The sequence below is a fragment of the Helianthus annuus genome, chromosome 1 (assembly GCF_002127325.2).
Source record: "Helianthus annuus cultivar XRQ/B chromosome 1, HanXRQr2.0-SUNRISE, whole genome shotgun sequence".
In the NCBI taxonomy this organism is placed as follows: Eukaryota; Viridiplantae; Streptophyta; class Magnoliopsida; order Asterales; family Asteraceae; genus Helianthus; species Helianthus annuus.
The window spans coordinates 64,623,278-64,695,366 of record NC_035433.2 but is presented as its reverse complement, the minus strand read 5'-3'; the positions used below and the strand labels follow the sequence as shown (position 1 = coordinate 64,695,366).

The 72,089-nt window shown below is 36.8% G+C and overlaps 6 protein-coding genes and 1 long non-coding RNA gene across 7 annotated transcripts in view; 1 reads left to right on the top strand and 6 right to left on the bottom strand.

Annotated features, from left to right (window-relative positions):
- LOC110900941 (ATP-dependent DNA helicase PIF1-like) overlaps nt 1-1,494 on the bottom strand; it is a 1,671-nt gene extending 177 nt beyond the window's left edge. The window contains exon 1 of the mRNA XM_022147817.1: nt 1-1,494. This exon is cut by the window's left edge and continues 177 nt beyond it. Within this exon, the coding sequence (XP_022003509.1) occupies nt 1-1,494 (1,494 nt within the window).
- A 12-nt stretch (nt 1,495-1,506) lies between these two features.
- LOC110900870 lies at nt 1,507-3,240 on the bottom strand. The gene is made up of 2 exons (XM_022147748.2): nt 3,234-3,240; nt 1,507-3,131 (listed from the first exon to the last, which is right to left on the bottom strand). The coding sequence occupies exons 1-2, from the start codon at nt 3,238-3,240 to the stop codon at nt 1,507-1,509; spliced, it is 1,632 nt and encodes a 543-aa protein (XP_022003440.2).
- Nucleotides 3,241-5,017: 1,777 nt separating this feature from the next.
- On the bottom strand, nt 5,018-6,076 carry LOC110900801 (putative F-box only protein 15). The gene has a single exon (XM_022147683.1). The coding sequence runs from the start codon at nt 6,074-6,076 to the stop codon at nt 5,018-5,020; it is 1,059 nt and encodes a 352-aa protein (XP_022003375.1).
- Nucleotides 6,077-10,604: 4,528 nt separating this feature from the next.
- Nucleotides 10,605-12,043, bottom strand: LOC110936715. Its single transcript, XR_002590230.2, has 3 exons — nt 11,809-12,043; nt 11,632-11,696; nt 10,605-10,803 (listed from the first exon to the last, which is right to left on the bottom strand). It is a non-coding gene; the product is annotated as an uncharacterized LOC110936715 (long non-coding RNA).
- Nucleotides 12,044-18,752: 6,709 nt separating this feature from the next.
- On the top strand, nt 18,753-19,877 carry LOC110900733 (protein FAR1-RELATED SEQUENCE 5-like). Its single transcript, XM_022147622.1, has 2 exons — nt 18,753-18,834; nt 19,066-19,877. The coding sequence occupies exons 1-2, from the start codon at nt 18,753-18,755 to the stop codon at nt 19,875-19,877; spliced, it is 894 nt and encodes a 297-aa protein (XP_022003314.1).
- Nucleotides 19,878-53,673: 33,796 nt separating this feature from the next.
- LOC110900659 (extensin-like) lies at nt 53,674-54,231 on the bottom strand. The gene has a single exon (XM_022147554.1). It carries the CDS (start codon nt 54,229-54,231, stop codon nt 53,674-53,676), a length of 558 nt encoding a protein of 185 aa, XP_022003246.1.
- A 7,769-nt stretch (nt 54,232-62,000) lies between these two features.
- LOC110936698 (cyclin-dependent kinase F-4) lies at nt 62,001-63,087 on the bottom strand. The gene has a single exon (XM_022179117.1). The coding sequence runs from the start codon at nt 63,085-63,087 to the stop codon at nt 62,023-62,025; it is 1,065 nt and encodes a 354-aa protein (XP_022034809.1). The 3' UTR covers nt 62,001-62,022.
- Nucleotides 63,088-72,089: the final 9,002 nt, after the last annotated feature.

Below are 72,089 nucleotides of genomic sequence, written 5' to 3'. Positions count from 1 at the left end.
AATTGTTTGACCTTGAGCTTTATTAATCGTCATGGAAAAGCTAAGTCGAATTGGAAATTGTTTTCTTTTCAGCTTGAATGGGAACATGTCATCTTCAGAAAGGGTTAGAGGGATTCTTGGCAAAAAAACTCTTTTGCCGGCATGTTGACCGACTGCAATTTCCGCATCAATAACATTTCGCATGAAACCCTTACATATCAATCGCGTGCCATTACACAGGCCATGTGATGGATCGATATTACGTAACAATATTATTGGGCATCCAATTTTTAAACGAAGCTTATGAGGCGGCAAACCACTAACATTTAGCGAGTTTAAAAACTCGACCGGATAGAAGTTGCGCTGATCGTCTTCAGCTTCATCAAAACTGTAATAAACTTTTTCCTCCCCTTGAAAAATTTCAATCATTTGATTATTAATCTCGTCAACACTATCATTTTTAGTGGACAATATTGCTCTAGAGATTATATAATCTGAAGAATATACATTATCTTCAATTGATGGAAAGATGGCATGGATCAATTCTTTTATAGCGTTTTCTCTGTTGTTGCACTGAATTGTCATGTCATCGGGTATGCGGATATAGTTTCCTTCGATTGGTTCTTCAGTTCCATCGCCGACTCTTAAAAGAAATTTAGAAAACCATGGATCTTTTAGCGCTCTCATATTTATGGTCAACCGCATCTTCTTAGTCAAAGACCAAAGAGGTGACATTCGTACGCTGGAGTCTACAATCTGTGCTCGAGTGCCACGTTTAATAACCGGCAACACTTGTCTGAAGTCACCTCCCATAACCATTATCTTTCCACCAAATGGGAGACTAATACCTATAATGTCTTGGAATGTACGATCGACTGCCTCTATCGCCTGTCGTTTAGCCATCGATGCTTCATCCCATATGATTATTTTGGCAGACCGAATCAGTTTAGCGGCCCCACTCTGTTTTTTGATATTGCACATTGAATTATTTTCAAGATTAAGAGGAATCTTGAATCTCGAGTGAGCCGTTCTACCTCCTGGCATATTATTAGCTGCTGCACCTGATGAAGCTGTTGCGAGGGCAATAAGACCACGTGACCGAATTTCAGTTAGCAAGGCAATGTACAAAAATGTTTTTCCAGTTCCACCTGGACCATCAATAAAGAACACGCCTGGAAGATCATTATCAACATGCATCATTATCTCATCAAACACGTTTTTTTGGTCCGAATTAAGTGAATCTTTGGCACTCAAGTGTTCAGGTTCCAAAACAATCCCATACTCTTCTTGTAACTCACGATAACCTGCATCTTGTAAGTTAACATCGTCTGTTATCTTAGGAAGGTCGAACTCATTGAAATTTTTACCCATGGATTGTACCAAGACACTAATTTCGGTAAGAACCATATTTTGAACTCGTTCTATACTTTGACAGTGTAACCGATGATCTTCAGACAATGAATCAAAGTGGTCATTCCATAACTTTCGAATATCTCCAGGTTGGCAAAAAATCATTATGGTCGCAAATCACCTTCTAAGAGCATTGGGAAACTGAAACGTAGAGGCTTCTTCGAGACATTGTGATAGATATTCATCGTCTTCTATTAAGCCTAACTCAAGAGCTGCTTTCCAAAATGTCGCACACTGTTGACCATTAACTGTGCAAAGATGTTCAAAAGAAGTAGGCCCTCTGACATTTGACAAAAGTAGGCGTAAGTAGTACCTTTCTCCTTCGGCTGGATTAGCGGAAACGATACGACCTCTTTGTTTTTTACCGAAACGACGACTCCAACGGCGTGTGCTTCCATTCCACGTAAAGTGTTTTGGAAAATCTTTATACAAATGTACCCTTGCTGTTTCATCGTTTCTATTTATCTCAAAAAATGTTGTTAGCATGGTTCTCTTATCCCTTTCCCTATCAACAATATTAGGCATCAACTCATCATCTCTAAATCTAACCATCTGATTATTTGGGAGATGAAGTTGTAAGGCTAGAACAGCAGGAAAGATTTGAGAAAGAGAGAAGGAAAAAATGAGCCACATAGCCTCTGGGGGCGATATGTAGCGTGCATCTTGAAATCTTTTTATCTCATTAATAACAACCCCTGGCTCACTTTGATCGACTTGAATAACCTGTTTGTCATGTCCTTTATAAACATATTTGAAAAGATATTTCACAGATTTTATACTTGAGCAAACTTCAACATTCATGTGGCAGTTAAACATCATCAAAAGCCTTGGGTTATATGGGACCACCCATCTGTTATCAAGTGTTTGTCCTCGTAGGTCCACTTCTATCCCGGTGTCTCTCCTTCGATACAACGGATACGAATCTTCTCCTTGTGTCATCTGTTCGTTAAATTGTCTAGGATAGTGAAAACGACAAATTTTAGGATCACCCTGCATACAAGGACTGCTTGATCGTAAATTGCCGCAAGGACCGTGAATCATGTGCTTGACAACCATCTCATGCAATCTGGGATGTGTTAGTTTGTTAGGAATTTCAGCACACACAACCTTATCATAATGGTCCACGTTATTGATCTTGTGTTGCGGGTACATGATTAGGAGAAAATGTGCGTGCGGCAAACCCCGCTTTTGAAATTCAATGACATAGACGTATGCCTTAACTTCCCCGAGGACATGTTTCTTGAAGAGTTGATCCTTAAGATCTTCTAATTTAGCCCGGAACACTCTTGAAACAAGGTCTGGACGATCTGTAGCAGTTTGACCAACATGTAAGTTATCACATATCTCAGGCCACTTAGGATTACATGTCATTGTAAGGAATACATCAGGCTTGCCGTCATCTTGAACTAACGTCATCGCGTCTAGAAACCAACGACGCATGTCGCGAGGCCCCCCGATGAAAGATGCAGGCAACACAATTCTTTTCCCGACTCTGTTTGCATGAACCTCACCAGTATTGACGCAATCCACAATACCTTGGTACAATTCGGCCCGAATCTTAGCCTGGTTTCTCTCACAAAATTCTAAGCGTGACGTCTCAATTTTGATGTAAACATCAACCACAAACTGCTGTAGCAGCCTACCACCGAACAAAAGCAGATTATCGTTAGATCGAATCTGGAACTTGTAACAGTAGTACTCTCGCATAGCCACGGTTGTTCTACCACTTCGTGTGTTTGCCTCTGAACGATGAAGATGTATTAAAAACAAACAGTTAATAAAAATAAAACGTATCATTGATTTTTATGATCTTCACTTAAAAAAGGATAACAAATTGTTGGTACCTTCCATTTCTCCTTCGATGTTGTCATTGTTGCGAACCTCATTGATTGATACTCCTTGACGTGGTATGTTACCATGCCAACCCGACTCACCATTAGGAAAAAATAGAGGATACGACAATGGATCGTAACAGCTGAAGTACGGCTGAATAGTTTGACTATATTCAGACCTACCGTACACAACAATACTTCGTTTATATGAAGTGATATTGTCATTACCTTCAACCCAAATACCAGCAACCTATATAATTGTGAACTATAAGTAAGTAAAATAAGCAATACAATTAAATAATTGCAATTAATATAATATTATATATACCTCCGATGTCGTTGGTCGGTTGTACACCCTTTGGTCAAGTTCAACCGAAGTATTCAAAGTGACTCTATAGTTGTCCAGAGGTCCTAGTTCCGCAAGTCTTCTAAATGTATCGACATATGGGTTTGTAGAAAGAACACGTGTTAAAATCTGAGTAATACGCCGATCAAGATTTGGCCATCAGAGTCTGTGATCTAACTCAGTATCAGGATCGTAAAAATACAACTGCAAGTACCTAGGGGTCCCATCCCTCGGAACTAATTGGTCGATTCTGTGATATATTCCTTTATGTGCACGAAAAGTATATACGCCGTCTCTCATATTGTTCAATGTATCATCCAATGTCACACCCATTGAGGCAAAAGAAAAATTGGTGTTATAAGCACGAATGTTTTGCCTAAACATATCTCCAATTTCATCTTGAGACGTGAAAAGTCGGTACAATTCCTCTGGAATTTCTAAGTTTGCTAACACAGTTTTCCCACTCATACAACAAAAGGTATCAAATTCATATTGAAATCGTTTTGCTCCACAATTAGGACATGCACCTTGTTCCTTTAAAACACGATGCTCTCCAGGTACACCATTGTAAACAAAATTATAAGGATCATCTTGCACGCTCTCATCTTGGAAGGAAGGTTGATCAATTACTTCAGCAAATTGGGGTAATAAAGTACGCGGATGAATTCGAAAACCTAAAAAATTGGTGTATTAAGTAATGAAGGTTGTAAAAGATGTCGAGTTCGAAAAAAAAAAGAAATCATTGTTAAATAAATAGAAACCTCGTGATGTTCTATGCCTAGCTTCGTCAATTACAGATGGGAATGTGGTTGTCGGCGTAACATCATCTATCGGGGTTTGGTTGACTTGACTGCCATTTGAAATACGCATTCCATTATCGTTTCGTGTATTAGAACATCCTTTATTGTACTCCTTGCGTTTTATAGTAGAAACACTTAAGGCGTTCTCATTTGTTGTTTGTGTAAATTGAGTAATATTACTTTGTAAACTTCTTAACGGCGTCCTTTCTGTTGACCTATTACTCATTAAAGATATTGATGAAGCACTTTGGGAGCCATCACCACTCCCAAATTTAGATACTTTGTTATTTTCTTTGCGTGCAGCATAGTATCTTTTGTGATACTCTTTTCGTTTTTCAGCTTTAGTAGATCCGCTCGAGCTAGAAGCATGATTACGATGGTTTGGTTGTCCATTAGTCATTGTAAATTGACAAAGTGACAAATACCTTGCAAATTAAATAAAAGAGAATTATCATAGATGATGAAATTCTCAAATCATTACAACATTCAAACACATGACTTAGAGAAAAACAAACTGAATGATAACATTGAAATACATAATGATAACATTAAAATACATGACTTAAGCCGAATATCATGACTTAGAGAAAAAAAAACACAAATCCTTAAAATATTGACATACATAATGATAACATTAAGTGAAAGCCAAACTAAATACTTGGTGAAACAATGGTCTCCACAAACACCGCACCCTTAAAACCTCGAAACCAAGTAACGGGATAAAAACATTCGAAGGGCTTCATATCCATTTCAATTGTAAACAACTTCCCTAATTTAGTCATCACAAGCCAATTACCATTTGTCACATAATGTGTTATATCGCACCACAATGACAATGATATCGGGGGGATCGGAGGACATGATAAGACCTTAATCCAGTAATCCCCTTGTAGCGTCCATAGGTCAATTGTCATCTCAAACATGCCAGTGCTAGCAAACATGTGAAGCTCATTTTTTACATTCACTAAAACACCTTGAACCATTCCTGTAGAAGGAACGGGTGGAAAGCTTATCTCCTTGAACTGCTCCGAATTAACATCAAAACAAATCACCATATTCGTACCTCCAACCCAACATTCGCAAACAGTGAAATATAGAGTACCACCACAAAATGTGCCAGCTGACCAATTGAAATGAGGGCTTAGGTACTCTTGTCTTGTTATGAAAGGAATATTTCTCCAAGAGTCTACTTCCCTAGAATAAACATAGACACCAAGTACACCACTCCTACGCGTTATATGCAAGACCTTGTAATCATCGTCAGCGTCAACGTACAAACCAATGGCATCAAGGTTATTTATATAGAATCCATGAGAATCAGGGGTTGACAAATGCTTGAAAGCAGTAGTTGTTGGATTCCAAAGAAGCAGCTCGTATGTATGATTCAAGCAAACACACAACAATCCGTTCAAATGTGAAAGTATTGAGACATCATTATTATGGTGATGGAATGGAAATGTAACTATGGAGCTTGGCCCATAGTCATTGGATTGAAAGATGATCGGATGAACAGAGCATGTTAGGTCGTCAATTAGTAGAACTCTCTGGTTAGATGAAACTAATGAGCGAGAACAATGTATCCTTACGAAATCTTGTGTTGACAGTAACGCGTACCATTGCTTACATACACTCTTAGAACGACCTACATCCTTCGCTGGCACCCTCGTTAATATCTCAAACACGATTGTATGAACAGGAAGGTCAGCCATGGTTATACCTTCGTTTAACATAGACAATGATTATTTAGTTGTCCAATCTAAGAAGATTATAGTTAGGTGAAAAATAGGTGTCAAGCAAGTAATATAACATACTTGTAATATCATATTATAAGATTAGACAAAGTAAAATATACTTCTACAATTACTTCAATATGAGGGGAAAAAAAAGCAAAACAAGAAACATTAAGAGAGACTTTAATATTCAACAACTAAACATATAACAACACCAAATGTTTCTAACTTAAACACAAACTTGGATAACGATCCATAATTTAAATATCCCGTGCTTCGACCATATCTGGTTCATACGTAATCGTATCAACTCCGTAGACTTCAAAATATTAACTGAAATAACAAATAAAATATAACTTTTATTAAATTACATGAGCCATTAAATCTAACTAATTTTTAGAATGTTGATGTGTAAATCATAACATACTATCTGGTAGATAAACCAACTTGACACGCGATACATATATGATAGACTTTTGTTGCACGGCTCGAATGGTATGTATAACATCGGAAGGCTTCAGGGCGGACAAAAACATTTGTATTGTGTGACCACTGTATATTACGATTTTGGATTAAACTTCTGCTAATAATAATATTTTCTTACATATAATGTAAATATTATGTTTGTAATATGTTAATAATAAATAATAACTTACGTCTTATCTCGAAGAGAAAGTTCAAAACAACATTGATCACGTTTGCCTTCTATTATTCTCCCAACCACATCTATAACAAAATCAGCCAAATCGTATACACTATATTATACATACATATATAAACTTTTATATATTTAATAAAAAAATATAGATAGAGTGTCGGATATGTACCAACAATAATTTTTTGAGGTCTCCTGTCATGCTTCAATTCTATAATGGAAGGGACCAATGGATATAAAATAGCACCCCTTGGAATCGTAAGCATAAGTGAAGAAAGCTTTGTATATTCGTTGATGACAATTTTTTTCTCGGACCAAACTAACACGTAATTCTGGTACTTTGGGTACTCATGATATTTGAGATTCTCAATTTGGAAATGATTTAAGGAAAAAAAACCACCCATCAATGCCGCGTCGTTATATATGTGTATCAAATGTTGTGGTACGAACGCAACAATTTTTTGTCTCTAAAAAGAAAAGAAATTTAGTGGTGGAAAAACGCTTACTCGTATAACACAAAGTAAATTAAAATAATGTTCTTACGTGTTGATCAAGAAAAATAACCACTAATCTCTTTTCATCCACGTCATGCCAAATAAACTCCACCTTAACAAAGATTATATTATACCATGCTCTATCATTTGTCAATGATGAAAATTCTTCAACGGAAAAATGATCAGACATATCCTATTAAGTGTTTAATGTTAGTTAACTAAAAAAATAAAAATTCCAGAAACTTAAATTTAAACTAAAACATGATTAAAATTAAACAACAACAAATTTAAATTTAAAGTAATACATAATTAAAACTTACATAATTAAGATTCAAACTAATTCGAGAAAAAAAAAACTACAGGAAATGTAAAAGTTGTTCTAAGGTTCCCAAACCATTTCTTCATCCAATGGTGGTTCGTAAACCGCCCCAGGGTCAGTTTCGTACCCTTCAGCCCAGCTCGGTAGTTCTTGTGTTTGACTGTGGTTTTCCACATAAGGGGGGTTTGAAGGTGGAGGATGCATAGGCAGTATAGGAGTATTTGCCACCGGACGATGATGCCCCTCCTCAATTTGTAGTCCACCAAATTGTAGTTGAGCGAATGTATAGTCATACGCCCAATTCAACTCTTCATCCGTCCAACCAAATGGATCATCGTGTTCAAGGTTTGTCACCGGATGAGGGTTTGCCACCGGAGGTGGGTTTGACACCGGAGGTGGGTTTGACACCGGAGGTGGGTTTGACACCGGAGGTGGGTTTGTTGATCCTTGTGGTTCAATAGGAATTGGATAACCACCACCCATACCTCTCAATTGATATTTGTTTGGAGTGATTTATAAACTGAAAAATACAATTTTGATTGTATATAAAGATCAATTTTAAAGCAAATAAAAATAGTTTGATTAAATATAAAAAAAGGATTGTGTAAACTTAAACATACAATTTTTATTGGATATAAAGATCAATTTTCTTACCATGTTAAAAATTAACATCAAAGTAAGTCAAATGTTTATTGGATTTATATTTTTTTGACCAAAAGAAATGGAAGCAAGTGCTGATTTCATTAATCCTCTATTCTCTCTGTCGGCGTTTATGATTTCAGGTTCAATCGGTTTGTTTGGTTTTAGATGACAGCCATCAGACAACTGTTCCTCGTTAGTAGTCCTTTTCGATTCCGCGATTTTGCTAACAGTTGAGTATGACTTTTTGATACTAACAGTTAACGCTCTTTGTGATACTATTTGAAACAGATTGTTGGGTCTTAGAATGACCTTTTGTTCATTCTATTTTGCTGATTGCTGATTGGTAATGGCATGGTTATATTGGGTAAATTTGCAATTTTTTTCATTAAATAAGGGGAATGACCTAACTAAAAGAGTATAAAATGACCGCACACAATAATGAGTATAAAATGACCACACACAATAATGAATTATAAATGTCAGTAAACACATCTTATAAATGACCACACACAATAATGAATTACCAATGATGATGTGTCAGGTATCTTTAATTTTTTTTATTCTTTAATATGATGTGGAAAAAATAAATAATGACATGGATTTTTCAATTAAAAAATTGCATTTTTATTCTAAAAAATTTATAAGATAAGCCATTATAAGTTTTAAACAAATTTTTTTTCTTATTTTTTAAATCATAAAATGAAATTTCAAGTTATTGGACCAGTAATTGGGCTGCAAATCTAGGTCCAATTCCACTCCAAAGGCTAGCCCAGTAATGAGCGGGTTGGGTAATGAGTCAAACTTAGCAAAGCATCACCTGCGTCGTAGTCCTATTTTAGGACCCAGATTTCGTAATTGGATTCTACTGCAGATTTCTTTGGTGTCTAAATTTAGCTTGCTTCAGAGCCTAATTGCATCTGGGTGGGCCTTAAGCTGCTGTCATGCCTTTATGGTTTTTAATGGTCTTTCACTTGGTTGTTAGAAAAACATATTAAGGTAACCATTTTTATCTAGGTTATAAAGAAATAACAAAGTTTTAGTTTTTTTTCTATGTCATGTAGCCCAATGTCAGAATATAAGGTTTTGATCCTGGTTAAGTTAGGGCATAGGGGCACTCGCATGTAATCAGCTTGAATTCTGATATTTCAGGTTTATGCTGGTCATCCATCGAAGCTCCTCATTTGGTAAAGTTTGGAAGCTAAAGAAGAATGGTGGTAGCATTATTGGTGGAGCAATCAAAGCAATTCAAACGAAAAAAAAAATTTGTAGTTCACAGCTCTCTTATAGATTAAAAACCGCACGAAAAGGCAAGTTTTGGAATGGGAGGAGTGGTGTTCCTTTAATATTTGAAGTGTTTAAGTTGTATGATAGTTGACGTAAGAATGGGATGTAATACTTGCGTTGTAATCTTGGGCCAATTTTTTGTTTGATACGTAAAATAAACATAATCATAAAATTAATTAACCCGTCACCTGAGCATAATAATTAGATAATTGAATATTTATATAAATTTAATAGAAATCAATTTTCAATATTAAAATAATAGTTAAACAAAATAAAGAAAGAAATAAATTATTAAATAAATAATATAAAGATATTGATGGGAATAAGATGCCGAGAGTGAGAGTTAAGTTATAAAGATATAACATTTTTGTTAAATTACAGGGCGGTAGATACAGAGTTTAATGTGATTTATCTAATTTATTAAAAGATACACATGATTGAAGGTAGGCTTAGATATATTTTGTTTTTATAAAGCAAATCCACCCTAAATAATACCCAAATAAGCACAAAAAAGAAAATAAAAATTTAGAGAAAAAAGTGGTAACATGTTGACCTGGTAATTACACATTATTAAAACACTAAATAATAGTTTAGTTATTTTAGAGAGACAAAAAAAGTTTGAATGATTTAATTAAAACAGTTCACAAAGTTGATTACATTTCTGTGATATTTTCCCAAAAGGATATAACAAGTGTTGTAATTTCTTTTGACAGGATTTTAACCCTTTCAATTAAATAAAAAACAAAGAGGTAGTTAAACAATACATCTGGATTCAACAACAAACACTAATTAATAAAAAAAAAAACAAAGAGGCAGTTAAACAATACAGATCCAAAAACCACAGTTAAAAGTTACAAAAAAACCAAGAAATTTAGAAGAACTTACAACAATGCAAGAGGCAGAATTTTGTTACAGACGACAAAAAATGTGAAACCTTGATGTGAGAGCCGAGAAACAACACAAGATCCAGATGCAAAGAGTCAATATATTCTGAAATCGAAGTATAAAAGAAGTTGTTAGGTTGATGTTTTGAAGATTTAATTGATGCAAGATTTAAAAGTAGGATTTAGTTCAACTGAGATAAACTTACAATTTGAAAGTTTAATTCGACTCAGTTGAGTGTTTGTAGAGTGTTGAACTTGATGAAGTATTTGTAGAGACTGAAGCAAGCATGCTCTCTTTCAGACAACAGTAGATGTAAAAGCAGTAAGTCAGTTGAGTGTAGTTGAGGGTTTGTAGAGTGTTGAGCTTCATGAAGTACTTATAGAGACTGAAGCAAGCAAGAGACAACAGTAAACTCTGTTCTTTACAGCTGTAGATGTAAAGAAGTACACGGTAAGTAGTAAACAAAACAAAAAGGACAAAAGTCAAACAAAATATCCTGACATTACTTGGTTTCTGAAAAAGTTGAGATATACTAAAAGATATTATCTATACTAAAGACTTATAAGAATATCAAAAAAGTCTTTGGATTATAACTTGAAGTTGGATTCTAACTAAAACATTTGGTATTTGAAAGGGGTAATACTTCCAGCTATACTCCACGGCTGAAATTTCATAGTTAAAATATTATATAGGTTAATGTTATTGTACTTTTGCATATTCAGAGCAAATGGGACTAATCTTTAGATAAAAAAGCAATGCATTTTAAGATTAAAAAAAACATGGTCAATTTGAAAAAATGGGACTAATCTTTAGCAAACAGATTCTTGTTAACGAATCTTGACGTCTCCGGTCCACCATGTCCCTCATAGACAACATTCAAATAAATATAAATATTAATAAAAAATTTAAATAACATTCAAATAATTTTTTCAAAGTCACACGAATTGTTTTTTAATTGAACTATAAATTTTCCTTGAACTCATGTTAAATAACATATTTTTGAAAAGAAATTATTTTATCCAAAAAGATTAGGAGTGAGAAAAAATTAGTTTAAAAAAAACCCATTTTGATAAATAATTTTCAAAGTACCCATATAGGTAAATAATTTTTCCAACTACACCATTTTAGGAAAAAACTCAGCACCAATGCCCCAAACCCAAAACAGATACGTAATTTTAAATAATTTATCGGCGCCCTTATACATTCCCATGATCTCGTAACCGACTCGTGTGGACCCAGTTGACCAGACTCTTACCGATTTTGCACCGTCCATTGCCACCTTGAGAGCCGCCACGTTTACCAAATTTGCCAAATCAGCACCTGAAAATACGATAAACAGATCGTAAATTGAACTGACATAAAGAATTATGTAAATATAAACTGTTGCTGACCTTGAACAACATCAACCTTTCGAGTAATGTATTGTACTTACATTTTGAATTTCGGTAACCTCGGCTTCTGGCTTTTTAACCGTTCACCGCCTGCATTCACCGTTGCACTAAACTAAACGGATAAATATTATCCATTCCAGTCATGTATCCAGTTACCAGAACGCTGACTCCACCATTTAGGGATTCTTGAGCATCAACGGATTTGATCTCAGCCTTGAAGTCTCCATAGTTAAGTGACAAGATTTTAGCATTGACGTCTCCGGTCCACCATGTCCCTCATAGACAACATTCAAATAAATATAAATATTAATAAAAAATTTAAATAACATTCAAATAATTTTTTCAAAGTCACACGAATTGTTTTTTAATTGAACTATAACTTTTCCTTTAACTCATGTTAAATAACATATTTTTGAAAAGAAATTATTTTATCCAAAAAGATTAGGAGTGAGAAAAAATTAGTTTAAAAAAAACCCATTTTGATAAATAATTTTCAAAGTACCCATTTAGGTAAATAATTTTTCCAACTACACCATTTTAGGAAAAAACTCAGCACCAATGCCCCAAACCCAAAACAGATACGTAATTTTAAATAATTTATTGGCGCCCTTATACATTCCCATGATCTCGTAACCGACTCGTGTGGACCCAGTTGACCAGACTCTTACCGATTTTGCACCGTCCATTGCCACCTTGAGAGCCGCCACGTTTACCAAATTTGCCAAATCAGCACCTGAAAATACGATAAACAGATCGTAAATTGAACTGATGGTGGGCCACCATTGATGATGGGCCACCGTTGATGATGGGCCACCGTTGGTGAAATCCAAAAAAACATAGAATTAGTACCTGGCATGGTGGGCCACCGTTGATGAAATCCACTTGCCCTGGTCGAGGCAAATTTTTTATCTCATCTTCGTCGAGTTTCGCAGCCATTTCTTCAGGATGATTAAGTCTAAATGCATCAGGATGATTAAGTCAAAATGCATCACCAGCAGGTTCTTCGTATTCAATTGCCCATTTGGATTTTGATGCGCTTGTAAGTAAACATGCTGACATGTCAGTAGAGATCCAAAAAAAGCAAATAAAAGAAAAAAATCAAGTAGTTACCACTTACCAGCTTTTTGTAAACCCTCAGATAAGCCACCACAACCAGCAAAAATATTCAACGTGGCTAGACGATTCTGTGAAGCAGAACTCTGTTGGTTGGTGGCCGTATCAATATCACTTTCTCCTTCTTTAGACCTCCCTTTTCTCTTTCTGATTGCAGCCTCGTTGACAAAGTTTTCTTTCGGGGGGCTAAGCTTAATGTTAACAGGCAGCTGCAGAAAGATGTTCGTAATATTAAATGTCAAGGCAAAAAGACAACAGAAATTGCAAAGACTTGTTACATTATTAGACATAGAATGGACAGGTGAAACTACCTGCTTGAGAGATCCCTTATCGGATCATAAAGCCGTTCACAGAAAAACACATGATCAACTATGTAAGTGCTGTCCAAAGAGGAAAGGTCATTCTTCCTTCTAACTTCACACTTTCCTCTATTGCTGACACTGAAAACTTATGTGTCTCTTCACTGTAATACACCTGGAAATCCAATTAAAAATTATCATCAAAACACATTCAAGTGAACTAATATTATAAGTGCATTTAAACCCTACCTCTTGAATGTCAGACCGGTTACGCTTTGTCTGCAGAATCAGGGTCAACCCATTTTGAAGTCTTGGGAGATTCGATCTGCAGCAACTGAAAAACGACAAACGCTTTAAGCCCGACATTTCTACCACTCTTATGAGTTCCGTTACCCCTTTCATCTGAGTTAAAGTGACTTGCTGCAAATCAATGTATAAGAGAGATAATAATAAAAATCCCACATAAACATCAGAACAAATACAAAATTCAACCATCAGAACAATAATTACAAGCTCGTTAGTAGTAAAAACACCATTTGCGTGCAAACAACTCTGAATGGTGCAAACAACTCTGAATGGTGTTTGCTTTACGGCTGCATGTAAAAGCAAGTCTCGTTAGTAGTAAAAACACCATTTGCGTGCAGCAGTAAAACTTGACAGCTGTAAACTGCTTCTATATTTAGCTGGTCAGGGTATTACTTGACTGGTCACTTTATAATTTCTCACTCCTAATCTTATTGGTTAATATAAATTTAAGCATTATTTTAATAATAAATTATAAAAAACGACGCTTCAAAAATTGTCAATTGGGAAATTCATATTAGGATCAGACTTCAAATATTGTTTGGCTCTATTCAAAACTGGAAATTAATGTGAAATTTATAGGTTTGAAGTCGTTTTAAAAGCCAAACTTGGAATTCAATTCATATAAACACAGTTCTTTTTATTTTCTTAACCAACACAACATATAACTTTTATATGATAAACAGACCTTTTAAAAAGCCCACAGACGCTATATCTTGATAACATTCGCAGACATATCTTGATCCTCAGACGCAAATCCTGAACCAAAATAAACAAATACTTTATAAAGTTTCACACTTGCACAATCGAATCGAATTCTTGAAACCGTTTAACCGAACTTACTATTGAGATTAGCAAACAGATTCTCGTTAACGAATCTTGACGTCTCCGGTCCACCATGTCCCTCATAGACAACATTCAAATAAATATAAATATTAATAAAAAATTTAAATAACATTCAAATAATTTTTTCAACAACTAAACAGTAACCCTAGTTTGGACTTATCCAACTAAAAAACATTTTTAATGAACTCCCTAACAATCACAGACAAAATATCCAAACCAATAACCAAAAAAATTAAACCACAGTCAAATAAATCCTAGTAAATAAACAAAAAATTTAAACAAAAAAAATAAACCCTGGTTAATAAACAAAAAAATTAAACCCTCGTTAACCACAGAGAAATCTACTTACAAAGAACAGATCTACTACAAATAAACCAATAACCCTAGTTTGGACTTATCCAACTAAAAAAAATTTTTAATGAACTCCCTAACAATCACAGACAAAATATCCAAACCAGTAACCAAAAAATTAAACCACAGTCAAATAAACCCTAGTAAATAAACAAAAAATTTAAACAAAAAAAATAAACCCTGGTTAATAAACAAAAAAAATTAAACAAAAAAAATAAACCATCGTTAACCACAGTCAAATTCTATAAATTTAAACAAAAAATCAAGAAATCTTGCCAAAGAACAGATCTACTACAAATAACCCATAGATCTTGCCAGATCTTCCACCCACAAGCACCATCATTGACGAACCCACAACCAAAAGGAAGATCTGAAACATTACCCATTGAAGATTCAAATAACAAAAAAATAAATAAGATATGGTAACAATAAAGGTACCCTACAGTCAAACCAGTAGATCTGGTGTCGGATCTACTGAAATAGTGTCGGATCTCTTGAGATAGTGTTGGATCTTGAAGCCACCGGGAAAGAAGCCATAGAAATCGATGTTGTGTCGGATCTGGTGTCGGATCTGATGTCGTCAACGATGGAGGAGTCGTGGAGGAGCGGTGGAGGAGCGGTGGATGAAATGAAGGTTAGGGTTAGGGTTTGTAGAGAAACGTGGAGTGTCTGGATGGATGAAACGAAATTTGTGGATAGATAGATTGAATGAAACATTATATTGGATCCATTAAACTAAAAACGGGTCAAGTTAACCATTATATGATCCGCGTGGGTACCAGGTGGAAAACAAGTTTTCAACACTTGTGCTTAACAGGTTTGTACATTGGGCTTTAAAGACTTGTAAAGTGGCAAAAGACCATTCTATCCTTCCTATATGCTTTATAAAGTAGTATAGATATAGGGGATGGTTCAAATGAAAACCACTTTTATTATGAAAACTCGAAAACTAACTAAAAAAAGCCTAAAAAACACACAAAAAATTTTTTTTTTCAAATTTTTTATAAAAAATCGCTAGTTTTTATATATAAAAAAAACCTTTTTTCAAAAAAAAAAAAATTTGTGTAGTACACATACATATGTGCAGTATTACACATGTGCACTACACAAAAATATTTTTTTTTTTTTTGAAAATTTTTTTTTATATTAAAAAACCTGCGAAATTTGGATTGCAAAAAAAAATTAAAAATTTTTTTTTATGTCTTTTTGGCTTTTTTTAATTAGTTTTCGAGTTTTCACAATAACTAGTGGTTTTCATTTGAACCTTCCCATATATATATATATATATATATATATATATATATATATATATATATAGAGAGAGAGAGAGAGAGAGAGAGAGTTAGGATCCTGTAAAAAAGGCCCAAAGTGTGAGAAAGGTAAGAAAGAATATCAGCCATTAGATCTTTTGATCTAATGGTTGAGATCAATAGGGACCAAAATGCAAATATTTTTATTAATTTGGATTGAATTGAAATATCTAGGGGCAATTGTGTCTTTTTATCTTCATTTTGTAAATCAATTCAATCCAAAATCCCTGCAATTTCGTTTTCTCTCTATCATACGTTCCTAATTTCTCTCTTTCTCTCTCTTTCTTCTTCCATATTCAGAACAGAATCCCTGCAAACATCACGAATCTGAAGATCAAACATCAATCTGAAGATCAAACATCAATCGGAAAATCAAACATCAATCGGAAGCGGACCGGCAGTGGTGGTCGACGACGGCGGTAGCGGACCAGCAGTGGTTGGGTTCGACGACGGCGGGTGGTTGGGTTAGAAGACAGCGGCGGTTGGGAACCATGAGATTTTACTATCGGGTGGTTGTGTTCGACGAAGGCGGTGGCGGACCGACAGTGGTGGTGCCGGCAGCGGAGAAGAAGATGATACAGAGATGTAAGGATTATTGAATGGTGTTATTTTTCTTTTCATTAATGGTGTTATTTTCTTTTTCTTATTGGTGTTTTTTTTTCTTTTCTAAATGGTGTTATTTTCTTCTCTAAATGGTGTTATTTTTCTTTTTCATTAATGGTGTTATTTTCCTTTCTTAATGGTGTTTTTTTCTTTTCTGAATGGTGTTATTTTTCTTTTCTTAATGGTGTTTTTTCTTTTCTGAATGATGTTTTTTTTCTTTTTCTGAATGGTGTTATATTTCTTTTACTGAATGGTGTTATATTCTTGTACTGAATGGTGTTTATTTTATTTACTGCTGAATGACGTTTTTTTTTGTGCTAAATGGTGTTATTTTTTGTGTGAATGGTGTTTTTTTTGTGCTGAATAGTGTTATATTTTGTGCTGAATGATGTTATTTTTGCGTGAATGGTGTTTTTTTTTTTTGTGCTGAATGGTGTTATGTTTGTGCTGAATGATGTTATTTTTGTGTGAATGGTGTTTTTTTGTGCTGAATGGCGTTATTTTTTCTGAATGGTGTTATATTTAAAACACCATGTATGAACATGCTCTGAATGGTGTTATATTTATGGACGGTTATAAGTCCTTAAATCAAGGATTTTCTCTCTCCAAATCCTTAAATCAAGGATTACCATATTTGAATTTGTTAATGCATTTACAATTATACCCTTTTCAATTAATTTAGATCTAATGGTTGAGATTCTTTCTTACCTTTCTCACACTTTTGGTCTTTTTTACAATAACTTCACCCTATATATATATATATATATATATATATATATATATATATATATTGGAGAGTTCAAATGAGAAGAAATTTTTTGTAAGAAGAAAAAAGAACAAATTTCAACTAATAAGAATGCTTTATTTTACTTTATTTAATATAAGTATTTAATGTTACTATAAGGGTACATTGGTAAATCTACACAGGTCATTAATTTGTAGTCTTCCTCTTTAATAGCTAATACATTAAATTTTTTGTAACTTATCTTCAAAATATATATTTTTTCAAAAAAATTAAATAAAATAATTTAAAGTGTAGGATAAATTAGAATTTGTGTATGATAAATTACGAGTTGTGTAAGATAAATTTCAACGTGTAGGATGAATTTTGAAACATGTAGGACAACTTTTTGATGTGTGTAGGCAAAAAAAAAAGTTAATGTGGAGGATAATAGTCTTTATGACTAATTAATTAGTCAAAAATGATAATAAATGAGATAAGTGAAAAACTATTTAATATTTTACAAAATTACCCTTTGTTCTTTTTCTTCTCAATTAAATTTTCTTCTCAAATGAACCTTCTCCTATATATATATATATATATATATATATATATATATATATATATATATATATATATATATATATATATATATATATATATATATATATACATATATATATATATATAGGATTAGGTTTAAACATGAACAAATTTCCTAGCGTGAACCGCGTGAACTGATCTGAACCATTGATTTCATGTCTATTTGATAAGGGTAAGATTGTAACTTCATATAAATATTGAATTTTAATTATTATCTTATTAATTTTAAAATCTTATCATATATTCAGTTACAATTTCAACAAAAATGACATTTATAGAATCGTACACAACCTCCATATAGAATCTTCAGTTACAAAATCATATCATATATTTCATAATCTTTTTCAAACAAACATCCATATCTTCATGATCCACAATTATTTCATAATCTTTTTCAACAAACATCCATATCTTCATGATCCACAATTCACGTAGATAAATATCATTTACAATTCACATCGTTCATATTATCTCGCCCGACATCTAGTTTTCAAAAGCCTGAATATCGAGCTGGGCTTCAACTTTAAAAAAACCTTAAAATCTCGCCGGACATTGATTGTTGCTTAGTAAGTCTTCTGTATATTTACCCCTAATCGCCGGACATCAACAGTCATATTTATTGTTTCTGACGCCGTCAGCCACCGGAATTCTCTCTATTAAGCCGGAATAATTTCCCGGCGAATATTAACTGTATTAAGTAAACAGAAATATGTTCCAATTTCATATTGAATATTGACTGAGAACTTGATTGTCTATGTATGTAATTAAATTGATGTCGTCTGAGTACATTGAAACATATTTGAATTTTTTCCGGCAGGTGCTAGCGTATTTCACTCATGGCCGACCCAGAAATCGACAATCTCATTTCTGACCAAAACATTGGCGATAATGTATTCGTTACAACAATGGATCATCCAGGTAGGAAGATTCGAATTATAGTTTTATTCTTTTGTTGGTTGAACTAGATAGATCAGTCATCTTTTTTCTTGTGTGTAACTCTTAGCTCCGTAGTACACATGTGTACTGGTATGTTTTATTCAATCCATCACAATAGTACACATGTGTATAATACACGCTATATTAGACATGTGACCCATAGCATTGTTGTCTTTTGTTTTTCCGAATGAATTTTTTACTCTAATTGTGCAGAGTCGGTTGCTAGCAACGTTTACGAAACGCCAAATGGGACTAGGTACTGGACACCGGTTGTCCCCCCTGGTTTCAAACCGTGTTTGAAAGCTAGATTTACTACGATTGCACAAGCAATTGCAATGTACGAGGAGTACGCACAACTTGCAGGATTTGGAACCCGTTTGGGTACTTCACAAAAAGTAAAAATAGGCGACGAGTTGATTACGACTCGGCGATACGTTTTATGCTCTAGGGCGCCAGTGAACAAACATAAACATAAAGAATCTAACCCTGATGATATTGACATAACTTCACCATCTCGTCGTTCCAATGTCAAAGTTACAAATTGTAAGGCATGTGTGAAGTTTCGTCGTATAAAAAAGTCAACTGAGTATGAAATCTATTATTTTGTTGAACAACACAACCATGGGTTTACATCTCCCGAGAATCTCGACTTATTAAAGCGAAGAAAGCTCGATTTTTCTACACAAGAGTTCATAGCAAAGTGCCGCAATGCTAATCTTGGCCCCACCAAATCCCACAAGGTACATGTTGCAATAAAAGGTGGCCACCATAATGTTCACGGTACCGTTGTGGACTACAAAAATTGTGGCCGTGACATTCGAGACTTTATTGGTGATAGAGACGCGCAAATGATAATTGATAAATTTAAAGCTCGCACCGAAAATAAAGTTAATTACACTTTTGATACCCATATTGATGATATGGAACTTCAGTTAATTTTTTGGTGCGATGGCGTTTCTAAACTAAACTACCAAGCGTTCGGTGATGTTTTGGCGTTCGACGCAACGTATCATACAAATATGTGAGTTTTTAAAAGGTTCACTTATAATTTTGTTACACTTTTTGCTTATCAGTTACATTTGAAAACTTTTTTCCAAACAGGTATGATATGATTTTTGTGCCTTTTACTGGAGTTGACCATCATAAAAAGTGCACAATATTTGGGGCTGGGTTGTTACATAATGAGACTATTGAATCATACACATGGCTTCTCCAAAAATTTCTTCAAGCTCACAATGGAAAACAGCCACTCTTGATATTAACTGATCAGGATTGTGCTATGAAACAAGTTGTCGCCAACGTATTTGACAAGTCCATCCACAGACTATGTATGTGGCACATTATTCAAAAGTTGCCAGCAAAGGTATTTTGTTACAAACATGTCTACATCATAATGTCATTACTTTGTAGCTTAGTTGTAAATATGGCATTTTAACTCAATGTACACATGTATATCAGATATGTAACTACACAAGTGTCATAACAAAACATTCAGGCCCTAATTCCGATTAGTGTTCTTAGTTGATTAATAAAAGGAACTGAACATGCAACTACTTTTTGAAGCAATTAAAGATAAGGATTTTCAATGTGTACCTTTGATTGTTGAAGAAGAACCTTTTTTCCCGTCGATTAATAAAATTCCGGCGCCGATTACCCTTTTCCTTTGTCGTCGCCATAGGGTATTAAAAGAGAGGGAGAGAGAGACGATGCTGATTATAATGTCTCCGTAGATTACAGGATGTTTTATTATAATAGGGGATTAAATGATATTATACCCATAACTAAATATTAGAAAATCTCGGGATTTTATATTCAATTAGGCAAATATCTTGCAACTGTATATTAAATGAGTAAACAATCTAATTACAAAATTACCCTTTTGCTTTTAATAAAATAATAAAAAGTAACCTATTAATTACAATTATGCCACTAACTAAAATTATCAAGATCATATTAATCAACGGTCTAGATAAGTTCACGCAGTTCACGTCTGGGATGTTGTTCACGCTGGAACCTCACCCTATATATATATATATATATATATATATATATATATATATATATATATAGTTAACGAAGGATGATGAATAGTAAATTTATTTTTAAAATAATATATATCTTTTATTATTATTATTTTACTTAATATAATTTAATAATTTATGATTATATTTACTTTTAATAAGATATTTTAGAATTTTTTTCCTTTTTTAAAACCGTATATTTCCATTACCATTTTTTAATAATTCTTTTTGCTTTTTAGAACATATATTAATTTATAAAAATAGTAATTTTTATTTTTAAAATAATATATAGTTTTTTATTATTTTTTATTTAATATTTTATAATAGTTTATTATTATATTTACTTTTAAAAACATATTTTTTATTATATTTTTTTTCCTTTTTTTAAAACAATATATTTCCTTCACCATTTTTTTATAATTCTTTTTTTCTTTTTTAGAACATATTTTAATTTATCAAATAATTTGATACTTTTTTAATAATTTACGTTTATAAAATCTTTCTAAAAACTTAAACACGTAGTTGTGCTTGATTTTTTACCTCGACATTCCGTTATAGGTTTTGTAAAAACGAAGTTGCATTCAAAATAAAGTATTTATTTGGTATCATAAAATAGTATGATGATAAATTAACCGTTCTAATGGTTTAGCTTTCTAAACAACATGCTTTATTTTCAAATCACTTTTCTTTTATATTATCGTTTGCTTGGTTTCGGCGCAACGTGCGACGTAAAAAAACTAGTTTTGTATAAAATACCATGTAAAGATTGAGTGTGGAAGGTTATTTTGTAAGAGTGTAGGCAGTTTGGTAGAAAGTAACATTTAATTTATGGAGGAAATATGTTCTTTATGCCATGGTGGTTATATGGAGAATAATGTATTATTAGGGGGTATAAAATTCTAATTTTTTATTATTATTTTTATCAGCAAACTTCTATTAGAAAAGCCAGAAACATCCAACTAGTTAGCAAGGAGCTAGAAAAAGGCCGACATACAACAACATGAAATAAGCTCCCCGCTTCTATTGTTCCCTAAAGGAAATATAAAAAACCCAATAAATAATCCATCATAATTATCTATAACCCGTCTTTGATCCTTATCTCCTTAATTCAAGATTAACGCCCTTCATTATCCCCCGCAATCTTGAATTAGGCCAATTTCTTCACATCCACACCATTATCCATAACTTCAATTTCTTGACCAAGTTTGGCATCCCTCTACTCGGGCCACCAGAACTACAACGTTCTTGACCACTGATCAAAGAAAAACAAGCTCCCCGCTTCTACTGTTTTATTCTTTTCTTGCTAGACACGACAAGATTCAAAGCCTCCCACTTTGACGAATCTTCTTCCGTCCGTCTACCCACTAGTCCGATCAGATACTTCTGCTAAAAGAACAACCTACACTAGTTACTCCGTTCTTATCCTTGGCGGGAAGGACCAGGTCTTGATCTTATCTGGATTGAAATTGCTAATGCGTGAAGCTATCACCGCTAAACTGAAAAGAACTGATCACTAGTCATGTCACACCCCAATATTCCATGTATTACCTGTGGGCCCGGTGGGGAGTATCGTGACGTAGTTGATATCATCATTGTCAATAAACACAATAATATAGCACAGCGGAAGGCTGGGTAAATAAACTATTACAAACCATAACGTCTGAGCGTTCGAGTTTATGAATGTACAGACAGGAATGTAATAAGATCCACAGGCGGATTATAATGTACAAAGAAACAAAAACTACAGACTCCGGGTATCTATTGGATTTGCAAGATCCTCTATAACACCCTATAGCTCCAGCCTATTTCAGGAAGTACCTGTCAATCAATATTTAGGAAAATACGTCAGTTTACACTTGTAAATACAATTTAACTGACTCGTTTTGAAAACATTTAAGAAAATTGATTTAGGTGCACAAGGCACAAATCATTTATAACTTGGGACAATTTTAATAAAATCTTGTATACAGTTTTACATGCTTGTCATACATGTGGGGCCGGTTTGTAAGCCGGACATGATTAACTGACTCACCACTTATAGAACTCACAAAGGAGTTATCCCCAACTTGTGGGTAATTAAATATTTAGCATTTGCATCTGTCGGGTGCATGCCTGCACCCCGTGCATAGGTCGTGGCCATTAATAACTTAAATGAGCCGAGGATATCCAGGACACGGTCGTTAACCCCCAAATGTTTATGTTATCAAACAATACAAATTAAAACGGGTTATGCGGATTAATTAAATCACAATCCGACAAAATGATCCCATACCCGACCAAGCGGTATTATTATACCGTATCCCAAGCCATTATAGGGAAAATAAGTTAAAAGTATTTACCTGGTGATAGCAGTAAATTCCTATGGTTCTTGAAAGCGACTTTTTACCGGAAGCTATTAATCTGTATAGAAGGTTTAATTAGCCTATAAGGATGCCAACGGGTCTTTGATTAGTCAAGGACTTAGACCGGCTAGCTAGAAGGAAACCTTATGGTTCTAAACGCTAGATTAAGCGGAGACCGAGATAGAATGTGATCTAGACCAAACAAGTTTGGATACTTGTATAATATTGGTAAACTAAATACATTCTGGAAAATGAGAAACAATTGATAAGGTTAAGCCCGTTTCGGTTATTTCACGTAAACCAGTCACGTAGACCGATCCGAACACGAAAATGCGTAATGGGTAACCAAATAAATTATATACAAGTCTTAATCGTTATTATGCTCAAAATATGTTAATATATCAGTAACATATTAACATGTATGCTCAAAAAGTAATTTAAACCAAAATAAGTCCCATAAGGGCATTTTGGTAATTTTAATGCTTATAAAAGAGTTTATTTATAAAACTGAGTTCCAGGTCTGATTAAATTAGTAAAAACTTGTATTTTGATAAGTTATATCAGTACATAATAAGTTTCGTATGTTAAATATAGTTTTGACCCATACTAGGTGCTAAAAACGCTTGAAAATCGATTTAAAGGGCTATTTGGGTAAAAATAGGAAATCTGAGTTTTTGATCAGTTTAAAAGGTTCACAATATTTTATTTCTCATATAGGATCAGTAGCAAAAGGTTTGGTATTGAAAAGTTATGTAAAACTCATTTTATGTAAGAAAATGGTAAAACCGACGATAACCGAAATTAAGCTATAATCCTATGTTATGCTCAGCCTAAAAATAAATAAAAATCTTCAAAAATCCCAAAATATTATTTAACATCAGTAAGTAAAATGTTTGGTGTCAAAAATCGGGCTTAGATACGCCTTATGCTAATTACGCCTTTTAATTACTAAAAAGTTTCTTAATTACGCTATTGAGCGTAACTCCTATTCTAGACCTCAAACTGATGTCATATTTTCGGGACATGTCTAAATATCAGTATTGAAGGTGTTAGTCCATTCACATTGTTAAAAATCTCGGTTTTATATAAAAAGGGCGTTTTAGGCATTATTAAGCATAATCACGATCAAGAGCATATAATTCAAACTATTAGGCACCATGCAATATAACTCCAGAGGGTTATACTACTATGTAATGTGGTCCTAATGGAAGCTCAAAACATGGAAGAATCAAGCTCAAACGGGTCAGAACTAAAAGTCATAGCAAAAGTCAAGCTTTTGCGACTTTCGGTTATAAACTGACCTTAGACTATTAATTGTCGGATTAGGACTGAGATAACATGTTTGTATATTAATTACCAAATCATTAGAATGTTAAAATATAATTTAAAACTTCTGTTTTATTAATTTTAATCAAATTTGCAATTTCAGTCCAGTTTGACTTTTTGTCAAACTACTTTGACCTGACAATTAACTGGTCAAACGAGATAATTAGGAGACACCCTTTTAAGGGTTAATCACCTATACTAATGTGGTTTCATAACCACTTTCAATTTGATCAGTGGTTAAGCCACATGTAATTAAAATGAAAGTCAAACTGAAATTACTAAAAGTTTGACTTTATAGTAATTAAGCTAAATTAAACAACTAAATAAGTAATTAGAAGCTTACTTAGGGTCCTAGCAATCTCTTCTACACTTGAAATCCTCTTGTTACTGATGAGAGTTCCAGAGCAAGTCCCCCAAGTGAAGTGTTTGCAAATGTGATCAAGAACACAAGACTAGGTTCACTTATATAGTAAATTGCTAAGCTCCAAGATCATTGTAGCTGTTATTGGAGGCCCTAGGATCACCCCAGGTGTCCTAGTGGTTTATAAAAACCGTCCAAGAGTCCAAGGTTTCGAAATTTATAAGTTTAAGTCGGTTAAACAGCTTAACTTACATCTGTCCATAATTTCTGCCCAGCGACGAGCTTACGGACCGTAAGCTAACAGTCTTACGGACCGTATCTGGATCTTACGGACCGTAAGTCATAATTCATGCGGTCCGTAACCGAACCTGATTCTCATCGCCCAGTTACCTCTTTGCGGACCGTAAGCCTAGGGCTATACGGTCCGTAACCGATGACCAGAGGACAAAATTTTTATAACTTTTATACACTTCACCATGCATTTCAATGTCCGAATCTTGACCCATAAATCAGTGTAATAGTCCAAATTATCAGTTCTGAATGCACTAATAACTAAGCCATGCAATGTGTCCCCTTGGAGTTTATCAAAAGTTGTCAACATATGAAGAAGTTGACGTTATTGCACAAGAGCTTCATATTTGAAATGTTGGTTACATCAACATAATTTCAACCGGATGATTATATATTCATATTAGATTTGTATGAGAATGTATTTATAATCTTACAAAGCCTTGTGAGCATTAAACGGTCACTCAGAGGTCAAAATAACATGTTGACATGCTTTAATTCCCGAAGCTTTAAAATCCTTAGATTACATTCACACGTTTCATCATATTCGACAAATCTCTTAACTATGAATACATCATCCAGGTAGTGTCAATCAGAGGCTCAAGATTGGCATGTTGACATTTTAAGACCTTCGCAAAATTTAAGATTCATGACACGTGTCTATATATAACTTGGACACGTTTTTACGTGGTGTCACATCCTCACCCCCTTAAAAGAAATCTCGACCCCGAGATTTACTGGAATAAGTGAGGGTACTTCTGTCGCATAGTGGACTCGACTTCCCATGTATACTCGGGACCTCTGCGTGCGTCCCATTTGACCTTTACTATTGGCACATACTTTCTTCGGAGTTTCTTCACTTGTCGATCCTCGATCGATATTGGTCTTTCCACGAATTTCAATCTTTTATCAACTTGAACGTCTTTATGAGACATAGCTAGCGATTCATCGGCTAGGCATTTCTTGAGATTACTGATGTGGAATACGTTATGAATTCCACTCAGCTCCTCTGGCAAGTTTAGCTTATAAGCTACACTGCCGACACATTCGATTATCTCGAATGGTCAGATATATCTAGGGCTCAACTTGCCCTTTTTACCAAAACGCATCACACCTTTCCAGGGTGACACTTTCAGTAAAACCTTATTGCCTACTTCGAATTTTAGAGGTTTACGCCTCTTATCAGCATAACTCTTCTGTCTATCTCTGGCTGCTTTCAGGCGATCACGGATTTGGACAATCTTGTCTGTCGTCTCAAGGACTATATCAGGTCCTGATATCTGAGCTTCTCCTACTTCTGCCCAACAGACAGGCGTTCTGCATTTCCTTCCATATAATGCTTCAAAAGGTGCAGCCTGAATACTGGTACGCTCACTCTGACCATCAGTCTGAGGATGGTAAGCAGTACTAAAATTCAAACATGTACCCAAAGATTGTTAGAAACTTTTCCAAAAATGTGAGGTGTATCTAGTATCTCTATCAGAGATAATAGACACCGGTACGCCATGAAGAGCCACAATCTTATCAACGTACAAGTAGGCTAGCTTATCGGAACTGTGAGTCTCCTTGATGGGCAGGAAATGTGCTAACTTGGTCAGTCTATCAACAATAACCCATATAGTGTCGTTTTCGTGCCTCGTTTTAGGTAACTTGGTTATAAAATCCATGGTTACCATCTCCCATTTCCACGTAGGGAGTTCTGGCTGCTGTAGAAGACCTGATGGCTTTTGATGTTCAGCTTTAATCTGAGCACACGTCAGGCACTTAGCTACATGGGTGGCAATAGATTTCTTCAAACCTATCCACCAATAATTTGCCTTCAAATCTTGATACATCTTGTCACCTCCAGGGTGAACCGAATATTTAGAGTTGTGGGCTTCCTGAAGGATCACATCTCGAAGTCCTCCTTGAATAGGAACCCAAATTCTTCCATTCATTCTGAGGATTCCATCCTTCCCAGGTGTTAACTGTTCAGCAGTTACACCTAGCTTTTCATTTGGAAAATTAACTTCCAAAACAGCATCTTTTTGTGCAACTAATAGTCTTTCATTCAGACTATTCTTCAACTCAATACTCTTGGCATTGATCCTAATTGGTTTAACTCTTTCCTTTCGGCTTAGCGCGTCAGCAACCACATTCGCTTTACCTGGATGGTAGCGAATTTCACAATCATAATCATTCAGAGTTTCCATCCAACGGCGTTGTCTCATATTGAGCTCTTTTTGTTTGAACAGATGTTGAAGACTTTGTGGTCCGAGTAGATTACACATTTTGTTCCATACAAATAGTGTCTCCACAACTTTAATGCGAATACAATAGCACCCAATTCCAAATCATGGGTGGTGTAATTCTTTTCGTGCACCTTTAGCTGTCGCGATGCATAGGCAATTACATTGCCCCGCTGCATAAGTACACACCCCATGCCAGTGTGTGATGCATCGCAGTATACAACGAACTCTTCAATTCCTTCTGGTAAGGATAAAACCGGAGCATTGCTCAATCTTTGCTTTAGAGTCTCGAAAGATTCCTGCTGCTTGGGACCCCAGACAAATTTTACATTCTTGCGGGTTAAGGAGGTTAATGGTGCAGCTATTCTTGAGAAGTTCTCAATGAACCTTCTATAATACCCTGCTAAACCCAGAAAGCTGCGAATTTCTGTAGGTGTCTTAGGTGCTTCCCAATTCATAACAGCCTCTACCTTGGCAGGATCTACTTGAATACCTTGTTCACTGACAACATGTCCAAGGAACTGGACATTACGAAGCCAAAATTCACACTTGGAGAATTTGGCATACAATTTCTCCTGTCGAAGTAGTCCTAAAATACACCGAAGGTGCTTTTCATGTTCCACTTGGCTACGGGAGTAAATAAGTATGTCGTCTATAAAGACAATGACAAACTTATCTAGATATGGCTTGCAGACTCTATTCATGAGGTCCATAAATGCTGCAGGCGCATTAGTGAGCCCAAAAGGCATCACTAAGAACTCGAAGTGTCCATACCTTGTTCTGAATGCCGTCTTTGGAACATCTTCAGTTCGAACCTTGAGTTGATGATACCCAGACCTCAAATCAATCTTTGAGAAATAACTTGCTCCTTGGAGTTGATCAAACAAATAATCGATTCTGGGTAAAGGATAATGATTTTTGATTGTTACCTTATTCAATTCACGGTAATCAATGCATAAGCGCATTGATCCGTCCTTCTTTTTCACAAACAGAATAGGAGCTCCCCAAGGCGAAGAGCTGGGCTGAATGAAACCTTTTTCCAATAAATCATCCAGTTGAGTTCTGAGCTCTTTCATTTCGGTAGGCGCTAGACGATATGGAGCTCGTGCAATAGGCGCAGATCCAGGGAGGATGTCTATCCTGGATTCTACTTGCCTCCCAGGAGGTAATCTAGGTAACTTGTCAGGAAAGACATCAGGATACTCTGAGATAGTTGGGATGTCTTCGATCTTCGGCTTTGGATCATTCACAGTCACTTGTGCCATGTAAATGACACACTCACTTTTCAAGCACTGAGATACTTTAACAATAGACACATTGCTAGGCAATCCATATTGCGTATCTCCTTGAATAGTGACTAATTCGTCAGAAGGGGTTTTGATAATAACTAGCTTTTTATCACAGGCAATTTGGGCTTGGTTATGCGACAACCAATCCATGCCTAAAACTATATCAAAACCAGCCAATTTCATTGGCAAGAGGGATAGTGGAATATAATGATTCTTAATGGTTATAGAACATCCATCAAGAAGAGTCGAGACTGATTCTAAGGTACCATCGGCAAGCTCTACCTCATACTTTATGTCTAGAGTCTTAATAGGCAAATTCAGCAACTTACAGAACTTATGGTCTACAAAGGACCTATCCGCACCGGAATCAAATAAGACTCTAGCGTAAATATTATTGATGAGGAAGGTACCTGCTATGACTTTCTCGTCATTTACCGCTTCCCTTGCCTGCATCTGGAACACTCTGGCGTTGTTCTTCTTAGCCTCCTCAGGCTTCTTCGCATTCTTGGGGCAGTTGGTTTTGATGTGCCCCTTTTCATTGCAACCATAACAGGTTGCATCCTAAATATTCCGGCAGTCGACAGACTTGTGCCCCATCTTCTTACAGATCACACATGGTATGGCCTGTGGATCCCGGTTGCACTTTCCAACGTGCCTTTTGTGGCAAGTCTTGCACCTGGGCTTATCCCCAGATGGTCCTTTCTTGGAACCGGAGTTCCCTTTACCTTTCTTGTTTGACTGATAGGACTGATCATCCTCTCTCTTCCTCTTCCCTTCTTCAGAAGTCTTCCTCGCCCAACTCCTCACAACATCCAATGTGAGGGACAATGATAAATCTACGATGGATCTATAGGTGGCTGGCTTAGAAGCCTTTACATTCCCTTCACTTCAGGGGCCAGACCACCAATAAAACGCGCAATGCGTTTGGCCTCAGGAGTGAGTAGATACGGTACAAGTCTTGACATGGAGTTGAAACTAGTCACATAGGATCTACAGTCCAGATCCTTCATCACTAGGGTGAGGAAATCAGTTTCTCTACGCTCAACTTCATGCTGAGGACAATAAGTGTCCTTAACCAGATCTACAAACTTCTCCCATGAAAGATTATACAAATGAACTTTCCCGGTGGATTGTACCAGCGCTTTCCACCATGTATGGGCATCACCCTTAAAGGATTGGGATACAAACATGACCACATCCTCCTTAGCGCAACCGCTAATATCTATCACAGTTTCCATCTCATCTAACCACTTCATGCAGTCTATCGCCCCCTTTTCTCCTGTAAAGTCTCTTGGCTTACAGGATACAAAATACTTGTAGGTACAACCCTTGGCGTGCCTAAGGGTAGGCTCAAGAATTACCTGCTTTTTGGGTCCACTACCCTGGTTAGACGAGTGTAAGGACTCAGTCTTCTTATGACTGTGAGGTTGAGAATGGGTTTTTGAGTGAGTTTGAGACCGAACAACACTCGGCTCCTTAAACTTAGCATCTACCGCTTGAGAGACTGCCGCGGTGATTAAAGCTTGCAATTCGGCACCAGTAATATTGATTCTGGTGTTGCCCTTTGCTGGATGACTGTTTGCTTCATCTGAGCCAGCCATTTCTGAATAATATAACAACAATAATAATATCTAAATTATATGTAGAGAGATTCATCACATTGATGTTCAAATGGTCATGGTATTATTTAAACCATTTTGACCTTTTAGATAATAATTTAAAATCAAATAGAATACACATTTCTTTATGCTATTAAGCAGAGGAAGATAGAATTTCCACAACTGCAAATGTCGTGAAAGACATTTTATTTATCATTAAGCTCGTCTCAAAGGACATTAAAATAGCTTAGGAAGCTTGTCACAGAGACGACTTAAGATCTAACCACAGATTTCTTGGATCAATGATCTTTTAAGGGTCGAACAAGGTTCATTGCCCTTTTGACAAGAAGTTTATAAATTTTACTTTCATTGTCATTATTACACCTTTGCTTATAAGCATACATCTCCTAAGGATGTCTTGATGTACACATCACATTGATGTTTATTAGCCATGACTCGCATTGATCATTTTGGGCTATATGTGACTTAGAAAAATCCAAGTACCTTTTTGGAAGCTTGTGTGGTTTCTCACACCGCACAGCTAGGAATGTCAACATGTTTTTAGATGTTAACAGAGATTTGTTATCTTAAATAGGTTGTACCATCATAGCCAATTAATACTTTGGCTAGGTTATACCTCTAAGAGTTTTCTTTGGCAGATCAATTATAAATTTAAAAAGATATGACATGGTGTAATAAATACATAATTAAAACCAAAGTTAAAACTTCATTGAACTGAAAACAAGTACAACTGCCCTAAACGGGACTTAGAAAAAAAAAGACAAACTACCCGCGCAGGGGCCTACAGAAAGGAAATAAGTCCACGCAGGGAATTGATAAAGAAACTAAACAAATGTCCTCGCAGGGACACGATTACAAACAACCAATAAAACTAACAATCCTCTACTTATTCTTCCCTTTGATAAGGTTGGCAAGGCCTTTCATGAAGCTATTATTGTAACGCCCTGTGTTTTGTACTTTCTATTTATAGCTTGTCTTACTCATGTTGCTAATTTTGGAAGCTTTGTATCATTGTACTCGTTCCTTCTAGTACTCGTTGTAAACTCGAGATTTTGATCATGAATGAAAACTTGCATTTCCTTGTTACATACTATACATACACCATAATACGATTAATCATGAGATCATTTGATACTTCTTTGTGATACTTACAAACATATGTTGAACTTGTAAATATGTGACATATACTTGTTACTTACAAACATGTTACATACTTGTACATTACACTTTTTGCCTAGTTAAATCATGTTTTATTTCATATTTCACCTTGTTACAAGTTAGGGGAAACATTGTTGCATATTATTACACAACTTAGCTAATAAAATTACTCATTATAATGTTTTAAAAAAATAAAAAACTAAAGAAACATGGCAGCCCAAATTCAGCAAAATTCAGCCCCATATAGTTGGGTTTTGTGGGCTAGTTTCAAGGTGTAACCCCTTCTAAACACTCCCAAAGCCCAACCCATTGAAACCCTAATCCTTCCCCCTATAAATACCACTTATAACCAGCCTCCCTACCACTTTTGCAACACTAAAAACTCTCAAAACATCCTCCAAACCGTAGCTGAAAGCAAAGGTTCGAGTAGATTGACACCCCTTCACGAAAATGAGCATAACTCACTCAATTCTTATCCGATTCACTCGATTCTTTTTCCTACTTGCTTGTATAATCATGGGGTTCGATTCCTAGACTTCTCCTTGGAGAAATCAGACCTGGAAATGCCCCGAAATAGTCCATAAACTTTCTGTTTGTTTTTATGTTCATCAAAAACTTGTTTAAATCTATGCAACTTGTGTCCAACACATCTCATACCTATGTCCTAATGCTTACAACTTATCCCATGGTTGGTTAAGCTTAAAAACAAGGTTGAGACATCTAAATCAGAGGTTAAAACCTCATAAACTTTCTGTTTTTAATTAGGGTTTTACCCACAAGTAATGTTCAAGTGTGAAACTTGTTGAATGTGTGATGGTTGGATTAGCTTGGGCTATCCTTCATAAGAATCCACTCATTACTTGATGTTTTGCTATAGATTAGTTGTTGTTAATACCTTGATACTTGTATGTTCATGACCCTCCTTGTTGTTTATAACAACAAGTGTAGTGGTGAACAATAGAGGTGCCTAAATGGAAGCTTGTTCTTCCTACCTCATGTATGTATTCTATGACACAAAGAGGTACCTAAATGGAGACATTAATCTCCTACCTCATGCTTGAATCATAAGACTTGTAAACTATATAATATCTAAGTTATTCTATATGTATACATCTAAGTAACTAAGACTTGATGATGACTTAATAGTTATTTGTTAAGTGGACGTTACATCATCTATGACCATGCCCTTGTTACGACTCTAATGGATCTTAGAATCCATGAAATCATACCAACTCTTTTGAGTTTCAATAGTGTCAAGAACAAGAGTTATGCGTACAAGATGATTATTTTCACTATGTTACTTTCTATATATTAAAAACTCCGAATCTATAATCTTCCGTTATACGCCAAACTCACACACCTACGTTTCCTTGTGTAGAAGGACAAGGTGCTCCGAACTAATTCATCTACAAACTTGCTCTCGGAATTTCAAGTCACCACTTGTAAACCGTGAGTATACTCGTATTTCCCCCTTTTTACTTTTACCACTTTTGGGGTGTAACATGTTTACCTATTAACTCACACATGAACACTTTGTTAAACACATGAACGTTCCTATAACATGCTTGTATACGTGATGACTTGATACTTTAAACTTGGGTTATTCTTATGTGTTGAACTTATCATTAACTTCGTACGAGCCAAACCTTGACATATGTAGCGCTATAGGATTAACGACCCGCCCGTAAACTTGAGGTTATGTCTTGAGCATATTGCGTTTTCTTGGTTTGATATGTTAGACACATGCCATATTTAAGGTTTATCTTGAATCATATGCTTGCCATGAGGAATTGATCACACTTTTTAACTTATGCTATGTACGTACCAAACTTGTATACTCGCCTTTGCTTTTGCATTGAATTGTATTTTTAAACATGTTACAGGTTGATGATGATGAAATGAAAACGGATAGCAAAGATGCCTAGATACTCACTTAGACGTTTAGGTTTAAAGTGCTGTATCAATTTTGTTTATGTTATGTTGAACAATGTTGTTATTTGCTTTTCTTGTAATGTTTTGACATTTATTTTGGAAATGAAATTTGGATTATTAAATTATTGTCACAAATAGCGTTATGATGTCTCGAGCAATCTTCACACTTCGTCTCATCCCGATGTTTCCGCCATTGGTTGGGGTGTGACAGATTGGTATCAGAGCCATAACTATAGGGAATTAGGAAAATTGCCATGCTTTTGCCCTAGTCTATAGTTTTAGGAACTTTGTCTCTTATTTGTTGTTTAAAACATTTGTGCTCTATCTTACATGCTTCCTAGCTACACTTCTTGTTAATAAATTTATGTGCCTTTCCTAAGGCTAACACGAATACACTTTTGCTATTTTATACTTTTGTAACATCAACGAGACAACTTTACCAAAATAGGCGTGAAACCCACAATTTGGTAAACGACTCTCACTCTACCTTTAATCTATTTTTGCACGAAATTTCACCATTAAGCTAGGAGTGACATCCACAACTTAATGGTAATTTCCATTTCAACTCTAGTGGACCCTTGTCAAAGTGTCAAAATTTTATTTTGGCCGACAAGTACCAACCACATTTAGGGTACGAAATCGTCAAGTTAGGGGTGAAACCCGCATCTTGTCGATTAAGTCCCATTCCTTGATTTTTTTTATTCTCGCCAAAGTCCCGAATGTTCCAATCATTTAGAGATGTGTAGTAACTGGAAGGGTAAGATACCGTTAATCGCTTCTCGACGAGAGTATCTTACTTATAGGCCAAAGCACAATATCTCTAAATCGAAAGGACTTTCGACCCACTTTGGAATTGTCGACGTTTCTCTACCCGAAACATTCCTATGTTTTATTGAGCCTCTCTTTTATGTATCTCAATTTATATGTGATTTTATACTTGAACGTTCATTCATTTCGAAATGTCGTTTTAATCATGTCGTACATTATCGCAATCACAAACAATAATAATTCTCATGAACCAACTAAATTTATATTTTCCTATTCGCAACTTATGTGCTATACATGTTGAATGTGTGTTGGAAACTTATGCTTTATGTGAACTTTACTTGGTACTTGAACATCTACTTGCTTTGCATACACAAACCTTGTTTTCAATTAATGATCAAAGTCTCATCCTTTCCCTTCTCTTTCAAATCTTTTAGATGTCTTCTAGTTCATCCAAGAAACTCAAGTCAAAGAAGGGTTCGACCTCCTCCGCCATGTCCCAAAAGGATTGTATGAAGTTTATGGCTAAACAATTTGCAAAGGTCCTACCCGACATTGTTAGCAAGATCCAAACCGATTCACCCCATGGTTCGGTCGACTCAAAGGCCGACAAACCCAAATCGACCTTCCAATTTAAGCACTTCATGGCTTGTAAACCCTTAGAATTTACCGGCAAGAATGGCGCTACCGCCATGATGAACTGGTTTGATGCCATCGAGCTTACCTTCTTACAAAGTGGTTGCCCTGACGAACTAAGAACCTTGAATGCAACCGGTGTGTTTCGTGAAAAGGCACTTGAGTGGTGGACAACTGAGCGTAACAAGAGAGGAAACGAGGTCGCACACGCTATGCCGTGGGACGATCTCAAACAACTTATGAAGGATCACTTTTGTCCCCCTCACGAACTCCAAAAGTTGGAAAATGAATTCTGGAACCTCACGCAAAAAGGGAGTGACATGGATGGTTTGATTACACGCTTCAAGCAGCTTAGTGTTCTATGCCCTGGTCAAGTAGAAACCGCCCCCAAAACCGTGGCCAAATTCATTCGTTGTGTTGCACCTTCTTTAACAAACCATCTTGCATCTGCCAACCCTCAAACCATTGAAGACGCGTACCGCATAGCTACCGAACTTAACAACAATTGTGTTCTTCATGGAACCTTTGACAAGGTTTCAACAAAGAATGCGCACCAAGCCACCATTGACTCCCCTAATGAGTCTAAACCCTCCCAACAATCTAAGAGAAACCAAGGCAAGAAGCGGAAGGCTTCAAGCCAAAACTGCGCGGTCGTCACTCCGCCAAACCCACAACCCCTTCAAACCGTGCCTGCTTTCGATGGTGAACGCAAGGTTTATACTGGAACGCACCCAAAGTGCGACAAATGCCGATATCATCACCCCCCAAACGCTCATTGTCGAAAGTGTGACAAGTGTGGCCGGTATGGGCATCTCTCGCCATACTGTCGTATCCCCCCACAGGCCTACCAAAACCAAGCTCTTTTGGCTCCAAATCAAGTCGCCCCTGTGCGAGCATGCTTCACGTGTGGTGATACCAACCACATGGCCAATGTGTGTCCTCAACGATATCAACCACAACAACCTCGACAGCAACAACCACAGCCACAACCCCAACAACAACAACAGGTTCAAGAACCCGCTAGGGGTCGAGCTTTCCTTCTCACCACAGCTCAGGCTCAAAATGCAAACGACGTCATCACTGGTACGTTTCTCATTAACCATGTCTATGCTTCATGCCTATTTGATACTGGTGCCGATAAAAGTTTTGTGTCGTTAGAATTCGAGTCTTTGCTCAAGTGTAAACGCTCTAAGTTGCCAAAATCTTTCGCTGTCGAAGTTGCTAATGGTAAAACCGTCAAAGTCAATTCTGTTCTCTCCAATTGTTCACTAATCCTTAACGATCATACGTTCTCAATCGATCTCATACCTATGCAAATGGGTAGTTTCGACGTCATAGTAGGTATGGACTGGCTTAGGCGAGTTCGTGCTGAAGTTGTCTGTTCTGAGAAGTTTATTCGCTTGCCTCTTCCAAATGGTGATTCTCTACACGTCTATGGTGAAAAGCTTTCTCAAGGCCTTAAGCTTATGTCATGCATCAAGGCAAACAAGTGCTTACGCAAGGGTACCTTCGCCTTTCTCGCCCACATCGTGGAAAAGAAGGATAAAGGCCCAAGCATAAGTGACGTTCCTGTTGTACGTGACTTTCCGGATGTATTTCCCGAAGACCTTCCTGGTCCTCCTCCTGCTCGTTCTGTCGATTTTCGCATCGATTTAGTGCCTGGCGCTACGCCTGTCGCTAAGTCCCCCTATCGTTTAGCACCCTCTGAGATGCAAGAGCTCTCGAGTCAACTTCAAGAGCTTCTTAACAAAGGCTTCATACGCCCTAGTACTTCTCCTTGGGGCGCTCCCGTTTTATTCGTCAAGAAGAAAGATGGGTCCTTTCGTATGTGTATTGACTATCGTGAGCTCAACAAGCTTACTATCAAGAATCGATACCCTCTTCCTCGCATTGATGACCTCTTCGATCAATTGCAAGGCGCAACCTGCTTTTCAAAGATCGATCTTCGTTCTGGGTATCATCAACTTCGAGTACTCGAAGAAGATGTGCCTAAAACCGCCTTTCGTACGCGTTATGGTCATTATGAGTTCGTGGTCATGCCCTTTGGTTTGACCAACGCACCTGCTATCTTTATGGACTTAATGAACCGCGTGTGCAAAGCATACTTGGACCGTTTTGTGATCGTCTTCATCGACGATATCCTCATCTATTCCAAGACGCAAGCAGAGCATGAGCAACACTTGCGCCTTATTCTTGAACTCCTTCGTACTGAACACCTATATGCCAAATTCTCCAAGTGTGAATTTTGGTTACAAGAAGTTCAATTCCTTGGTCACACTGTCAACAAACTTGGTATTCACGTTGATCCCGCAAAAATCGAAGCTGTGAAAAATTGGGTCGCACCTAAATCTCCGTCCGAAATCCGTTCGTTTCTTGGTCTTGCTGGTTACTACCGTCGTTTTATCTCCAACTTTTCGAAAATCGCTGTTCCTTTGACCTCCTTGACTCAAAAAGAGAGACCTTTTGTTTGGGGTCCCGAACAAGAAGAGTCTTTTCAAACGCTCAAGGACATGCTTTGCAATGCTCCTATCCTAACGCTTCCTGATGGTAACGATGATTTTGTCGTGTATTGCGACGCTTCAAACCTTGGTCTTGGTTGTGTCCTTATGCAACGTGACAAAGTTATCGCTTACGCATCGAGGCAACTCAAAATTCATGAGAAAAACTATACTACTCACGACCTTGAACTTGGTGCGGTCGTTTTTGCATTGAAGATTTGGCGACACTACCTTTATGGTACTAAATGTGTAGTCTTCACCGACCATAAGAGCCTTCAACACATCTTCAATCAAAAAGAACTAAACATGCGTCAACGTCGTTGGGTGGAATTGTTAAACGACTATGACTGCGAAATCAAATACCACCCGGGTAAGGCGAATGTAGTAGCCGACGCCCTGAGTCGTAAAACTCACGTCCAAAGTATCCGTTGTTTCCAACTCGTCCACGATCTTCAAAATCGCATACGTAACGCCCAGTATACATCCGTTAATGAGGGTAACCTCTACAACGAAATGCAATGTGGTGCTGAGAATAGTCTTGTGTCCAAACCCGATGGTATTCTATACTATCTCAATCGCATCTGGATTCCCAATCGTGACGATCTTCGCAATTTCCTGATGAAGGAGGCCCATAACACGAAATATTCTATTCACCCTGGTGCCGATAAGATGTACCATGATATGCGTACTTCCTATTGGTGGCCTGGAATGAAGAAGGATATAGCCACCTTCGTTTCTAAATGTCTTACGTGTTCCAAAGTAAAAGCCGAACATCAACGTCCCTCTGGCTTGCTCGAACAACCAATAATTCCCGTTTGGAAGTGGGAGAGCATTGCCATGGATTTCATCACTAAGCTTCCTCGCACTACAGCTGGTCATGACAGCATATGGGTCGTCGTTGACCGATTGACCAAATCAGCTCACTTCCTCCCCATTCGTGAAGACTTCAAAGTCGAGAAATTGGCTAAGGTCTACATGAAGGAAATCATCTGTCGTCATGGGACGCCCATTGATATCATTTCTGATCGTGATGCTCGTTTTACGTCTCGTCTTTGGGAAACTTTTCAATCTGCTATGGGTACTAAGCTTAACCTTAGCACCGCCTTCCATCCTCAGACTGACGGTCAAACCGAGCGTACTATACAAACCTTAGAGGATATGCTTCGTTCATGCGTAATAGATTTTGGTGGCAACTGGGATTCATACTTGCCCTTGGCTGAATTCTCGTACAATAACAGCTATCACACGAGTATCCAAATGGCTCCTTTCGAAGCATTGTATGGTCGCAAGTGCCGTTCGCCTATTTCTTGGCACGAGATTGGTCAAGCCCAAATCACCGGTCCCGAGCTTATACAAGAGGCTACGGACAAGATTTTACAGGTTCGAGACAACTTATTGAAAGCCAGGAACCGACAGAAGAGTTACGCTGACAAAGGACGCAAACCTATGGAATTCGAGACAGGTGACAACGTGCTTCTCAAGGTATCCCCTTGGAAAGGCGTGGTTCGATTTGGCAAGAAACGGAAACTCGCACCTCGCTACGTTGGTCCTTTCAAGATTCTCGAAAGGATTGGCAAGGTTGCGTATAGACTGGACCTGCCTGAAGGACTCAGCAATGTACACCTTGTCTTCCATGTGTCCAACTTAAAGAAATGCCTAGCTGACGAAGGACTCCACGTTCCTCTCGAAGACTTGCAAGTCAACGAAACACTTCACTTTGTAGAAAAACCGGTCGAAATCATGGACCAAGGAACCAAGCAATTGAGGCGCAGTCGAATTCCTATTGTCAAAGTTCGATGGGAAGGAAAACGTGGCGCTGAATTTACTTGGGAGCTCGAAAGCGAAATGAAATCGAAATATCCTCATCTTTTCCCTGAGTCTTCCTAAATTTCGGGACGAAATTTCCTAAAGGAGGGGAGACTGTAACGCCCTGTGTTTTGTACTTTCTATTTATAGCTTGTCTTACTCATGTTGCTAATTTTGGAAGCTTTGTATCATTGTACTCGTTCCTTCTAGTACTCGTTGTAAACTCGAGATTTTGATCATGAATGAAAACTTGCATTTCCTTGTTACATACTATACATACACCATAATACGATTAATCATGAGATCATTTGATACTTCTTTGTGATACTTACAAACATATGTTGAACTTGTAAATATGTGACATATACTTGTTACTTACAAACATGTTACATACTTGTACATTACACTTTTTGCCTAGTTAAATCATGTTTTATTTCATATTTCACCTTGTTACAAGTTAGGGGAAACATTGTTGCATATTATTACACAACTTAGCTAATAAAATTACTCATTATAATGTTTTAAAAAAATAAAAAACTAAAGAAACATGGCAGCCCAAATTCAGCAAAATTCAGCCCCATATAGTTGGGTTTTGTGGGCTAGTTTCAAGGTGTAACCCCTTCTAAACACTCCCAAAGCCCAACCCATTGAAACCCTAATCCTTCCCCCTATAAATACCACTTATAACCAGCCTCCCTACCACTTTTGCAACACTAAAAACTCTCAAAACATCCTCCAAACCGTAGCTGAAAGCAAAGGTTCGAGTAGATTGACACCCCTTCACGAAAATGAGCATAACTCACTCAATTCTTATCCGATTCACTCGATTCTTTTTCCTACTTGCTTGTATAATCATGGGGTTCGATTCCTAGACTTCTCCTTGGAGAAATCAGACCTGGAAATGCCCCGAAATAGTCCATAAACTTTCTGTTTGTTTTTATGTTCATCAAAAACTTGTTTAAATCTATGCAACTTGTGTCCAACACATCTCATACCTATGTCCTAATGCTTACAACTTATCCCATGGTTGGTTAAGCTTAAAAACAAGGTTGAGACATCTAAATCAGAGGTTAAAACCTCATAAACTTTCTGTTTTTAATTAGGGTTTTACCCACAAGTAATGTTCAAGTGTGAAACTTGTTGAATGTGTGATGGTTGGATTAGCTTGGGCTATCCTTCATAAGAATCCACTCATTACTTGATGTTTTGCTATAGATTAGTTGTTGTTAATACCTTGATACTTGTATGTTCATGACCCTCCTTGTTGTTTATAACAACAAGTGTAGTGGTGAACAATAGAGGTGCCTAAATGGAAGCTTGTTCTTCCTACCTCATGTATGTATTCTATGACACAAAGAGGTACCTAAATGGAGACATTAATCTCCTACCTCATGCTTGAATCATAAGACTTGTAAACTATATAATATCTAAGTTATTCTATATGTATACATCTAAGTAACTAAGACTTGATGATGACTTAATAGTTATTTGTTAAGTGGACGTTACATCATCTATGACCATGCCCTTGTTACGACTCTAATGGATCTTAGAATCCATGAAATCATACCAACTCTTTTGAGTTTCAATAGTGTCAAGAACAAGAGTTATGCGTACAAGATGATTATTTTCACTATGTTACTTTCTATATATTAAAAACTCCGAATCTATAATCTTCCGTTATACGCCAAACTCACACACCTACGTTTCCTTGTGTAGAAGGACAAGGTGCTCCGAACTAATTCATCTACAAACTTGCTCTCGGAATTTCAAGTCACCACTTGTAAACCGTGAGTATACTCGTATTTCCCCCTTTTTACTTTTACCACTTTTGGGGTGTAACATGTTTACCTATTAACTCACACATGAACACTTTGTTAAACACATGAACGTTCCTATAACATGCTTGTATACGTGATGACTTGATACTTTAAACTTGGGTTATTCTTATGTGTTGAACTTATCATTAACTTCGTACGAGCCAAACCTTGACATATGTAGCGCTATAGGATTAACGACCCGCCCGTAAACTTGAGGTTATGTCTTGAGCATATTGCGTTTTCTTGGTTTGATATGTTAGACACATGCCATATTTAAGGTTTATCTTGAATCATATGCTTGCCATGAGGAATTGATCACACTTTTTAACTTATGCTATGTACGTACCAAACTTGTATACTCGCCTTTGCTTTTGCATTGAATTGTATTTTTAAACATGTTACAGGTTGATGATGATGAAATGAAAACGGATAGCAAAGATGCCTAGATACTCACTTAGACGTTTAGGTTTAAAGTGCTGTATCAATTTTGTTTATGTTATGTTGAACAATGTTGTTATTTGCTTTTCTTGTAATGTTTTGACATTTATTTTGGAAATGAAATTTGGATTATTAAATTATTGTCACAAATAGCGTTATGATGTCTCGAGCAATCTTCACACTTCGTCTCATCCCGATGTTTCCGCCATTGGTTGGGGTGTGACAATTATGCTTCTCCTTGTTTTTCTTAGCCTTGTGTTCAACCCTATCCAACCTCTCCAAGATTTCCTGAGTCTGATGCTGCTGCTGCTGAGGAGGAGGAGGTTGCTGGTACGGTGGGTACCGATAACCCGGTACTGGATATCCAGTTGGAAGAACCGGAGGGTAAGAAGAAGGGTAAAGGTGATGATACTGCGCGACCGTAAGGTACGGGTCTTGAGATATGTAGTCCGAGGGGTACCCCGATGGGTTTTCGAAAAGATTATACCCAGAAGAACCTGGGTAGGTTGGGATTGGATTATCAAAACCCATAGGCGGCTCAGGTGGTGCATTAGAAACTGTCGGAGGTTCAACCTCCGGCGCCGCATTCGAGGGCCCACCCATCTGGGGGTCCTCCGGAATAGGGGGATAAGAACTCGAACCCCGGGGAGAACTGAAACGAGGTCCCCCCCCCCGTACGGACATACGCGCATTCCTCCTTTGCCTCGGAGGCTCGGGAGATGGCTGTGGTGGCTGCTGCGGTGGCTCCTCTACGAGAAGTGGTGGTGGTGAAACAGCTTGGAGTTGGGGTTCAAACAAAGGTGGTTAGGCTGGAGAGCTATGGTAAGATGGGGTAAAGAACCAATCAAAAGTGGCCATTTTCTCTTGGAACGAGTCGGGTCCATTGTAAGGTGATCCCTGAAATGGGGATCCACTTGATATGCTTATAGGGTGACCCGGCGTTCCGGTTTGCATCTCCGGATCTGGATCATCGTCCGTTTCCATCTCCTGAGAAAAATGGTCCTCAGGGCCCAAGGGGTTGTAACCAAGAAAATCGTTGACATAGTCGTTTGGGTTAAACTATCCCGGAGAGTAGAGGGAATCAGAGTGGTGAAACGAATGGGATTGTAAAGAGTGGTGTGAATGGTAAGACTGTTGGGAGTGATGTGACTGTTGGGGTTCATGAGGAGCAAATGGTCCAAAGGACAGGTGGAAGGAAGGCGATGAGCTTAGCGAGGTAGAATGCCTTGCTGGCTCAAAAGGTTGACCCCACAGATCACGGGAATCAGAGGTAGAAAAGGACGCCGATGAAGTGCGTCTATGAGATGGTCCTGCCATCGACGGTCCCCCACGCATGGGACCCTTGCCTCGACCTCTTACTCTTGGAGGCATGTTGTTGATTCCTGTTAAAACAAGAAAATAAAATGAAATGCAACATAATGATAACAAAGGAAGTAAGAGATATATCCTAGGTCATTTTCCTAGACTCGACAGTCTAAAGAATGTGCTTATTGTGTCATTGAGATTAAACACAAAAGGTTAGTGTTTAATTCACTCAATGTTGGCTCTGATACCAACCTGTCACACCCCAATACTCCACGTATTACCGGTGGGCCCGGTGGGGAGTATCGTGACGTAGTTGATATCATCATTGTCAATACACACAATAATATAGCACAACGGAAGGCTGGGTAAATAAACTATTACAAACCATAACGTCTTAGCGTTCGAGTTTATGAATATATAGACAAGAATGTAATAAGATCCACAGGCGGATCATAATGTACAAAGAAACAAAAACTACAGACTCCGGGTATCTATTGGATTTGCAAGATCCTCTATAACACCCTATAGCTCCAGCCTATTTCGGGAAGTACCTGTCAATCAATCTTTAGGAAAATACGTCAGTTTACACTGGTAAATACAATTTAACTGACTCGTTTTGAAAACATTTAAGAAAATTGATTTAGGTGCACAAGGCACAAATCATTTATAACTTGGGACAATTTTAATAAAATCTTGTATACAGTTTTACATGCTTGTCATACATGTGGGGCCGGTTTGTAAGCCGGACATGATTAACTGACTCACCACTTATAGAACCCACAAAGGAGTTATCCCCAACTTGTGGGTAATTAAATATTTAGCATTTGCATCTGTCGGGTGCATGCGTGCACCCCGTGCATAGGTCGTGGCCATTAGTAACTTAAATGAGCCGAGGATATCCAGGACACGGTCGTTAACCCCCAAATGTTTATGTTATCAAACAATACAGATTAAAACGGGTTATGCGGATTTATTAAATCACAATCCGACAAAATAATCCCATACCCGACCAAGCGGTATTACTATACCGTATGCCAAGTCCGTATAGGGAAAATAAGTTAAAAGTATTTACCTGGTGATAACAGTAAATTCCTAAGGTTCTTGAAAGGCACTTTTTACCGGAAGCTATTAATCTGTATAGAAGGTTTAATTAGCCTATAAGGATGCTAACGGGTTTTTGAGTAGTCAAGGACTTAGACCGGCTAGCTAGAAGGAAACCTTATGGTTCTAAATGCTAGATTAAGCGGAGACCGGGATAGAATGTGATTTAGACCCGACAAGTTTGGATACTTGTATAATATGGGTAAACTAAATTCATTCAGGAAAATGAGAAACAATTGATAAGGTTAAGCCCGTTTCGGTTATTTCACGTGAACTAGTCACGTAGACCGATCCGAACGCGAAAATGCGTAACGGGTAACCAAATAAATTATATACAAGTCTTAATCGTTATTATGCTCAAAATATGTTAATATATCGGTAACATATTAACATGTATGCCCAAAAAGTAATTTAAACCAAAATAAGTCCCATAAGGGCATTTTGGTAATTTTAATGCTTTTAAAAGAGTTTATTTATAAAACTGAGTTCCAGCTCTGATTAAATTAGTAAAAACTTGTATTTTGATATGTTATATCAGTAGATAATAAGTTTCGTATGTTAAATAAAGTTTTGACCCATACTAGGTGCTAAAAACGCTTGAAAATCGATTTAAAGGGCTATTTGGGTAAAAATAGGAAATCTGAGTTTTTGATCAGTTTAAAAGGTTCAAAATATTTTATTTGTCATATAGAATCAGTAGCAAAAGGTTTGGTATTGAAAAGTTATGTAAAACTCATTTTATGTAAGAAAAGGGTAAAACCGACGATAACCGAAATTAAGCTATAATCCTATGTTATGCTCAGCCTAAAAATAAATAAAAATTTTCAAAAATCCCAAAATATTTATTTAACATCAGTAAGTAAAATGTTTGGTGTCAAAAATCAGGCTTAGATAGGCCTTATGCTAATTACGTCTTTTAATTACTAAAAAGTTTCTTAATTACGCTATTGAGCATAACTCCTATTCTAGACCTCAAACTGATGTCATATTTTTGGGACATGTCTAAATATCAGTAGTGAAGGTGTTAGTCCATTCACATTGTTAAAAATCTCGGTTTTATATAAAAAGGGTGTTTTAGGCATTATAATGCTTAATCACGATCAAGAGCATATAATTCAAACTATTAGGCACCGTGCAATATAACTCCATAGGGTTATATTACTATGTAATGTGGTCCTAATGGAAGCTCAAAACATGGAAGAATCAAGCTCAAACGGGTCAGAACTGAAAGTCATAGCAAAAGTCAAGCTTTTGCGACTTTCGGTTATAAACTGACCTTAGACTATTAATTGTCAGATTAGGACTGATATAACATGTTTAAATAGTAATTACCAAATCATTAGAATGTTAAAATATAATTTAGAACTTTTGTTTTATTAATTTTAATCAAATTTGCAATTTCAGTCCAGTTTGACTTTTTGTCAAACAACTTTGACCCGACAATTAACTGGTCAAACGAGATAATTAGGAGACACCCTTTTAAGGGTTAATCACCTATACTAATTTGGTTTCATAACCACTTTCAATTTGATCAGTGGTTAAGCCACATGTAACTAAAATGAAAGTCAAACTGAAATTACTAAAAGTTTGACTTTATTGTAATTAAGCTAAATTAAACAACTAAATAATTAATTAGAAGCTTACTTATGGTCCTAGCAATCTTTTCTACACTTGAAATCCTCTTGTTACTGATGAGAGTTCCAGAGCAAGTCCCCCAAGTGAAGTGTTTGCAAATGTGATCAAGAACACAAGACTAGGTTCACTTATATAGTAAATTGCTAAGCTCCAAGATCATTGCAGCTGTTGTTGGAGGCCCTAGGATCACCCCAGGTGTCCTAGTGGTTTATAAAAACCGTCCAAGAGTCCAAGGTTTCGAAATTTATAAGTTTAAGTCGGTTAAACAGCTTAACTTACATCTGTCCATAATTTCTGCCCAGCGACGAGCTTACGGACCGTAAGCTAACAGTCTTACGGACCGTATCCGGATCTTACGGACCGTAAGTCATAATTCATGCGGTCCGTAACCAAACCTGATTCTCATCGCCCAGTTACCTCTTTGCAGACCGTAAGCCTAGGGCTATACGGTCCGTAACCGATGACCAGAGGACAAAAATTTTATAACTTTTATAAACTTCACCATGCATTTCAATGTCCGAATCTTGACCCATAAATCAGTGTAATAGTCCAACTTATCAGTTCTGAATGCACTAGTAACTAAGCCATGCAATGTGTCCCCTTGGAGTTTATCAAAAGTTGCCAACTGAGGTGTGTAAAATGCAACATATAAATTACATCAAATAAGGCATAAAACTAACCCTTTTTGAGTACTAATGTTGGAAAAAGAGTGTTTTTGTCTTCCTTTTGTATTTTCAGGATGAAATGAGCTCAAATTCACAAAAGAAGCAAAAAGACAGCTAATTCTAACATAAATACAAGAAAATGAACAAAAGTAGATTGCCCGAACCCTCAACAACATCCTCCCAAGCAGAGAAGAGAAAACAGAAGACTGAACACGCCCCGTGCTCAGCCAGCACGGGGCCGTGCCCAAGAAGCAGCAGAAAAGACAAACCTATAGAAGCTTCTATTGCCCACCACGGGGCCGTGTCCAGTGAGCACGGGGGCGTGGCGAAAGTACAGCAGGCGCATTAATTGTAATTGCGAATTACAATTAATGAAGAGAGAGAGTGTCAGACGGGCACGGGGGCGTGTCCAGCGGACACGGGGCCGTGCCCAGCCTTCTGTTCAGCCTATAAATAGGAGTGCCTGGTTTCATTTCAACTCATCCCTTGGCACACCACCTCTCTCACACTTCATCCACCACCCACCACCACCATAACACCATCATCCATTGTCCATCATAGAGTGTGTGAGTCGTCTCGGGATCCAAGATTGATCGTAAGAGTTCTTGACAATCAAAGGCCATGTTTGCCTAAGTCTCTTACATCACTTGGTGAAGACAAGTGTTTAGTATAATACTTTTTATTTTTAATCTTTTGCACTTTTTATTTGGTTTTGTATTAATGACTTTAATAACTAGTTGCTTATGTTGAAGGTGATCTTTCCTTATCGTTTGTCCGTGGTGTCTTGGCATTATTTTACTGTCTATATAAAATAAAAGATTTTCACCATTCTTATCTCCACGGTCTATATGGAGGTATGTTGGCTACCTGGTCGGGGGTTAAGGGAACGGTTTGGTAAGGGTCTTGCCCTTGTTCAGCGTTTAGAGGTCCTGCAAGGGACCTGGGTCAATTTTAGTAGGATCTCCTTCAATGCCCATAGGTATTGGATGGCGGGGATCCAAACTCTTTGACCCCCTCATAAGTTAACTACTATTAATACTATAACCCGGCTATTTAGGACTTTATCCCTGCTGACTCAGACTACTTAGCCGAGGATAACGTCACTGCCAAAAGCGGGGCCTACCATAATTTGCATTAATAACTTAATTCATTATCTTCCAATAATCCAACCCTTTAGGATTGTATCCTTGCTGACTCAAACTACTGGGTTGAGGGTAACGTCGCCTTCAAAAGAGGGGCCTACTACAATAACTAAGATAATCTCTTAAACAAGTGCAAAAGTGCGAAAATAATCAAAGGTTATACTAATACACGAGTCGGATCCAAGTGATTCATCTTGTCTATCTGTTTTTATTTTATTTTTATTTTTCAGCATTTAATTAGTTTTTATTTTCTTAGTTTAAAAATCTTTTCTAACTTTTTGATTTGATTAGACGTTGAGGATAAACCGGTACTAAAAGCTCTTGTGTCCTTGGACGACCTCGGTATATTACCAACACTATACTACGTCCACGATGGGTGCACTTGCCCATATGTGTGTTTAGTGTTAGTGAATATCGTGTTTTATAAATTTAAAACTTGGCTAAAGGTGTAAAAAGGGCTTAATTATACATTAAAAATATATAACACCTTGCACACATCACCAACATATGAAGAAGTTGACGTTATTGCACAAGAGCTTCATATTTGAAATGTTGGTTACATCAACATAATTTCAACCGGATGATTATATATTCATATCAGATTTGTATGAGAATGTATTTATAATCTTACAAAGCCTTGTGAGCATTAAACGGTCACTCAGAGGTCGAAATAACATGTTGACACGTTTTAATTCCCAAAGCTTTAAAATCCTTAGATTACATTCACACGATTCATCATATTCGACAAATCTCTTAACTATGAATACATCATCCAGGTAGTGTCAATCAGAGGCTTAAGATTGGCATGTCGACATTTTAAGACCTTCGCAAAATTTAAGATTCATGACACGTGTCTATATATAACTTAGACACGTTTTTACGTGGTGTCACATCCTCACCCCCTTAAAAGAAATCTCGACCCCGAGATTTACTGGAATAAGTGAGGGTACTTCTGTCGCATAGTGGACTCGTCTTCCCACGTATACTCAGGACCTCTGCGTGCGTCCCATTTGACCTTTACTATTGGCACATACTTTCTTCAGAGTTTCTTAACTTGTCGATCCTCGATCGATATTGGTCTTTCCACGAATTTCAATCTTTTATCAACTTGAACGTCTTTATGAGACATAGCTAGCGATTCATCGGCTAGGCGTTTCTTGAGATTACTGACGTGGAATACGTTATGAATTCCACTCAGCTCCTCTGGCAAGTTTAGCTTATAAGCTACACTGCCGATACATTCGATTATCTCGAATGGTCCGATATATCTAGGGCTCAACTTGCCCTTTTTTACCAAAACGCATCACACCTTTCCAGGGTGACACTTTCAGTAAAACCTTATTGCCTACTTCGAATTTTAGAGGTTTACGCCTCTTATCAGCATAACTCTTTTGTCTATCTCTGGCTGCTTTCAGGCGATCACGGATTTGGACAATCTTGTCTGTCGTCTCAAGGACTATATCAGGTCCTGATATCTGAGCTTCTCCTACTTCTGCCCAACAGACAGGCGTTCTGCATTTCCTACCGTATAATGCTTCAAAAGGTGCAGCCTGAATACTGGTATGATAACTATTGTTATAGGAGAACTCGATTAATGGCAGGTGGTCATCCCAACTACCACCCAAATCAATAACACATGCACGAAGCATGTCTTCCAAGGTTTGAAGGGTACGCTCACTCTGACCATCAGTCTGAGGATGGTAAGCAGTACTAAAATTCAAACGTGTACCTAAAGATTGTTGGAAACTTTTCCAAAAATGTGAGGTGTATCTAGTATCTCTATCAGAGATAATAGACACCGGTACACCATGAAGAGCCACAATCTTATCAACGTACAACTGAGCTAGCTTATCGGAACTGTGAGTCTCCTTGATGGGTAGGGAATGTGCTGACTTGGTCAGTCTATCAACAATAACCCATATAGTGTCGTTTCCGTGCCTCGTTTTAGGTAACTTGGTTATAAAATCCATGGTTACCATCTCCTATTTCCACGTAGGGAGTTCTGGCTGCTGTAGAAGAGCTGATGGCTTTTGATGTTCAGCTTTAATCTGAGCACACGTCAGGCACTTAGCTACATGGGTGGCAATAGATTTCTTCAAACCTATCCACCAATAATTTGCCTTCAAATCTTGATACATCTTGTCACCTCCAGGGTGAACCGAAGATTTAGAGTTGTGGGCTTCCTGATGGATCACATCTCGAAGTCCTCCTTGAATAGGAACCCAAATTCTTCCATTCATTCTGAGGATTCCATCCTTCCCAGGTGTTAACTGTTCAGCAGTTACACCTAGCTTTTCATTTGAAAAATTAACTTCCAAAACAACATCTTTTTGTGCAACTAATAGTCTTTCATTCAGACTATTCTTCAACTCAATACTCTTGGCATTGATCCTAATTGGTTTAACTCTTTCCTTTCGGCTTAGCGCGTCAGCAACAAAATTCGCTTTACCCGGATGGTAGCGAATTTCACAATCATAATCATTCAAAGTTTCCATCCAACGGCGTTGTCTCATATTGAGCTCTTTTTGGTTGAACAGATGTTGAAGACTTTTGTGGTCCGAGTAGATTACACATTTTGTTCCATACAAATAGTGTCTCCACAACTTTAGTGCGAATACAACAGCACCCAATTCCAAATCATGGGTGGTGTAATTCTTTTCGTGCACCTTTAGCCGTCGCGATGCATAGGCAATTACATTGCCCCGCTGCATAAGTACACACCCCATGCCAGTGTGTGATGCATCGCAGTATACAACGAACTCTTCAATTCCTTCTGGTCAGGATAAAACCGGAGCATTGCTCAATCTTTGCTTTAGAGTCTCGAAAGATTCCTGCTGCTTGGGACCCCAGACAAATTTTACATTCTTGCGGGTTAAGGAGGTTAATGGTGCAGCTATTCTTGAGAAGTTCTCAATGAACCTTCTATAATACCCTGCTAAACCCAGAAAGCTGCGAATTTCTGTAGGTGTCTTAGGTGCTTCCCAATTCATAACAGCCTCTACCTTGGCAGGATCTACTTGAATACCTTGTTCACTGACAACATGTCCAAGGAACTGGACCTTACGAAGCCAAAATTCACACTTGGAGAATTTGGCATACAATTTCTCCTGTCGAAGTAGTCCTAAAATACACCGAAGGTGCTTTTCATGTTCCACTTGGCTACGGGAGTAAATAAGTATGTTGTCTATAAAGACAATGACAAACTTCTCTAGATATGGCTTGCAGACTCTATTCATGAGGTCCATAAATGCTGCAGGCGCATTAGTGAGCCCAAAAGGCATCACTAAGAACACGAAGTGTCCATACCTTGTTCTGAATGCCGTCTTTGGAACATCTTCAGTTCGAACCTTGAGTTGATGATACCCAGACCTCAAATCAATCTTTGAGAAATAACTTGCTCCTTGGAGTTGATCAAACAAATCATCGATTTTGGGTAAAGGATAACGATTTTTGATTGTTACCTTATTCAATTCACGGTAATCAATGCATAAGCGCATTGATCCGTCCTTCTTTTTCACAAACAGAATAGGAGCTCCCCAAGGCGAAGAGCTGGGCTGAATGAAACCTTTTTCCAATAAATCATCCAGTTGAGTTCTGAGGTCTTTCATTTCGGTAGGCGCTAGACGATACGGAGCTCGTGCAATAGGCGCAGATCCAGGGAGGATGTCTATCCTGAATTCTACTTGTCTCCCAGGAGGTAATCCAGGTAACTTGTCAGGAAAGACATCAGGATACTCTGAGATAGTTGGGATGTCTTCGATCTTCGGCTTTGGATCATTCACAGTCACTTGTGCCATGTAAATGACACACTCACTTTTCAAGCACTGAGATACTTTAAGAATAGACACATTGCTAGGCAATCCATATTGCGTATCTCCTTGAATAGTGACTAATTCGTCAGAAGGGGTTTTAATAATAACTAGCTTTTTATCACAGGCAATTTGGGCTTGGTTATGCGACAACCAATCTATGCCTAAAACTATATCAAAACCAGCCAATTTCATTGGCAAGAGGGATAGTGGAATAGAATGATTCTTAATGGTTATAGAACATCCATCAAGAAGAGTCGAGACTGATTCTAAGGTACCATCGGCAAGCTCTACCTCATACTTTATGTCTAGGGTCTTAATAGGCAAATTCAGCAACTTACAGAACTTATGGTCTACAAAGGACCTATCCGCACCGGAATCAAATAAGACTCTAGCGTAAATATTATTGATGAGGAAGGTACCTGCTATGACTTTCTCGTCATTTACCGCTTCCCTTGCCTGCATCTGGAACACTCTGGCGTTGTTCTTCTTAGCCTCCTCAGGCTTCTTCGCATTCTTGGGGCAGTTGGTTTTGATGTGCCCCTTTTCATTGCAACCGTAACAGGTTGCATCCTTAATATTCCGGCACTCGACAGACTTGTGCCCCATCTTCTTACAGATCCCACATGGTTTGGCCTGTGGATCCCGGTTGCACTTTCCAAAGTGCGTTTTGTGGCAAGTCTTGCACCTGGGCTTATCCCTAGATGGTCCTTTCTTGGAACCAGAGTTCCCTTTACCTTTCTTGTTTGACTGATAGGACTGATCATCCTCTCTCTTCCTCTTCCCTTCTTCAGAAGTTTTCCTCGCCCGATTCCTCACAACATCCAATGTGAGGGACAATGATAGATCTACGGCGGATCTATAGGTGGCTGGCTTAGAAGCCTTTACATTCCCCTTCACTTCAGGGGCCAGACCACCAATAAAACGCGCAATGCGTTTGGGCTCAGGAGTGACTAGATACGGTACAAGTCTTGACATGGAGTTGAAACTAGTCACATAGGATCTACAGTCCAGATCCTTCATCACTAGGGTGAGGAAATCGGTTTCTATACGCTCAACTTCATGCTGAGGACAATAAGTGTCCTTAACCAGATCTACAAACTTCTCCCATGAAAGATTATACAAATGAACTTTCCCGGTGGATTGTACCAGCGCTTTCCACCATGTAAGGGCATCACCCTTAAAGGATTGGGATACAAACATGACCACATCCTCCTTAGCGCAACCGCTAATATCTATCACAGTTTCCATCTCATCTAACCACTTCATGCAGTCTATCGCCCCCTTTTCTCCTGTAAAGTCTCTTGGCTTACAGGATACAAAATACTTGTAGGTACAACCCTTGGCGTGCCTAAGGGTAGGCTCAAGAATTACCTGCTTTTTGGGTCCACTACCCTGGTTAGACGAGTGTAAGGACTCAGTCTTCTTATGAGTGTGAGGTTGAGAATGGGTTTTTGAGTGAGTTTGAGACCGAACAACACTCGGCTCCTTAAACTTAGCATCTACCGCTTGAGAGACTGCCGCGGTGATTAAAGCTTGCAATTCGGCACCAGTAATATTGATTCTGGTGTTGCCCTCTGCTGGATGACTGTTTGCTTCATCTGAGCCAGCCATTTCTGAATAATATAACAACAATAATAATATCTAAATTATATATATAGAGGTTCATCACATTGATGTTGAAATGGTCATGGTATTATTTAAACCATTTTGACCTTTTAGATAATAATTTAAAATCAAATAAAATACACATTTCTTTATGCGATTAAGCAGGGAAGATAGAATTTCCACAACTGCAAATGTCGTGAAAGACATTTTATTTATCATTAAGCTCGTCTCAAAGGACATTAAAATAGCTTAGGAAGCTTGTCACAGAGATGACTTAAGATCTAACCACAGATTTCTTGGATCAATGATCTTTTAAGGGTCGAACAAGGTTCATTGCCCTTTTGACAAGAAGTTTATAAATTTAACTTTCATTGTCATTATTACACCTTTGCTTATAAGCATACATCTCCTAAGGATGTCTTGATGTACACATCACATTGATGTTTATTAGCCATGACTCGCATTGATCATTTTGGGCTATATGTGACTTGGAAAAATCCAAGTACCTTTTTGGAAGCTTGTGTGGTTTCTCACACCGCACAGCTAGGAATGTCAACATGTTTTCAGATGTTAACAGAGATTTGTTATCTTAAAAAGGTTGTACCATCATAGCCAATTAATACTTTGGCTAGGTTATACCTCTAAGAGTTTTCTTTGGCAGATCAATTATAAATTTAAAAAGATATGACATGGTGTAATAAATACATAATTAAAACCAAAGTTAAAACTTCATTGAACTGAAAACAAGTACAACTGCCCTAAACGGGACTTAGAAAAAAAAAAGACAAACTACCCGTGCAGGGGCCTATAGAAAGGAAATAAGTCCACGCAGCGACCTGATACAAAAACTAAACAAATGTCCTCGCAGGGACACGATTACAAACAACCAAGAAAACTAACAATCCTCTACTTCTTCTTCCCTTTGATAAGGTTGGCAAGGCCTTTCATGAAGCTATTATGCTTCTCTTTGTTTTTCTTAGCCTTGTGTTCAACCCTATCCAACCTCTCCAAGATTTCCTGAGTCTGATGCTGCTACTGCTGCTGAGGAGGAGGAGGAGGTTGCCGGTACGGTGGGTACTGATAACCCGGTACTGGATATCCAGTTGGAAGAACCGGAGGGTAAGAAGAAGGGTAAAGGTGATGATATTGCGTGTCCGTAAGGTACGGGTATTGAGATTTGTAGTCTGAGGGGTACCCCGATGGGTTTTCGAAAAGATTATACCCAGAAGAACCTGGGTAGGTTGGGATTGGATTATCAAAACCCATAGGTGGCTCAGGTGGTGCATAAGAAACTGGCGGAGGTTCAACCTCCGGTGCCGCATTCGAGGGCCTACCCATCTGGGGGTCCTCCGGAATAGGGGGATAAGAACTCGAACCCCGGGGAGAACTGAAACGAGGTCCCCCCCGTACAGACATACACGCATTCCTCCTATGCCTCGGAGGCTCGGGAGATGGCTGTGGTGGCTGCTGCGGTGGCTCCTCTACGGGAAGTGGTGGTGGTGAAACAGCTTGGAGTTGGGGTTCAACCAAAGGTGGTTGGGCTGGAGAGCTATGGTAAGATGGGGTAAAGAACCAATCAAAAGTGGCCATTTTCTCTTGGAACGAGTCGGGTCCATTGTAAGGTGATCCCTGAAATGGGGATCCACTTGATATGCTTATAGGATGACCCGGCGTTTCGGTTTGCATCTCCGGATCTGGATCATCGTCCGTTTCCAGCTCCTGAGAAAAATGGTCCTCAGGGCCCAAGGGTTGTAACCAAGAAAATCGTTGACATAGTCGTTTGGGTTAAACTTTCCCGGAGAGTAGAGGGAATCAGAGTGGTGAAACGAATGGGATTGTAAAGAGTGGTGTGAATGGTAAGACTGTTGGGAGTGATGTGACTGTTGGGGTTCATGAGGAGCAAATGGTCCAAAGGACGGGTGGAAGGAAGGCGATGAGCTTAGCGAGGCAGAATGCCTTGCTGGCTCAAAAGGTTGACCCCACAGATCACGAGAATCAGAGGTAGAAAAGGACGCCGATGGAGTGCGTCTATGAGATGGTCCTGCCGTCGACGGTCCCCCACGCATGAGACCCTTGCCTCGACCTCTTACTCTTGGAGGCATGTTGTTGATTCCTATTAAAACAAGAAAATAAAATGAAATGCAACATAATGATAACAAAGGAAGTAAGAGATATATCCTAGGTCATTTTCCTAGACTCGAGAGTCTAAAGAATGTGCTTATTGTGTCATTGAGATTAAACACAAAAGGTTAGTGTTTAATTCACTCAATGTTGGCTCTGATACCAACCTGTCACACCCCAATATTCCACGTATTACCGGTGGGCCCGGTGGGGAGTATCGTGACGTAGTTGATATCATCATTGTCAATACACACAATAATATAGCACAGCGGAAGGCTGGGTAAATAAACTACTACAAACCATAACGTCTGAGCGTTCGAGTTTATGAATGTACAGACAGGAATGTAATAAGATCCACAGGCGGATCATAATGTACAAAGAAACAAAAACTACAGACTCCGGGTATCTATTGGATTTGCAAGATCCTCTATAACACCCTATAGCTCCAGCCTATTTCGGAAAGTACCTGTCAATCAATCTTTAGGAAAATACGTCAGTTTACACTGGTAAATACAATTTAACGGACTCGTTTTGAAAACATTTAAGAAAATTGATTTAGGTGCACAAGGCACAAATCATTTATAACTTGGGACAATTTTAATAAAATCTTTTATACAGTTTTACATGCTTGTCATACATGTGGGGCCGGTTTGTAAGCCGGACATGATTAACTGACTCACCACCTTATAGAACCCACAAAGGAGTTATCCCCAACTTGTGGGTAATTAAATATTTAGCATTTGCATCTGTCGGGTGCATGCCTGCACCCCGTGCATAGGTCGTGGCCATTAATAACTTAAATGAGCCGAGGATATCCAGGACACGGTCGTTAACCCCCAAATGTTTATGTTATCAAACAATACAGATTAAAACGGGTTATGCGGATTTATTAAATCACAATCCGACAAAATAATCCCATACCCGACCAAGCGGTATTATTATACCGTATCCCAAGCCCGTATAGGGAAAATAAGTTAAAAGTATTTACCTGGTGATAGCTGTAAATTCCTAAGGTTCTTGAAAGGCACTTTTTACCGGAAGCTATTAATCTGTATAGAAGGTTTAATTAGCCTATAAGGATGCTAACGGGTCTTTGATTAGTCAAGGACTTAGACCGGCTAGCTAGAAGGAAACCTTATGGTTCTAAACGCTAGATTAAGCGGAGACCGGGATAGAATGTGATTTAGACCCGACAAGTTTGGATACTTGTATAATATGGGTAAACTAAATACATTCTGGAAAATGAGAAACAATTGATAAGGTTAAGCCCGTTTCGGTTATTTCACGTAAACTAGTCACGTAGACCGATCCGAACGCGAAAATGCGTAACGGGTAACCAAATAAATTATATACAAGTCTTAATCGTTATTATGCTCAAAATATGTTAATATATCAGTAACATATTAACATGTATGCCCAAAAAGTAATTTAAACCAAAATAAGTCCCATAAGGGCATTTTGGTAATTTTAATGCTTATAAAAGAGTTTATTTATAAAACTGAGTTCCAGGTCTGATTAAATTAGTAAAAACTTGTATTTTGATAAGTTATATCAGTAGATAATAAGTTTCGTATGTTAAATATAGTTTTGACCCATACTAGGTGCTAAAAACGCTTGAAAATCGATTTAAAGGGCTATTTTTGTAAAAATAGGAAATCGTAGTTTTTGATCAGTTTAAAAGGTTCAAAATATTTTATTTGTCATATAGGATCAGTAGCAAAAGGTTTGGTATTGAAAAGTTATGTAAAACTCATTTTATGTAAGAAAAGGGTAAAACCGACGATAACCGAAATTAAGCTATAATCCTATGTTATGCTCAGCCTAAAAATAAATAAAAATTTTCAAAAATCCCAAAATATTATTTAACATCATTAAGTAAAATGTTTGGTGTCAAAAATCGGGCTTAGATAGGCCTTATGCTAATTACGCCTTTTAATTACTAAAAAGTTTCTTAATTACGCTATTGAGCATAACTCCTATTCTAGACCTCAAATTGATGTCATATTTTCGGGACATGTCTAAATATCAGTAGTGAAGGTGTTAGTCCATTCACATTGTTAAAAATCTCGGTTTTATATAAAAAGGGTGTTTAGGCATTATAAAGCATAATCACGATCAAGAGCATATAATTCAAACTATTAGGCACCATGCAATATAACTCCAGAGGGTTATACTACTATGTAATGTGGTCCTAATGGAAGCTCAAAACATGGAAGAATCAAGCTCAAACGGGTCAGGACTGAAAGTCATAGCAAAAGTCAAGCTTTTGCGACTTTCGGTTATAAACTGACCTTAGACTATTAATTGTCAGATTAGGACTGATATAACATGTTTAAATATTAATTACCAAATCATTAGAATGTTAAAATATAATTTAGAACTTCTGTTTTATTAATTTTAATCAAATTTGCAATTTCAGTCCAGTTTGACTTTTTGTCAAACTACTTTGACCCGACAATTAACTGGTCAAACGAGATAATTAGGAGACACCCTTTTAAGGGTTAATCACCTATACTAATTTGGTTTCATAACCATTTTCAATTTGATCAGTGGTTAAGCCACATGTAATTAAAATGAAAGTCAAACTGAAATTACTAAAAGTTTGACTTTATAGTAATTAAGCTAAATTAAACAACTAAATAAGTAATTAGAAGCTTACTTAGGGTCCTAGCAATCTTTTCTACACTTGAAATCCTCTTGTTACTGATGAGAGTTCCAGAGCAAATCCCCCAAGTGAAGTGTTTGCAAATGTGATCAAGAACACAAGACTAGGTTCACTTATATAGTAAATTGCTAAGCTCCAAGATCATTGCAGCTGTTGTTGGAGGCCCTAGGATCACCCCAGGTGTCCTAGTGGTTTATAAAAACCGTCCAAGAGTCCAAGGTTTCGAAATTTATATGTTTAAGTCGGTTAAACAGCTTAACTTACATCTGTCCATAATTTCTGCCCAGCGACGAGCTTACGGACCGTAAGCTAACAGTCTTACGGACCGTATTAGGATCTTACGGACCGTAAGTCATAATTCATGCGGTCCGTAACCGAACCTGATTCTCATCGCCCAGTTACCTCTTTGCGGACCGTAAGCCTAGGGCTATACGGTCCGTAACCGATGACCAGAGGACAAAAATTTTATAACTTTTATACACTTCACCATGCATTGCAATGTCCGAATCTTGGCCCATAAATCAGTGTAATAGTCCAACTTATCAGTTCTGAATGCACTAATAACTAAGCCATGCAATGTGTCCCTTGGAGTTTATCAAAAGTTGCCAACATATGAAGAAGTTGACGTTATTGCACAAGAGCTTCATATTTGAAAGGTTGGTTACATCAACATAATTTCAACCGGATGATTATATATTCATATCAGATTTGTATGAGAATGTATTTATAATCTTACAAAGCCTTGTGAGCATTAAACGGTCACTCAGAGGTCGAAATAACATGTTGACACGTTTTAATTCCCGAAGCTTTAAAATCCTTAGATTACATTCACACGATTCATCATATTCGACAAATCTTTTAACTATGAATACATCATCCAGGTAGTGTCAATCAGAGGCTCAAGATTGGCATGTTGACATTTTAAGACCTTCGCAAAATTTAAGATTCATGACACGTGTCTATATATAACTTGGACACGTTTTTACGTGGTGTCACAGGTCACCATCGTCATCCCAACGGTACTTCCCCCGTGACACCCGCTGACCCGAACCACAGTTCACCTTTTTTCCCTTTGTAAAAAACGTAAAGAAAGTAACATTGATCGGTACATTAAAAACTTTGTTAATCATTCTGCACCCTTTGCTATCGACCGCCAACACAATAAGCCACCGCTATTTTCTCTTCTGTGGTTGCTAATCGAACCCCATTCAGCCCCTGTTGTCTTGTCTCTCATGCACCCAAATAAGTTGCTTTTTTTATACCTGTCGTAGAAAAAGAACACTCACTATTTTTCTTACACGGCTAAGAAGCATTCGAACCCGACCTTGAACCCTTCTAATGTTGAATCGTCTCCACCTAAAGAAAATTTAAAACACCTTTTTTCCTTTTTCTTTCTTTCCATTGTCCATGGCAATCAAGTTTCACCCATGTGACTTTGCAGCCTTCAACGACATCATTCCCTTGGCCTTCAAGTTTTTAACTTTTTTAAATATAAACTTGATTCCACTGATCCACTATCACATTAACATGTGACACACAGCCACCTCTTTGGGTGTTTATCGAATCGAATATCGTATTTTCGAATTATTTTTATTTTTTCTTCAACTCGTATTCGATTAAGAACAAGCCAATTCGATCCGTATCAAATTTTCAATAATTTTGTTTTGGTTCAAATTCAGTTAAAATATGTAAATAAATTCATATAAATTATGGGTTTGGTAATGGCTCGTTTAATACTTGATTAATTTATAATAGGGTAAATTACACTTTTCGTCCTTTATGTTTGTAGTGGATTGCAATGGATAGCCTTTAACTTCAATAATTACAGTCACAGTCCTTTGTTTGGAAAACACATTACACCTTTCGTCCTTTACCACTAACCAAGTTAAAATTTTCAGTTACGTCTATCCACTTAAGGGTATTCTGGTCATTTCATGTTTTTATTTAAAATATTTATTAATAAATAAAACCAAAAAATTGACATATATATATAACATATTCTTCCCCAATTCAATCATCTCCCTCAATTCTCAAACCCTAAAACACCATAATAAACCTGTCTCTTCCTCACCCATCTCTCCCTCTTTCTCTCTATCCCTCTTTCTCAAAACCATAGGTCCGAAACCGACTCACTCTGGTAGGATTTTCGGTTTTGTAAAAGTTTGAGGCAAAAATATTTAAGTATTTTATGATTCACTTTTGTTGTTTTATACACTTTTTTTGCGTGATTCACTCTGGCAGGATTCAGTTTTGTAAAACTTTTGAGGTAAAATATTGAAATATTTTATATGTGTTATAAAAGTTTGAAATGTATGCGGTTTTGTCTCCGGGATGGTTTTCTGTTGATTCCGGCTAGGGTTTTGCAGTTGTTTTCAGCTAATCAGCTAATCCTAAGTGAGATATTGAGATATTGGTAGATTTGATAATTGTGTGCGTTCATATGTGAATTTGTAACTTGTTTATTAGGTCTCTGTCCCTCTTTCTCCCAATTCAGTCTGTCTTAATGGATTTTCCGGTAGACACGCTTACGACGGCGTAGTCTCCGGCCACCGTCCTGGTGGAGCTCCGTTCGATACGTTGCCAGAAAAGCTTTTGATGTACAGATCGCCGTTATCGAGGTGTTTTTCGGTGGTTACTACACTGGACGTACCTAGGGTTTCGGGAGAGAAAACTGAGGCGAAGACAGTAGTCGTTGGAGCAACACGACGGCTGACAGCCTGAGATCTGCTTCAGTGCACCGCCGTCATCAAGGTTGTCGGAGAGTTTTGGGGAATGAGATTGGGAGGATGGCTGGTGATGACGATGTTATTGATGCCATTGGGGGTTTTATTTTTAGTTTAATTTTTTTTATTTGTAAAAGGACATAAGTGCCCTCATATGAGTTGCACATGATATGACTTAACGTGTAAAACAAACTTGGTTAGGGCCAAATGACGTAAAGTGTAATAAGTTTTCCAAATAAAGGACTGTAAGTGTAATTATTAAAGTTAAAGGTCATCCGTTGCAACTCGCTACAAACATAAAGGACGAAAAGTGTGATTTTTCCTTTATAATATAACACAATAAAAGTTATACATGCATTATATATAAATATAACAAATAAATATGTATATGTTTAATTCGAATTTCGAATCAAATTTAAAATTATAAATTCGTATTCGATATTTTTGACTCGAATAATCGAATTCGAATTTTTGATAATGGAAACGAATTCTGAACACCCTAGTTAACCCTATACTTTACTTGTGGCCCGATTAAAAATCTTCCTACGCATGAACTTTCTTTTACAGCCCACACGACATCAAAGAAACAATCGAACTGCTATTATTTCTCGAACCATAACACCTTTCGGTCTTCATTGATTTCCGTCCTTTTTTTCCTCACTGCCAAACCTTTTTTTTCTATTTTTCGTCTTTAATCACTCTGTCAGTTTACCGTCGTTGCAACCCCAGACTCCCCCTTCTCGTATAACGACTCTAAAAACTGTAAAGCTTCAATACCAATTGTTGGAAATCCGACCCTTGAACGAACACACAAATAGGGTTTGAACGAACTCCACTCGACTCTTTTTATTATTTATCAATAAAAGTACACAAATATAATAAATCTAACCATTTATTTTTACTAAACCCATTCTAGTCCTAACCCGTCTCAAACTCTATTTATATAAATTAATAAACTCCTAGATAAACCATATTAATTAAAGCTAACAATTATCACTAAATGAAATATAAAAAACTCAATAAATAATCCATCATAATTATCTATAACCCGTCTTTAATCCTAATCTCTTTAATTCAAGATTAACGCCTTCACTATTGATTTAAACTTACATCCCACATATATAATATAACTATAAAATACACATTTATTCATAAAAATTAATTTGTTCACTTTTAAAAACCTCTACATCCAATTTCCCTTAACGTTGGGTATCGCACACACCGGAATGGTGTGTGGCGCCTTTGGATGCTGAGTTGGCTGGGTTTTCACGCACACTACACGAATTCTTATAAGAATTTAAATTTTAGACACAAAATTAAATATTTCAAATTAAACCCTATCCTTGCTATTGTAGTTTATTGGTCTAGTTTTTCTCAACAAATAAAAATTTAATACATACCAAGATAACATGAATAATAATTTCTAATCTTTTAAACAAAATAAAACATTCATAAATATTACATCAAAAATTTCGAATGTCACACACCATGCACACTACCGAGTTAATGGCAATTTACAGATAGTGTTAAAGAGGAGAAAGGAGAGTCACATAGTAGTGAATGTTTTAATATAAATTACTTTTATTTATCCTTTATTATATTATAACTTGTTTATTATGCAATCATATATATATATATGTCTATTTTATATTCATTTGTGAATGTCAATAGACCCAATAGAGAAACACACATCAAGAAAATCTGACCTCAATTTGTGATCCACTTCATACCAAAACAAATTAAAGTAGAAGTTTACAAACAAATTAGAACCTTAAACAACATACCAAAACAAATTAAAGTACAAGTTTACAAACTAAATTAAACCTTAAACAACGTTGACAGTCAATTTCTATGAGTTCATAGTAATTCTTCTTACTCCATAAAGTCAAAGAAATTTATTGATTGCAGCATAAGAATCTGATCTTCATTTGAATCCAGTTTTTCCAGTCCACTCCCACAACTAGTCAAGCTTCTTTTCTCTTTCAACAACTCTCGTTGCTTAGCCATTTTGAACACTAGCGGCACGGAATTAAGGGAGGTGTCTTCAAGGCGGATTGTTGGCGGCACACAATAACAGCCATGGAAGAAAGGATGCTGAAGCGCTTCCATGGCTGTCGGCCTATCACTTGGACACCATGAAAGAAGTGAAGCAACCAAATTAACCGCATCAGAGCTTGCGGTCGGCAACAACTCAGAGAACCGCATGCCAGGAAAATCTGGAAACCGATATAACACATTTCTTGCAAGATCCAATCCCGAGAGCCATGTACTTTCTGTTGGGGTGCCTAACACGCCACATATCTTTTGCATTACATCCGCATCAGAAGAACCATCAAAAACTGCTTGGTTGGTGTATAACTCAGCCATGATTGCACCAAATGCCCACATATCAACCGAAGAGTTGTAACACGGAGAACGTAGAAAAACCTCTGGGGCGCGATAGCATAACGTTGTAACATTATAATGGGTGTATGGCTGTTCACCATTTGTCTCTCGGGCAGAACCAAGATCACCAATCTTTAGTATATTCTTGGAAACAAGAATGTTTTCCGGTTTGAGATCACGGTGCATGTAACCCTTGTGGTGCATGTATGCAAGACCTTGAAGGATTTGGAAGCACATGTTTCTAATCTCGGATTCAGAAAAAGGCTTTGTTCGTTCAACCATAAGTTGGTAGAGATCGCATTCCATGTATTCGAATATCAAGAACAGCGTGTTGTTTTCTCTTATTATTTCCTTGAGCTTTACGATATTCGGGTGATTCACAATCTTGATAAGTGATTTAACTTCTCGCAGGTTCATGCTGTCTTCGTTCGTCTTGTACTCATTGTTGAGTTTCTTGATGGCAACCACTTCACCGGTTTGCTTGTTCATCGCCTTCCACACAACACCATACGACCCACGTCCAATTTCCATGATTTTTGTATACTTCTCCATTGCGTAACTCCTTATTTCTTAAGAAAGTAAACAAGTTGCACTCACCAGATCGAAGAAAACGTACGATGGTTTTGGTTTTGAATTGAAAGCGAGTAGTGTATTAGGGTTTGTATAGTATCTTATTTATACCACTCTTTCGGATATTCTTATGAGGATTTGCAATTATTATCATTATCCCAGTCTTTTTAAATAATGCGAGAAAAGTTTATCTTTAAAAATTCAGATTTATTTTGCAGTACATATTTTTTTTAATGATTTTGAAGTGTTTCTTTTTTTTTTCCTTTAATTATTTATTTAGTTCAGATTTAACATAACAATTTTATTATTTTATTGTCTACCTTAACTATTTGTTTTATTTTTATTTTTGTTTTATTTTATTTTATTTTTATGTCTTTATTTTATTTTCACTTACTATTAACTATTTTTTAAAAACTGTTTATCTAAATAACTTTTTAATTGCTGAATTTAATTGGGTGAAAAAGTTTTTCCATATTTAGATAATTAAAAATAAAAACTCACAAATCAAACTGATGTCAACATCCTTTCGGATATCGTAAGACTTTTAGTTTGTGGTTTTCGCTTTCGGTTTCAACAACGGACGAATTGTTTTCCTTTACTATTTAATTCGGTTTTCAAGTTTTTTTTTTTTTTTTCTGAAGACGTGTCAATAAACTTTTTTCCATATTATGACTTTTGTTTTGTGTGTTTTCTCTTTATGTTTCTATAACGATTGATTGATAGCTTATGAATTTCGTAATAAACAAAGCCTAACAAACTAAGATCCAGCAACGTCACCAGCGGCATGCGGGCACAACACTACAAGAATACGGAGCAATAGCGGCGACACCAATAGCGGCGACATGCCTTATGTCGCTGCTATTGATCGATCTGCAAACCGATGTCCCACAGTAAACCCCAGCCACTTATTCTTTATCATGATTGAACGGCTCGGGTTAATTTAACTCAATAGCAGTGACAGGAGTACTCAATAGCGGCGACGTGTGTCGCCCTTATGAACCCTAAAAAGCTGCAGACTCTAAAGGCGAGTTTCTTCCCTCCTTTCCCACGTTTCCCCCAAAACTCTTCAGTTTCTTTCTCCTCCTTGGCCTATGAATGCTCAAGTTCGTTAAAAGGTATATTTTTGTTAGATTTTGTTAAAGTTCTTCTATAATTTATGTTATATATGTTATATCCTCTATAATTTTTGTGTTTGTATGTATGTATGTTAGATATCGAACCACCACCTCGTCTCCATCGTCACCACCTCGTCTCCACCGTCACCACCTACTAGAAACTTCAAATTAAGGTTAGTTTATGTTTATTTTTGTTCAAAGATGTGAATGTTAGTAAATATACGTTAGGATGTATGTTTGAAAGCGAGTAGTGTATTAGGGTTTGTATAGTATCTTACTAGTTTATAGACCCGTGTATTACACGGGTTGAATAAAGACAATATGTTACCTAAACCCGTGTAACGCATAGATTATAACCTAGTGACTTAGATAATAATAATTCATAATTATAATAATTTAATAATTACGAATAGATAATAATAGCAATAGCAATAACAATTTTTCTCATTAGTACCTGAGTTTTTCATTCTTTTTGTCATTTTCATCAAGCCCATTAACTTCATCAAAAAGTCAGTTTAATGAGGGCCATTTTTGTCTTTTTACTTATTTAATTTATTGTTTTCTAAATCCAAATAAAATCCACCCCATTAATTTATATCATCGCTTAAATGTGAACTTAAAAAGCTATGTAAATACCTTCTATTTAACTTAATCATTGTTGATATATAATTAAAAAAATAAATTAAAATATAATCTAAATTATATAAAATATAATTTAAATTTTAAACTATATACCATATTCGTTTTTATAGGTTTATTGGCATGGTGGTATAAAGTTCGTTGAATAAAGAGTTATATTCGCTAATTTAAGTTTTTTTTTATCGGACACCACATGTGTTATATATTAATAATAATAATTGGATACTAATCTAATATATTATTAATAAAATAATAATATTGCTAAACTAAGATATACCTGTGTTTAGTTATTCGCAAATAAATTATTTGGTTAGATAAATACCTAATTTGGTTTGATCAGCAATGTTGAAAAAATAAAATCTAATGTCACATATGAAAATAAAAATAAATAATTAAAATATTTCAATAGTATAAGATAAATATTTTTATGTATTACGTATTTATCTATACTTATGTATAGATTAATAAATTGTATATATTAATATGATATAATAACAATATTTATTTATTTTTTGTTGTGTATAAATCAATAAATTGTATATTAATATGATATTATAATAATAATAAGAAGAATTAATAATAATAGTAAAGGAGAGAATGCCACATAACATTAAAATATTATTTTAAGAAAAGAATGTTATGTAACATTAACATGATTCTTTTATTAGTATTAGATTAGATTATTATTGTTATTATTATGCATTATAATATTTATGCATATGAAATATAAATATACATTATTAGTGAATTGAGTGAGGAAATGCCATATGGCTTTAGTAGGACTTTTGAATGAGAAAATGCCATGTGGCATTAATTATTATATATTATATATTATTAATGAATTATCATAAATTAGAATCAAATATTAATTATTATTATATATTATTAATGAATTAAATATGAAAATGCCATGTGGCATTAATTAGAAGGGATGTTAGAGGAGAAAATGTCATGTGGCATTATAAGTATTCTTTTATTAGTATTAGATTTATACCACTCTTTCGGATATTCGTATAAGGATTTGGAATTATTATCATTATCCAAGTCTTTCAAATTAATTAATACGAGAAAAGTTAATATTTAAAAAATCCTGATTTATTTTGTAGTACATATTTATTTAATGATTTTGAAGGGTTTCTGTTTTTCCTTTAATTATTTAGTTCAGATTTAACATAACAATTTTATTATTGTTTAGCTTAACTATTTAATTTATTTTTGTGTTTTTATTTTATTTTTATGTCTTTATTTTATTTTCACTTACTATTAACTATTCTTTTAAAAACTGTTTATCTAAACAACTTTTTAATTGCTGAATTTGGGTGCAAAAGTTTTTCTGTATTTAGATAATTAAAAATAAAAACTCACAAATCAAACTGATATCAAGATCATTTTGGATATCTTAAGACTTTGAGTTTTGGTTTTTGCTTTCAGTTTCTAGAACGGACGGATTGTTTTCCTTTATTTATTTCAGTTTTTAAGGTTTTTTTTTTCTAGAGGACGTGTCAGTAAACTTTTTGGCATAGTATTACTTTTGTTTTGTGTGTTTTCTCTTTATTTTTCTAGAACGATTGGTGAACCCTCCCGATAGCTTATGAATTTCGTAATATAAACAAAGCCTAACAAATTAAGATCCAGCAATGTCATCCGCGGCATGCGGGCACAACCCCCTACTTTTGATTAGAAGTGATTCTTTTATTTTTTCCCTTTGCAATTAAGAGTTGTAATTCACATTAATTAAGTTTCTTTTCAAATGATCATTCCTCTTTTAGAAAGAATACCACAAAGAATGTAAAATGATATATCAATTTCTAAATTGTTAATTGGTATATTAATATCATATTTTAAAAATTTATAATCAAAACATACGAAAGGTTTTGATTAGTTATCTATGTTTTATATTTTATGATTTCTTTAACTAACCTTTTTATATATACATTACTCTTAGGGAAGCAAATACAGTACACCAAAAAACTAATTTGAATTTACTTTAGAAAAATATTCGAAGCAAATACAGCACACCGAAAAACTAATTTGAAATTAATTAAGTAAAAACATTCGAACCTGTAAAGGGACATGGCTCGAACTCTCATCCCACACCTCAGTATATGTGAGATTGCGATAACAACTTTGATGGATGTTTTTTTATCTGATCCTGCACAATCAGCCTTCAATCTTGTCACGGCCCCGGCCCCGGCCCCAGTTTGACCCGGTCAGGAGCCGCGGGACAGGAAACCCGTGGTATTTAATTTATGCGACAGCGGAAGGTTTTAACAGGATCTTTTAAAACTTGAAATGCCCGATTATTTTATTTCATAATTCGGGATGAACCCCGTAATTTACAATAAAGTGATTTTACTGGGAAATCTTTATTTTACAATACATGTTTCTTTATTTATATTGAGCCACTTCCTTAAGCTTGTAGTGCTTCACGGCACTTTTCCTGGATCACAACAGATCACCTGAAATATGTTTGAAAAAGGGTTTGTCAGCGGGGAAATACTGAGTGAATCATTCTTTTTGTCTAAAACGACGCATTGTTATAATTGACAGTATTAAGAGCGATTATAATGTTTTATATATATCAACCATCTACCCACGGTATTTGTCACTCGACCACCTATTGGCTATCTCGTTGTCCAATGGTGTCTGTGACTATGGTCATATCACCCCTTGGCTAACCCGTTGTCAAATGGTGACATTTATCAAGTAATGTATACAAAACCCCATATACCGGCTGTAATGGAAGACTACAAACACTTAATCCCTGTAATTATCACTTTGAAAACAAACATGATTTTGAAAGCAACTTTGTAAAAAGAGAATGACTCACATTGCAAATTTATGCGGGCAGAGTTTAGCCTACTAATTAGCCTGATAACCTAATTTAAATAACAATGCACACGAACTAGGTCAGTAACTAATACAGCATTTACGATACCTCACGAGATTAAACCCTCACGATGAATGACAAAGTGCAATACTTAAACATCCATCGAATTAACGACGAATGACAAAGTATAAACCCTAATTTGAGCAGCACTTAAACATTCATCGGATAGTTTTAATCGATCGGACATTAAATCGTAGCAGCGATCGAGTTAATACCCGGTATCCTAGCAGCACTTCGCTATTATGAAAGTAATTTTCGATTTTGAGCAGTGAGAATTTGTTTTTGAAAGTTTTTTTCGACACCAGAGGATTGCTCATGGTCGAATCTATTTATAGGTAAAATATGGGGCTCTCGCGGCCCGCGTGAGCCGTAAGCTCACCTTTACGCGGCCCGCGTGGCCGCCTAGTCTACGTGTAGGCTTGCTAGGTCACGAGTAGGTGTGCCAGGTGGATGCCACGTGGATCTGGAACACTTATCCGGTCAAACATAAGTTGACGCGGCCCGCGTAAGGACATGCTTAACCCTTACGCGGCCCGCCTGAAACCCAGTTTTCTTGATTTTCTTGATTTTTCATGCACAGTAGGGTTTCAGGGGTCCGGGTTCGCATTTATGGGTGGTTTAGGGACATTTTTGAAGGTCCTTACATCCTCCCCACCTTAATTTAAATCTCGTCCTCGATATTTATTGAAATAAATGAGGATATTTTCGTTTCATCTCTGATTCCAGCTCCCAAGTGTATTCGGGTCCTCTTTTTGAATCCCACTTGACTTTAACTAGCACGAGTCGTTTGTGTTTGAGAAACTTAATCTTTCTGTCCTCTATTTGCAGTGGTTTCTCCACGAATTTCAGCTTTTCATTTACCTCTACATCTTGAAGAGGTACTACCAGGGATTCGTTAGATAGACATTTCTTGAGGTTGGATATATGAAACACATCATGTACTCCAGCTAACTCTTCTGGTAGTTGTAAACGATAACCAACTGCTCCTATTCGTTGGATTACGGGAAATGGTCCTACGTACCTTGGACTTAGCTTTCCTTTCTTACCGAACCGTACTACTCCTTTCCAATGAGAAACTTTCAAGAGTACCTTGTCTCCAACTTGAAATTCTAGTGGCTTGCGTCGATTGTCAGCATAACTCTTTTGGCGATCTCGAGCAGTCTTCAGTCTTTCCTTGATCTAAGTAATCTTGTCAGTAGTTTCTTGTACTATTTCCGGACCTGATAATTGACTTTCTCCTATTTCTGCCCAACAAACTGGAGTTCTGCACTTGCGTCCATAAAGTGCTTCAAATGGGGCAGCTTCAATGCTTGCCTGATAACTATTGTTATAGGAGAATTCGATTAAAGGTAGGTGATCGTCCCAGTTTCCACTGAAATCTATTACACATGCTCGGAGCATGTCTTCCAGCGTTTGTATCGTCCTTTCACTTTGTCCGTCTGTTTGTGGATGATATGCGGTACTTAAATTTAGTCGGGTTCCCATTGTTTCTTGGAAACTTGTCCAGAAATGGGAAGTGAAACGACTATCCCTATCCGATACAATGGAGAGTGGAACTCTATGTAAGGATACTACTTCGTCTACATACAACTTAGCTAACCTTTCCATGCTAAAGGTTTCTTTCATGGGTAGAAAATGAGCTGATTTGTTTAATCGATCCACAATTACCCAAATCGCATCATTACCTTTTCTGGTTTTGGGTAACTTAGTAACAAAGTCCATTGTTATGAGTTCCCATTTCCATACAGGCATTTCTAATTGCTGTAGTAGTCCCGAAGGTTTCTGATGTTCTGCCTTTACTTGCGAACAAGTAAGACACTTAGATACATATCTAGCTATATCCTTTTTCATTCCTATCCACCAAAAAATATTTCTTAAATCTTGGTACATCTTATTGTTTCCTGGATGTATGGTATACCTAGATTTATGAGCTTCTTCTAAAATCTTATCTCTTAACTCTCCCTGCTTAGGTACCCAAATTCTTCTCTTATGGAATCTCCAAATTCCATCATTTCCTTGCTCTAATTCTTTTATCCGTCCTTTCATTCCTTCGGCATCGTCTTCTATTGCTGTTTCTTGAACTTTCTTTAATTGTTCCATTAAATCCAATTGCAGATTTAATCTAAGAGCATGAACTCGTTGTTGCTTTTCATGATACTTACGACTTAAGGCATCTGCGACTACGTTTGCTTTTCCTTCGTGATATTGAATATCACAGTCGTAATCACTTAGGATTTCCATCCATCTCCTTTGCCTCATGTTTAATTCTTTTTGCCCAAATATGTACCTTAAACTTTTATGATCCATATAGACAGTAAACTTACTTCCATATAGATAATGTCTCCAAATCTTAAGGGCAAAAATTATGGCTCCTAACTCTAAGTCATGAGTTGTATAATTTTCCTCGTGCTTTTTCATTTGTCTTGAGGCATACGCAATTACCTTCTTGCGTTGCATTAACACACATCCTAATCCTAGCTTTGAAGCATCACAGTATACTTCAAAATCTTCCGTTCCTTCTGGCAAGGCAAAAATTGGAGCATTTGTTAATTTTTGCTTTAAAATCCTAAAAGCCTCTTCTTGCTTAGGTCCCCATTCAAACTTAACTGCTTTACAGGTTAGCTTAGTTAATGGCACGGCTATCGTAAAAAAAATCTTTAATGAATCGCCTATAATATCCGGCTAATCCTAGAAAACTTCTAACTTCCATAGCTGATTGCGGGACCTTCCATTTGGTGATTGTTTCTATTTTGGAGGGATCTACATGAATACCTTCATGGTTCACCATGTGTCCTAAAAATTGTACCTCCTGTAGCCAAAATTCACACTTCGAGAATTTGGCATAAAGCTTTTCCCTTCTTAACAAAGTTAAGAGTGCATGGAAGTGCTGACAGTGTTCATCCTGACTTTTGGAATAAATAAGTATATCTTTGATGAAAACAATTACAAATTTATCCAAATATGGTTTACAGATCCGATTCATCATGTCCATGAATGTTGCAGGTGCATTCGTTAGTCTGAAGGGCATGACTGTAAACTCATAATGACCATACCTAGTCCTGAAAGCAGTTTTAGGTATGTCTTCTTCTTGTACCTTCAACTGATGGTATCCGGAGCGTAAGTCTATCTTAGAAAAATACCTAGCTCCCTAGAGTTGATCAAAAAGATAATCAATCCTAGGTAATGGGTATCGATTCTTAATTGTAACCTTATTCAATTCTCTATAATCAATACACATTCTCATTGACCCATCTTTCTTTTTCACAAATAACAATGGAGCTCCCCATGAGGATGAACTAGGTTGTATGAATCTTTTACTTAGCAATTCATCTAACTGCTTTTTCAATTCTAGCATTTCAGTGGGTGCTAACCGGTAAGGTGCTTTAGCTATCGGTGTAATTCTAGGAATTAGATGAATCCTGAATTCTACTTCCCTATTTGGTGGTAATCCCAGTAGTTCTTCGGGAAATACATCTGGGTATTCTAAGACTACTGGGATTTCCTTAAGTTCCTTACTTTTCGTGTTAATGATTACTGAAATCATATACACTACTTCTTGTTTTCTTGAATAACTGGCCAACTTCATTACTGAAATGAATTTCAGTGGCTTTCGTGGTTTATTTCCTGTAATTTAAATTACTTCTCTTGTAGGTGTATGGATTTCTACGGAATTTTTATCACAGAGAATTCTAGCATGGTTGGCTACTAACCAATCCATTCCTAACACCACATCGAATCCGGCTAAACTCATAGGTAACAGAATTGCAGAAAATTTGTAGCCTAAGAGTTCTATCTTTCCTTCTCGCAAAAACCTTATCTATGTTAACAGAATTTCCATCTGCCGTTTCGACTGTAAAAATCTGCCTAAGGTTGGTTAAAGTTAGATTAAGAGCTTGACAAAATGAGGTATTGATAAAACTTTGGTTTGCACCCGAGTCAAATAATACTTTTGCATACACGTTGTGCACTAGGAACGTACCAGCTATCACATCTGGAATGAGTTCTGCTTCTTGGGTAGTCAGCTGGAATGCTCTTGCATTCTTCTTAGTAACTCCGTCGGCCATCTTGGATTTGTTGTCTGCTGGTTTGACCAATTTGGGGCATTCGGGTCTGAAATGCCCAACTTCTCCACAGTTAAAGCAGATCCTGGTCTTTTTCCTACAATCTTCCTCACGATGTCCTACAACTTTGCAAAAGTTTTAGGTTTCATTGCATTTTCCAAAACGTTTCTTTCTGCAATTCTTGCAGAAAGGCGGAGTGGAAGATTTCTCGGTTCCCCTCTTCTTAAATTTGCTATTATTACCCACTCGAAATCCTTGGGTAATTTTCTAAGCCAATTC

What these genes read in the sequence shown, in the direction of transcription:
- LOC110936698 (XM_022179117.1), bottom strand. Translation starts at nt 63,087, where the DNA reads ATGGAGAAGTATACAAAAATCATGGAAATTGGACGTGGGTCGTATGGT.
- LOC110900733 (XM_022147622.1), top strand. Translation starts at nt 18,753, where the DNA reads ATGGCCGACCCAGAAATCGACAATCTCATTTCTGACCAAAACATTGGC. An exon ending in TACAACAATGGATCATCCAG is followed by an intron (nt 18,835 to 19,065) that starts GTAGGAAGATTC and finishes CTAATTGTGCAG; the next exon opens with AGTCGGTTGCTAGCAACGTT.
- LOC110900659 (XM_022147554.1), bottom strand. Translation starts at nt 54,231, where the DNA reads ATGGCCACTTTTGATTGGTTCTTTACCCCATCTTACCATAGCTCTCCA.
- LOC110900801 (XM_022147683.1), bottom strand. Translation starts at nt 6,076, where the DNA reads ATGGCTGACCTTCCTGTTCATACAATCGTGTTTGAGATATTAACGAGG.